General features: G+C 44.9%; 1 protein-coding gene across 1 annotated transcript; it reads left to right on the top strand.

Moving 5' to 3' along the window:
* Positions 1-17,071: 17,071 nt before the first annotated feature.
* LOC136636094 (cytidine monophosphate-N-acetylneuraminic acid hydroxylase-like) lies at positions 17,072-52,360 on the top strand (the record flags this gene model as incomplete). The annotated part of the gene is made up of 13 exons (XM_066611109.1): positions 17,072-17,283; positions 18,478-18,569; positions 27,947-28,056; positions 29,647-29,837; positions 35,016-35,163; positions 37,213-37,294; positions 38,875-39,012; positions 41,579-41,714; positions 43,392-43,535; positions 45,071-45,245; positions 48,015-48,131; positions 50,711-50,826; positions 52,147-52,360. Coding segments are annotated over 13 exons (1,800 nt in total), but the record flags the coding sequence as incomplete, so codon positions are not given.
* Between the last annotated feature and the right edge of the window lie 19,729 nt (positions 52,361-72,089).

The raw sequence follows: 72,089 nt of genomic DNA, 5'->3' as shown, positions 1-72,089 counted from the left end.
CACCTCCCTGTCATCATCACCCTGTTCTGTGGTGCAATCAAAATAAACAAAGTATTTTAAAAGATTTTATTTGCCTAAGAACACTCAAAATAGGAAATCATAAACCAAATATCTGTCTGGATTATACCACATAAATCCTTTTGTGAAAAATTCAGTGCCATTGAATTGACAAACTGATGCACATTATAGCAATACATCAGTATAAGTGAGTTGACATTTTACATATGCAAGTGCATTGCAGCATTGCTGACAGCATAACAGTTTTGATTTGATTTTGCTGCCTTGCATTGATGCATTAGCCCATGCATAATTTGAGAGAAGACCAAATTAGACAAAGAGTTGTATTTGCGACAATGCTCATAGACTATCCTGGAAAGTGCTCAAATTGACAACAGGCTCAAATTGTTGCTTTGCTAGCTTTAGTTTCACAATAGCTTTGCTCATGTGTGCCCCAATACAGCTTTATTCTCACATAATTACACATCACCAGTAATGGTGGGTATGCACATCAGAGTATACACACCATCAAGAGTACTATAATGCTGCAGACACCTGCACTTGGGTGCTCATCCCAAAGTATATTGTGATGCTTATTTACCCCATATTTTTTTCCTGCCTCTGCCTAGCTTGCGCAAGGGTTGTGCATCCAGCCACCAATCCCTTCCCCCCCCCCCCAATAAAAAGTAAAGAGGATAGAATCAGTCACAAGAAAGAGGTGAGGTAATTGTCCATTCAGTGGAACAGCTATCCCTTTGCAGGAAATGGAATCTAGTGAATTACCAAAGCACCCCTCTCCCTGCAATGTAAAAAATAAACTCAAGGCTCCACTGAGGTATGGGGGACTGCATAACAGAAATATTTGTAGCAGAAACAAGAATGCCAGTGTGATCAAATGAAGGGAAAAGGGAAAGTCCTCTTCACCTATAGACACTGGTTAAGTCTCTGACAAGCAGCTGTTTCGTTGATCCCTGCAGTCACAGTTCAGATGACACTGGAGTCAGACGCCCCCCCCCCCAGCCTCCTCTCTCTCACACACATTCCCTCCTCTCTCTCCTGTAACTTTACCAGGGAAACAGAATTGCTGATGCTTCTGCTGGCAGAAGAGTGAGTCAGACCAGCTAATGACTGAGCACAAGCTGCTAACTGCTGCTGCTCTCTCCCCTCCATCCAGCCCTCCCTCCCCATCTTTTGCTCTTTAAATCAGAAACACTAAGCCAGGACTGGCTGCATAGTAGACAAGCAGTTCAAGCTGCTACTCAGATCCTATCTCTGCTGTTATGAGGATCGGCTGTAGAAGAGGAACTCAGGGCATGCAAGCCAGGGCATTAAACTTCCCTACTATGAATGTGAGTCTGTGCATTTAGGTGGGTGCCTTTTTTTTCCTCCTCCCTCTTAATTTTCTGACTTGTGAGGACTGCCACTGTTGCATTTTCCTTCCAGATACTATACTGTTGATGTTGTCTTGGGCTGTGGTAGTTTTATTTGTGTCAGTCATGAAGTTATTATAGAATGTTTCCATTCAGCACTGATTGTTTGCAGCAATACTAAGTCAGTTGTTCTAAGGAAATTTGGTCAGAATGTGAAATTGCTGCTGCTGTTCACAGTTTGGCATGGCATTTTAATACAGTTGCAATGAACAGAGTGGATTATTACTGAATGAATTCAGTACAGTATCCCAAAAATTCTTGGTAAGACTAATTGCTTTTAAGGAGAGCAGACTTTAAAGTCTGCTTTGTGGACCAGGGAAGAACGCATTTCCAAGGGAGTAATATATGAACATTTTTTAAAAATATGGAACTAAATATATAATGTTAAATTATATATTTAGTCAGTGATATGAAATGATTCCATTGACTTTAGCAGAATTTCCTTTCATAATGTATTCTTGCTTACTGGTTGGTTCTGGAAGCATAAGTACCATGTTTAAAAGACAGACACTCCTAGATATTTGAAATCCATGTGGTAGATAGTAATCAAGATTGTATTTTTATTGCGTTTGTTTCAACAGTAATGTTGTTTATGGCTGCACATTGGTTGTTTCAGCCCATTATAATGATGCCAGATGCCCCTTATCTTAAGAGTTCTCTTGTGTGAAAACCCTTGATTCATATCTGGGAATGTGATGGTCCTATAAGTGTAAGTGATCCTTTTCTGTCTCCTCTGAAACAGGAAGAGTAAAGAATGTGCAAACATGTCACAGCGGCTGACCGTGTGTTCCTCCTGGTCTACTGGAGGGGCCTGATGGAGGAGGCCCCACACCACATGGAACAGCTCTGCCGGACGGTTGTCAGCAGACACAATGGTAGCAGAAAAGAACAATCTCTTTGGTGCTACCACCGCCATGGAATAGGCTCTGTAATGAGCTCTACTCCATGTCCGATTGGATTCATCCCAAGTTTTCTGCCACCATCGCTCTAGACGTCTGCCCTGGCACTTCATCATTCGCAGCTCCTCAGTGAACCAAGGAGTTGCTCCAAGTCTGCAACGTGGCAGAAGTCACTCCGGAGCAATCTCATCCACTGCCCTGGTCATTTCCCCATTCCAGAGGTCAACCAGGGCCTCAGATGAGACGCCAGTCTTGGCAGTGGGGAAATCCCCCAGAGCCCTCAGGAAACCTTCAGGATCCATTAGCCTCCGGGGGCGGAACATAGAAAACGGTCCTCCGCCTCTGCGGAGGTAGGAAGTCGCAACAAGCCTAGACCTTACCAGGAAGTGATCTATCCATGACAATGGAGTGATCATGATCTCCTCTACATCCAGACCACCACCCCCGTGCCCAGCTGTAAACACCAGGTCCAGCACGTGTCCTGCAGAATAGTATTAGAGAAATGGGTTGCATCTTCTAACTTTTAAGGAATCTTTATTACTCTTCAAGCCTGCAAATTGCTTGTTCATCTATGTTTGTGTGTGATATGCCAATAAAGGTTCTGGGGGGGGGGGGGGAAAGTACTGTTGCTATATCTGTGAGTGGGCTAGCCACGCAAGAGATGTACATTACAAACAGAAGGAATGGCCTCAACAAACAGCTTTGTTGCCTGGCACAAAAAATGTTGCATACAAACCTCTGGTGAAGGTTAGCAAAATTGTTCTGCCACCATTGCACATAAAACTGGGGCTCATAAAGGCATTTGTAGAGGCTGTGAACAAGAATGAACCTGCATTTTAATACTTGTGCCAAACGTTCCCACAACTAAGTACTGAGAAGATCAAAAAGGGAATATTCATTGGACCACAGCTATGCCAGCTCTTGGGAGACCAACAGTTTGAGTGTATTCTTAAACCTGATGAGCAACATGCTTGCAGTGGCATCGTTAGAGGGGTGCAGGCCACACCGGGTGACACGAAGGGGGGTGACGTGCACTGGAGGGGTGATGCGCTAAAATCACAGTGGTTGGAAAAAACCCCGGACTTTCCAGCGAAATGCAATGAAAAAAAACAGGAGTGAAATATCTCCTTTCTATCAAAAGTTATCGGCAAAAAACCAGAAAACAAAGAATGCATGGAGTCCTATGGAAAGTGAAACTGAGCCATATCATGCATTTACTTGTGAGTAGGCAAACTTGCCTTAGTCCATCAGAAAGGGTAGGCTGAGAGGAATCCAACAATACCAGAATGGTCCCAATCCATTGAATGCAGCCCCCCAAAAACACTTGAAAAGGAGGTACCTCCTTCCAAGCTGGCCAATGTATTGAGTCCTATGGAAAGCAAAACTAAGCCTCACGGTTGTGTTTACTCACGAGTAAGCAAATGTGTCTTGGCTCATGGTCAGGACAGGCAAAGGGGAATGTGAGGCCACCAGAATTGTCCCAATCTGATGGGTCTGGAGCTCAACAAATGCTCCAGAAGGCAGCTCCCCCCCCCCCCAAAAGAATAAGAGAGAGGTTTCAGCTGGTAAGGTGAATGTTTTATATTTTAGATTTTTAAAGCCAGGTGGGTCCTGATAGTGATATACTTGAAATATAAGAACTTAAATTGAACTGGGTACTGGGTAGGGCAAGTGAGAGGGGAGGCTCAGCCAGGAGAGGTAAGGGGGCTGCAGCCTCCACCGCCACCCATGGGCTCCACCCCAGGGCTCCTCTCCACACTCCCTGGTGCCTGCCTAAGGTTAAAAGGAAGCCAAACAGAGGGGCCTGCACCCCCAATGAAGAGGGAGCAGCAACTGAAAATCTCCAGGCATGCTCTCCTCTCCTCTGCTTCAAATGGGGCTGGACAGCAGCATGCTCACAAAGGAAGAGCGGCACACTGCCTGCCCTGCACATGTGCAAGCCACTCTTTCTGTTTATTTACTCTGTGTGCCTGGAAGCCTAAAATGGCACCACCAGGGTCTGTTTGCCCTTTTTCAAAATGGTGCCACCCGGGTCTGTTTACCCTTTTTCAAAATGGGGTCGCCCAGGTTTGTTTGCCCTTTTTCAAAATGGCACCACCAACTTCATTTTGCCCTGTTTTAAGATGGCGGCTGCCAGCTTCTCACAACCCACCAGAAATTGACTCGCGACCCACCAAGTGGGTCGCAACCCACAGTTTGAGAACCTCTGCTCCAGAGAGATGCACCGGACGTTCCTCACAAGCAGCAGGCAAAAAAACAACACGTATAAAGAAGGTGAATACGTTAAATTTTATTCCTAGTATATGGACATCCCATTGAAATATATGTGATATATATACAAAATATAAATGGTCAAATTAATCTGGAAACGTAGCTAATAGAGGAATTTTACTGTTATTTTCATGTTTGGCACCCAAATATCTATAAAGAAAGGCTACTTCCATTCTTGTAAAAATTTCATTGTTGAACAGAGTTATCAATATGTTTACTGGCAGCAGTTCTCTGCATCTCGGGGTCTGTCTGGAGATGCTGTGAACAGTTAACTGGAATGCACAGGAAAATATTGGTTTTTTTAAAAGACTCTTAGCTTCCCCTCCCCCCCATCAAAACCTCAGAAGAGACAGATAGCTTCTCTGCTCTCATAATAATGCCAGAACCCAAAGAAGGGAAATTAAAATTTTCCAAGCCCACAGCCCCTCCTTCTGACACACACACATAAAGCAATGTGTGGTTCAGCAGTGGTGTTTGAAACTTTGCCAAATATGTACATGGGTGTGACAAGGGAAAGTAGCAACTATCCTGTATCTGCATACTAACAGGGAAGGTAGCCAACCTGACTATCCTGTATCTGCATAGTAACGGGCGTGACCACGTTTATGTAACCCCGTCCAGAGTGTATATAAGCCAGCTAATGTCATTGTTCAGGGCCACACTCAGAGTTGCTTTGCAAGGTGTTGGTCCTCAGCGCTGCAGTAAATGGTTTTAACCTCCTCCGGTCATCCGTGTCATTATTAAGTGGTGTTGTCAGGTAACATTTTCTGATGCCGTGACTCGGATGGTACGTGGTGTGTTGCCTGCCCTGTGAGACCCCAGAGGCCGTGGACCCCCGCCGGCTGCGTAGCTAGTCTTGGCGCCATCCACCATTTTGTGGAGAGATTTAGCACCGCTGCCTGTGGTGATCCTGTGTCCTGCGTCTCCGACTGGGCTACGGACGAGGTGGCAAAATAGGGCCTCGAGGCGGTAGGATCTGCGAACTGGCTATTTGCAGAAGGGTCCCAAGGGGGTTGAGGCCACAACCCGTTACCTTGTGGATTCCTAGGGGGAGGTGTATGAAAGTGTGTAAAAGAGAGTGGAAGGTGAGTGTGGAACCCTTTTTGTGAACTAGTTGGACCCCTTACCAACTAGTCTGTTTCCCCTTCCTTGTGTTTTTGACTGCTGTCTGTCATGGGAGGGGGAGGATCTAAGGAGTGTACCCCTTTGGAGTGTATGGGTAGGAATTTTGAGGCAGGGTTTGGTAGGGACTATGGGGATGTACTTGCAGTAGGGAAACTCAGGTCCCTTTGCCAGGTTGATTGGCCTGCACAGAGTCCTACATGGCCAAGGGAAGGGTCCTTGGATTTAAGAGAAGTGAGAAAGGTACATCAATTGGTTACAAGTGTTCCGTACCCTGACCAATACCCATACATAGACCATTGGCAAACCAATTGTGAGGAAAGACCTAATTGGCTCCGACGGTGCAAGAAGCAGGAAAGTGTGAAGGTCATGGTGGCCTTAAAAGGAAACGTGAAAAAGGGAGAAAAAATAAAGGTAAAACCCTCTCTAAAAGCCAAGGAAGTGAAGGCATTGCAGAAGAAATTGGAAAAAAATTGTAAAGTGGAAAGTAAGGACAGTAGTAAAATTCAGCTACAACTGCTCCCTGAAGATGAGCCTAAGATGCCTCCTCCGTACATCCCCAGGTTATTCCCCACAGTACCTATGGTGCAATTACCACAAGCTCACAATAAGGAAGAAGAAAAAGGCGGGAAAAGTGGTGGCCGGGGGCCATTTTGTCCTTCACCAGCACCATTTTGTCCCTCACCAAGTAGTCATGATTGCTCGAGCGAGCAGGTCCAAGTGCCTAAGGTAGTTTGTCCCGCTGGCCAGGAACAAACAGTACAGTTTGTGCCCACCACTCCAGGTTCTGTGCGGTGCTCCCAGAGGCTCAAAGATCGCCAAGTGAAAGTGCTACCAATAACCAATCTGTTTAAGGGAGACTGCACAACTGGAAAATGCAAGGAGGGTCTCTGTCCGACAACCCGGGACCCCTCGTAAATCTCCTTAGAGGAATCATCCGCACCCATAAAGCCAATCCTCCAAGAACAAATTGAGGGTGACGTTGCACCCCCATATGCAAAGGAGGGTTCATAAAGTGCGACTGGGCAAGTAGTAATATAGTTTAAGAGTTAAATAAGCCTGTGTAACTAAAGTGTGTGTGACACATTGAAGGTACATCAAATCTCAGACATGTGAATTGAGTGGTTGAGTCTCTGAGATTAAAAGGGTTTTTAAATTCTCAAAGGTTGAGTGGCTAGCACTTGCTAGGAAACCCGGAAGAGTCAAAGAGGAAAAAGAAAGGAAGCAAGTCTTTAAAGTTGCTAGCGTTTGCTAGGAGCCTTGTTTCAAGAATGAGTAAAGACAACAAGACCAAGGACAGGCTAAACAGATAATTGAGTGCAGACAACGAAGCAGAGCTAGAGAAACTGTTAGCAAGAGTAGATTCTAGACAACAGGCTAACGCCAAGAACCACCAACCATAAGCAGAGGTATTTGTAGACCTATAGGTGTACCAAGAAAGTTAAAATAAGGTCCAAACTGAAAATAGATCCAAAAGATGCTTTAGACAAAACATTAGTACCAGTTCAAAATGTAAATGGTACCAGTAGAAGCACTAATTATGTGTCTAAAGTGTCCAATGTGTTTCAGAGCCTCAGTAACAAGTATGTATTCTATGATTAGTTAACTTGTTTTAAGTATATTATGAACAAAATGAAATATAACCTGTTTTACTGCGGTCAAGATGTGTTTAAGGTTTTTCGTATTAGAAATGCCCATCTCTTTAGAGATTGTAGGTAACAGAAGAAAAACAAGTTCTGACTTTGAAGTCCACATCAGCTAAAATTAGCTTGTGTTGTGAAAGTAAGTGCAAGCTTCAGAAAGCAAAGCCAAATCTTTAAAATATATATATAAAGAACAGTAAGTAAACTAAATCCAGTGGAAGACTTCAGTTAATGTCTGAGAAATGATTCATAAGTATTAATTATTATTTATTATTATTATTATTATTATTATTATTATTATTATTATTATTATTATTATTATTAAACAGTATTTGTATACCGCTTTTCAACAAAAAGTTCACAAAGCGGTTTACAGAGAAAAATCAAATAACTAATGGCTCCCTGTCCCAACAGGGCTCACAATCTAAAAAACTATTTAGATTGATAAACTATTTGGTGCTCCTAGTTAAAAGAAAATCTAAGTTTTCTCACTTTCTTGTAAAACCTAAGAGTCCAGTGGGGGTCTCAAGCGTCCTGGTATTAAGATGTGTTTTATGTTTGCTCAGGCTGTTTCAAGTGCATCCTGTGTTCATCCTCCTATTAATGAAGATTTAAATTTTGCATTCTACTGTAAGGTAGCTATGCTGCTAAAAGGACACACTACATACAAGAACTAAATATGTGTTAAATCCTTGCTTTTAAAGGTCAGAAAACGTGTGCAGAAAGTTCAAAATTAAAGTGTGTTAACAAATGGTCATTTTAAGTGTTCTATAAACAATAACAGTTTGCATAATGTTTTCTATAAGAAAAAATCAATTTAAGTATCTGTATATGAGTCCAGAACAGTAAGCTGCCTTCGTGAAGTTTGAATGTCAGGCCATTTCCAAAAAGTGAGTGCAAAGGACAAATGGTGTTTTGACTTGTGACTTGTGACTTGTAAGTAATAACTGAAGGGAAAAAAAGAAAGAAAACAATACTGTGGTTGCGTTGTAGTGTTAAAGAGGTGAGTCTAGATTTCCTCTTTTATATAAGTTTATATATAAAGGTCTATGTTTCTTAAAGTTAAAATGTACCTATCTGTAAAAACTATTGTGCTATCTAAAATTTAAGCTACTTAGAACCATAGAAGAAGAGCAAAAACACAATACAACAATGTTCTGCAATATGTCCCTGACCAAGAATGAAACACTAACTACAAAAGATAAAGCCCGAAAAGTCCATGTTGTGCTGTGATGATTGTAAGCCTATATTCCAAGTTCACTGCGGTATGTTTTTAAGGTTTGTAAAACAATAGTTTGTTTAAGTTCTCTTCTAAGCAGAATTTGTACTGTGCAAGTTGTTCGGTTTCCTGTGAAAAGTCCCTTGTACCTAACAGAAAAATTAAAACAGACACAGTATGCTTTAAATGCTATTCCTTCCAGCAAGCCATGTACAGAGTTCTAAGAAATGCCCATCCCTCGAGGTTGGGCAGTGCAAAAAAAAAAAAGAAAGAAACTGGAGTTAAGAACCACATAGTTTAACCAAAGAAAGATTGAACAGAGAAAAACTGACTGAGAGCACCAGATCATAAGAACATAAGAACAGCCCCACTGGATCAGGCCATAGGCCCATCTAGTCCAGCTTCCTGTATCTCACAGCGGCCCACCAAATGCCCCAGGGAGCACATCAGATAACAAGAGACCTCATCCTGGTGCCCTCCCTTGCATCTGGCATTCTGACATAACCCATTTCTAAAATCAGGAGGTTGCGCATACACATCATGGCTTGTACCCCATAATGGATTTTTCCTCCAGAAACTTGTCCAATCCCCTTTTAAAGGCGTCCAGGCTAGAGGCCATCACCACATCCTGTGGCAAGGAGTTCCACAGACCAACCACACGCTGAGTAAAGAAATATTTTCTTTTGTCTGTTCTAACTCTCCCAACACTCAATTTTAGTGGATGTCCCCTGGTTCTGGTATTATGTGAGAGTGTAAAGAGCATCTCCCTAGCCACTCTGTCCATCCCCTGCATAATTTTGTATGTCTCAATCATGTCCCCCCTCAGGCGTCTCTTTTCTAGGCTGAAGAGGCCCAAACGCCGTAGCCTTTCCTCATAAGGAAGGTGCCCCAGCCCCGTAATCATCTTAGTCGCTCTCCTTTGCACCTTTTCCATTTCCACTATGTCTTTTTTGAGATGCGGTGACCAGAACTGGCACAATACTCCAGGTGTGGCCTTACCATCGATTTGTACAACGGCATTATAATATTAGCCGTTTTGTTCTCAATACCCTTCCTAATGATCCCAAGCATAGAATTGGCCTTCTTTACTGCCGCCGCACAATGGGTCAACACTTTCATCTACCTGTCCACCACCACCCCAAGATCTCTCTCCCGATCTGTCACAGACAGCTCAGAACCCATCAGCCTATATCTAAAGTTTTGATTTTTTGCCCCAATGTGCATGACTTTACACTTACTGACATTGAAGCGCATCTGCCATTTTACTGCCCATTCTGCCAGTCTGGAGAGATCCTTCTGGAGCTCCTCACAATCACTTCTGGTCTTCACCACTCGGAAAAGTTTGGTGTCATCCGCAAACTTTGCAACCTCACTGCTCACCCCTGTCTCCAGGTCATTTATGAAGAGGTTGAAAAGCACTGGTCCCAGGACAGATCCTTGGGGCACACCGCTTTTCACTTCTCTCCATTGTGAAAATTGCCCATTGACACCCACTCTCTGCTTCCTGGCCTCCAACCAGTTCTCAATCCATGAGAGGACCTGCCCTCTAATTCCCTGACTGTGGAGTTTTTCAGTAGCCTTTGGTGAGGGACCGTGTCAAACGCCTTCTGAAAGTCCAGATATATAATGTCCACGGGTTCTCCCGCATCCACATGCCTGTTGACCTTTTCAAAGAATTCTATAAGGTTTGTGAGGCAAGACTTACCCTTACAGAAGCCATGCTGATTCTCCCTCAGCAAGGCCTGTTCGTCTATGTGTTTTGAGATCCTATCTTTGATGAGGCATTCCACCATCTTACCCGGTATAGATGTTAGGCTGACCGGCCTATAGTTTCCCTCTTTCCCTTTTTAAAGATAGGCGTGACATTTGTTATCCTCCAATCTTCTGGCACCATGGCCGTTTTGAGGGACAAGTTGCATATCTTAGTCAAGAGATCTGCAACTTCATTCTTCAATTCCTTAATAACTCTTGGGTGGATGCCATTCAGGGCCCGGTGACTTATTGATCTTTAATTTATCAATGAGGTCTGAAACATCTTCTCTTTTAACCTCTATCTGACTTAACTCCTCGGTTAGGAGGGGCCGTTCGGGCAGCGGTATCTGCCCGAGGTCTTCTGCCGTGAAGACAGATGCAAAGAACTCATTTAATTTCTCTGCCATCTCTCCTTTTATCTCCCCTTTCCCTCCCTCACCATCCAGAGGGCCAACCGCTTCTCTGGCGGGTTTCCTGCTTCTAACATATTTGAAGAAGCTTTTATTATTCCCCTTAATGTTGCCGGCCATGCATTCCTCATAGTCTCGCTTGGCCTCCCATATCACCTTCTTACATTTCTTTTGCCACAATTTATGTTCCTTTTTATTCTCCTCATTAGGGCAAGACTTCCATTTACGGAAGGAAGCTTCCTTGCCCTTCACAGCCTCTCTAACTTGGCTGGTTAGCCATGCAGGCACCCTACTGGATTTAGTGGAACCCTTCTTTCTTTGCGGTATACACCTCTGCTGGGCCTCTATTACTGTTGTTTTAAGCAGCCTCCATGCACTCTGGAGAGATTGGACTCTTTTTACCCTTCCTTTTAACCTCCTTCTAACCAGCCTCCTCATTTGAGGGAAGTCCGCCCGTCGGAAGTCAAGGGTTTTTGTTAGAGATTTGCCTGGTATTCTTCCCCCAACGTGCACTTCAAAACGGATCGCAGCATGATCACTGTTCCCCAATGGCTCAGTAACATTTACATCTCTAACCAGGTCCTGCGTACCACACAATATTAAATCCAGAGTCACCTGCCCTCTGGTGGGCTCCGTGACTAGCTGCTCTAAGGCACAGTCATTTAGCACGTCAAGAAATCCGGTTTCCTTATCGTGACCAGAACACAAATTGACCCAGTCTATATGAGGATAGTTGAAGTACCCCATGATTACAACCCTGTCCCTCCTTGTCACCTCCCTGATCTGTTTCCTCATTTCAAGGTCCCCATCCGATTTCTGGTCTGGAGGACGATAGCACGCCCCTAGTATTACATCGCTGCACAAGCCTGGTAATTTAACCCACAGAGATTCTAAGGTGGAGTCGGACCCACCTTCAATCTCTACTTTGCTGGATTCTATCCCTTCCTTAACATAAACAGCCACCCCACTTCCAACACGTCCCTGCCTGTCCCTCCTGTAGAGTTTATAGCCCGGGATTGCGGTATCCCACTGATTCTCCGCATTCCACCAGGTTTCCGTTATGCCCACTATGTCAATGTTTTCCCTTGTCACCAGGCTTTCCAGTTCTCCCACCTTTGCTCGGAGACTTAGGGCATTCGCATAAAAGCATTTGTACACGGAATGCCCCAGGATGGGCTGCTTATTTGCTCCTTTGTCCCCACATCCTCTCATTGTGCCAAACCGTCTATCACATCCCATCACGCTACCTTTCCCAATTTCTTCTCCTGCTCTGCCTTTGTCTTGTTGTTCTCTAACCTTCCCATCCTCATCCCATAGGGATGAGGAGTCCCGAACCGGATGCCCCTCGGCTCCTGTCGGCCTTCCCCCAGGGATCAGTTTAAAAGCTGCTCTGCCACCTTTTTAATGTTATGCGCCAGCAGTCTGGTTCCATTCTGGTTCAAGTGGAGCCCGTCCCTCTTGTACAGGCCCCACTTGTCCCAAAACATTCCCCAGTGCCTAACGAATCTAAACCCCTCATCCCTACACCACCGTCTCATCCACACATTGAGACCCCTGATCTCCGCCTGCCTAGCTGGCCCTGCGCGTGGAACAGGTAGCACTTCAGAGGACGCTACCTTTGAGGTCCTGGCTTTCAGCTTCCTGCCTAAAAGCCTAAATTTGGCCTCCAGGACCTCCCAGCTACACTTGCCCACGTTGTTGGTGCCGACATGCACCACAACCGCTACCTCTCCCCCAGCACTGTCTACCAGCCTGTCTAGACGAGAAGTGATGTCCGCAACCTTCGCACCAGGCAAGCAAGTCGCCATGCGGTCCTCACATCCGTCGCAAACCCCCCTCTCTATGTTTCTAATAATCGAATCCCCCACTACAAGAAGCCCCCGACCCCTCTCCCGCCGAGGAGTATCCCACCAGATCCTACCAGTGAATTCATCTAATGCCAATGGCATTCATCTAAAAGGCTCCTGCTGTTGGAAGGTATCAAGGACTGTTAGTTATGGTATAGAATTCTTACCTGAAATGTAAAAACAGCATTGTTTTTGATCTCTCTCTCTCTCTGAATGTCCAAACAAGTTCAACTTGAGTCTCACAAGCATTTGGCTGGGATTGGGCAGCCTGCCACAAGATGTTCTCTTAGAACAATGTTGATACATTTGAATGAAGTCTTTGTCTTCAGAGCACAGAAAAAAAAATCTAGCAGTTTGAATTCGGCTTGAAGTTTTAACATTGCTTTAATGTCCAGTTTGAAGACTTTTAGAGCACTAAGCTGTGCACACACATGCTAGAAAGCAAATCTTCACACCAGCTCTCATAGAAGAACACTAGTAAGCTTAGCTTTCTTATATTTCCTTGTTCTTCATTCAGAACCAGTTTGGTGCATTAACACATGTGACTAGCAAGTAGTAATATTTTAAGTTGTAGTAGTCTAACAGCATTAGAGGTTTAAGACAACATATCAAAAGCTACTTCCAGGTTCACAGCAAAGCACTTCCGGATTAACACATTGCAAAGGTCAGATTCCCAGAGAAAATCATTTCACAGCAGTTTCTAGATGAACATACACACCATGACGTCAGTAGCAAGTATGTAGCATTTCACAGGTTGCCTTACGAAGGCCACAGAACATCATCCGATGGTTATGGATGAGGTCAGGTTTGTGTGCAGTGCCATTGGCTAACTGCTGAGGGTATATTGTATATGATGGATGTATAAGATGGCCTATTATACAACAACGGATGTTTTGAACCCACCAATGAATTGTCTCCAAATGTGTTTCAAGGAGGGAACCCCAGATTGTAATAAAAGTCAGCTAAAGGAGGCGTTACATGCTTCTTTTCTTCCCACTTCTGGTGCAAGCAGTCTCCTTTGGGGTTTCTCTTCTCCCCATCTCTGATGCACACAGTCTCCTTTGGAGACGTGGATGGATTTACAATCTTTTGCTGATGGATTTACAATAAAAGCCTGGATTTGATCACTGGTGTCTACTGAGTTTGCTTTGGTACCTGGGATTACAGTGCAACATCTGAGATCTCTTGTAACATCTAGGATCCCTTGTAACATCTTGGTTTTTGCACCTTGCAACACTACGATGATGTGTAAGAAACAAAGTTTGGGTTGCTGTTAACATCAGAGAAGAGAACAAAGTTTGGCAAATGACACACATAAGAGACAATAAAACTTGTTTCAACCATGGCATCTTAGATAGAGTTAGGATTTTAGAGCAGTTAAGGATGATGGGAAAGCTTGGTTGAGCTTAGGGGAGGGAAGATCTGTTACCAAAAAGGCTGTTTTGTTTAGGGGAATTATTTATATTAGCCTTCTGGAAACTTTTGGGACCATAGGCTGGATACAAGACAGCGTAGAGCAAAGAAATCCCTTGTTTAGCTTAATGAGGAGACTGGGAGGAAGGTAACTTTCAATCAAAGGATTATATTTTTATTGCAAAAACACACAAAGGTAACATAATACACATGGAGAATCGATAAGTATATACTTGTCTGGTGTACCTAACTCGTGGATGCATGTGCTATGTATTTGAGTGCATCCGAAAAAAGAAACAGAAATGGTTAGGGTGTAGGAAGGTATTTTAGGGGTTCCTTAATCTGCTAAACCCAGTTGCTGACTAAAGATGGGGGGAGAAGGGAGGAATAGGTAGGGAAGAAGGGGGGGAAGTTTAGACGCACGATATATTTACCTGTGGGGGGGGTAGTTGGAGGAAGAGTCCCGCAGGACCACTCTCGCAAGAGAGCAATCAGAGAGAGACCGCATGTGCTCTGAGTTCTCTCTTAAGAATTGTCTTTGACCTGGAAGTCAATCCAAACTGACCAGAAGTATCCCAGAGCTGTGGGCATGCTCAGTAACACTTGGAGTATGTAAAGAAAAGGTGGAAGGGTCCAGAACTCAGTTATCAGCAAAGCTTGACTCTGGGGGAGGGAGGCAATTTGCATAAGGTGCTTAAGAGTGTTAAAGCTACAACAAAAGAACAATAGACTTCCTCCTCCATAGGTGCATGCTTGTTTTGCATAATCAGGAGACACAGTGATTAGGTTATACAAGGAATAACCTTGTATAGGTTATAACCTGCAAGGAATTGGGGGTTTGTGTAATTCATGTGTTTGTAGCTTGGCTATGGCCCTTAGAAACATGTGCTGGGGGAGGAGTGGCCTGCTTGCTTGGTCTGTATAGTCCAAAAAACATAACTAGATATAAAAACACAACTTGGAAGGGAAAAGGGGATTTTCACGTAACAGATCCATTATGGATCCCAGAATTCTGCAAGACATTTGTGACCCCGAGGAGGTTAGCCTGAGTCTAGGAATGGCCCTGTACTTTTAAAAGTGTGTATTATTGTTGTTGTAAATTAGTGTCTGTAAAAATGTAAAGTGAAATCAGCAAGTTGCATCCATTTCAATATTGTAACATGTTTAATTGCCTGCCCTGTGTCTGTCAAGTCAGATTTTGTTTTGAACAGGTCAGCTTCCATTGCCTGGATTGCTCACTAAAAGTTTCTTGTCAGTTGCCAAGTCTGATGAAACAAAATAAGATGAGAAGAAAAGGAAAATATACGTAAAAAGGACCTGAGCACCCAAGCAAAAGTTGACTAGTTCCAAGTGGCAAGTATTTAAAGTGTCTCTGATTTTTAAGGTTGCAACTGTGCTGTTTGTATTTGAAGGTGTAAAATTGCCAATCTAAAAGGTATAACAAGATAAGACATTGTTATTAATCTGTATTACAAGCATACAAATAACAATGTTATGTTTCTGCAGTTGTCCAGTTTTTGTGTCTCCACTACAGGATAAATGCTAAAAATGCATACAAGTTGCAAGAGATAAGCTTGTGGCAAAAGGAAAAATAAGATGAGTCCAAAGTAATGAGAGAAAAGAGTACTCAACAAGAGGAAAACAAATTGCTAAATAATACATGCAGGGGAAAAGCCCTGTCGCACAACCACCTTGTAAAGATGCTGAAATCAAAAGATGTGCCTAAGTGTATAAGTGTGGCTCAAAGAAGAAACCACAACACCTGTGCCAGTAAAATCAGGTGCTACCAGCAAGACTGTTCTACAGAAAGGCTGTATGATGAACATCGACTTTGGCAAACGTAATTGCGTGATTACGCTTCCCTTGCACGGCTTTGCTCCACGGGGTTGTTGATGTCCAAAGCCCTCATTCCAGACCTGCGCTCCCAAGAAGTACCAGGGTAGGAGAAACCTGATCGCATTCTGAGAAATAATTGTGCCAGCTGATATCTCTCAATTGCCTGTCTGAAGTAAATGTTGCGTGATAAGTGCAGTCTGTGCCATCAACTCTTTGTGACTGGACTTGTGCTTTAGAATGCTGAAGAAGAGACTTGTAAGCAATGCCAACTTAAGCACTAAAAAGTGTTTGCTGAAATGTGCTCAATATCTCTGTGGGCTAACATGTAGTCCTAAAGACTTTTGGACTCTTAGCGACTCTTGGTGGCTAAAGATTCTTGAACAATGTTCCTGTCTTCAATCTTTAGTACCTATGAATTGTGCACCCAATTTGAACTGAAGTGTTGTTTGAATGTACAAACTGAGAAAAGGAGAGCTGGGTAAACTGGCAGTTCCAAGCCCTGACAATTATGTTTGTACTACCATAAATGTATGCTGTTTTATGTATTCACCCCTTCCAAAGTTCTATTAATGTTGCAATGAAGAAAAAGAGACTGCTGCCCATACTGTAATGGATGAAGGTGATGAACCAAAATATAGGAATATGGAAAATTGTAATTTAAGGAGGGAATAATGCCAGAACCCAAAGAAGGGAAATTAAAATTTTCCAAGCCCACAGCCCCTCCTTCTGACACACACACATAAAGCAATGTGTGGTTCAGCAGTGGTTTGAAACGTTGCCAAATATCGACATGGGTGTGGCAAGGGAAAATAGCAACTATCCTGTATCTGCATAGTAACAGGGAAGGTAGCCAACCTGACTATCCTGTATCTGCAAAGTAATGAGCGTGACCACGTTTATGTAACCCCGCCCAGAGTGAATATAAGCCAGTTAATGTCATTGTTCAGGGCCACACCCAGAGTTGCTTTGCAAGGTGTTGGTCCTCAGCGCTGCAGTAAATGGTTTTAACCTCCTCCGATCATCCATAAGAACATAAGAACAGCCCCACTGGGAATAATCCGTGTCATTATTAAGTGGTGTCATCAGGTAACAATACTGCCTCCAGATGGCATTTGAATTATACATCTGAAATAGGGGTAAACTGAAGCAGGCCAACAAACATTGCTATCTAAAAGTTTATTGGGGTATTATATTATTGTTGTATGTCTTGATCTCTTATTCATCTCTTGGTTTTAAGCAGCATGGAGCAAACTAGCAAAATACTGCTGTCTCTCACTCCATCCGAGGTTGCTCTTCTTAAGGAAGGAATTAATTTCCTAAGGAACAAAGAAGATGGAAAGAATTACATCTTGTACAAATACCAAGACATATTGCGAGCTTGCAAGAATCTGTGTAAACACCAAGGAGGATTGTTTATCAAAGATATTGAAGATCTAACAGAGAGGTGAGGCTAGGCTTTGCTCCATTTCTGTTTTTCATCCTTCTCTGCTTTCCTCCCAGAATAAATGTACTTGTGACCCAAGGGGGAAGTTCTACTTTGGAGTGGGTTCTGAATAATGACCAAGTGCGCTCTCACTTTATCATTGGTTAGAAATAAGGCACTCCCATCCAGTAATGGTGCTGCTTAAAGACAGTTGGGGTTATTCATAAAAGCTGCTGGGGAAGTGATTTAAATGTTCTGTTCCCCCCCCTTTTTTCTTCTTTTTCTTGGCCTATTTTGCTTGTTTTTGGACACTTCTAACTCCCCAGAAGCTCCAGTGCAGGATTAGCAGTTTAAGAACCCAATCCTATCCAAACTTTCAGCACCAATGCAGCCACAATGCAACCCCAAAGTAAGGAAACAAACATTGCCTTACGTTGAGGAGGCCTCTGTGACTGCCTCCCACCACAAGATGCAGCGCACACCCCATTGGCATGGCTGTACTGGCACTAGAATGTTGGATAGGATTGGACCCTAGGACCTGCTGGAACAGCCTGAAGCAGCCTTTTCTTGAAACTCCATCATCCAACAGCCACCTTTATTTGCAGATTCAGAGTCCTCCTACCTATCTGGGAGTGCTGAGATTGGCACATGCTTAGCAATTGGGCAGCCAAACCTATCTGTCTAGGTAAAGGGGTGAAATGGAGAGGCCAGGTGGGTTCCACTCCACCAATCAGGTAATCTGATGACATCAACAAATCTAGCAGCCTGATTCTATTGGACATTTATGATGGCAGATCTCATGATTATGCTGCAGTGCCATAAATGTTGTGCCGCTAACAGGCACGTTGGAGCTGCCTGCACAAATGCCTGCACTGTGCACCCACCAGCGATGGACCCAGTCCATGCCAATGCAGGTAAGGTCAAACTGGAAAAAGATTGATGGTCTTTAAGATATTGAAGCCCTCAGTTGAGAGCCATTGGTGCAATAGATCTCTAAATTTCCTGAAAGGCTCCCATCCTTGAGTCTGTTCTCTGTAGCTTCTTGCCCCAGATTGTTGTAAGTCTCCTCATGCACCTCCTAAAATACCTTCTGAGTATTTGGGCAATGACACTCTCCTGAAACACTGGTAGCCAATCATGCATTATTTTTTTCCCTATCATAATGAGATCTGAGTTCCCTGCTGTATTAGCATCAGCTGTTGTTTTTCATCCTAGATGTGTACGTTGCACGAAGCATAACTGGAAGCTGGATGTGAGCACAATGAAATATGTTAACCCTCCAGACAGCTTCTATCAAGACGAACTAGGTAAGGTGATGTCTGTTGTCACAGTTTATTGAAGAGCATTATTTTGTAGACTTGTCACCATTCTTATAAAAGAAAGTCAAAGCGTTCTTGCTCTCAAATCAACAAGAATCATGGTTAAGAGGAAATATAAATCTTATTTTTGTGTGGGTGGTCTTAATTTAAAATTGTTAGAAAAGGGGGCCAATAGATATAAATTAAACACATAACAGAAGACCCTTTTCTGATTGTCCACCTCCAAACCCTGCTAGTTTCTTGCTAAAAATAAAATAAGAGTGCAGGCAGTAAAGGAATTTCAAAGAAAAAATGCTTTACTTACAATTTGCAAACATGGACATCTCTGTAGATACCATAGGTCCTAAACTTTGTAACAGGGAATCCTAGAGCAATTCCCTCTGCATGGGTGTGCAAGGTCTCCTGGCAAGTGAACTCCATGTGGCTGGTAGAGCTCTCTGATAGAGGACAAGAGTAAAGGTCTGAGTCAGGTAGCCTTGGAGACATCCTGGACAATACATTGCCCTCTAGTGTCCTGCAGGTGGCATTGTACATATTTTACAACAAAAGTGCAATCCCACCAACTGGATGGATCACTTAACCCTGTTGGCTTGGGTGGTAAAAAAACCGAGCGGAAGCCAAGTCAGATGTCAAAAAGGTCAATCCCAAAAGTATTGGATGGGAACCTGGAACACATTACTGGGAATACCTGACACCCCTACTGAGGTTAGCTTATAAAATTTTTAGTCACATCTTCACAAAGATGGCACAAAGTGAGGGGAGGGACCAGCCAGCAGCCAAACAGACGTGCCTTTCTTGAGCTCCTGAAAGGCACTCTGTTTTTTCCCAAAAACTGCAGATCCAGGGTGGCCCGGGGATATTTGTCAGGAGAGACAAATTCCTCCATGTGATGGCATGATTCCTGAGGAGATAAGCCCTGCCAGAGGGGCTTTCCCAGGAGATTTCGCCATCTGGCAGCAATGGTGAAGAATTCATGCTGAATCAAGCTGAAGGCCCCAGCAGGGAGAGACTTTGAAAGACTTAAGTAAGTGTTATTCCGTTTGTGTATGCCTGGTGTGGATTGATCTGGTTCTTTTTTGCTGTGAAAAGAAGAGGAGGGGGAGGCTTCCCCCCTTGGTGTGAGGAGAAATCATAGAAGAGATTTGTCAAGCTCGTTATGGATATATGAAAGTACAATTACAGCTTTATAACTGTGAACTTCGGTGGAGTAGAAATTAACTGTGCTTGGATAAAGTTTGTGCATTGGAGCGTTTATTGCCTTGGTTTGATACTATTGTTTGGGATTGCCGGAAAGAGCAATTGCCGGAAAGAAAAGACCAAGCTAAAATATCAGAGAGAGAAGAAAATCAGCATGACGCAGAGACAATGTTAATAGAAACTCAGATGGATAGTGCAGCTCGAGTGGTGAGGATACAAAATATTCCAGAAGAGAAAGGAGAAGATATGTCGCGACAGATTGTCAGATTAACATTAGAATGGATTGATACACTGATGGAGAACATACCTAAAGAATTGGATTCAGTGAGTACTTTTTATCTGAGAAAATATGAATTACCAAGAGAAATTCATGTGAAATCTATCAGAACCTTTTACAGAGATAAATTACTGAAGGCTTCACAGGAAAAGAAATGGACAGTAGATGATAATAAAGCTAGAATTTTGAGACATGTTCCATGGAGAGTGAGGAAGAAGAGAAAAAAAAGAATTGTCAAGGCAAGGTGTGGAGATGGGCTGGTGGATGTACCTATAATTAGATTCAAGATTTGGGGGAGACAAATAAGAAGATTTTTATATGGAACAGATGCCATTTGATAGGCTATTGCTAGAAACAAAAGAAAAATATACTTTAAAAATGTATATGTTTATATTGGATTTTAAGATGCAAGAAGAAATAGTAAAACAATGTATGATAAAATGGGCACAAAATATAGGCCATAATATCATAATAGATCAATGGGAACAGATCTGGAAGCATAATATAAAACTTATTAGAGCAACACATTTTTTTTAAAAAGTATATTTTTAGATGCTATAGATAAAGAAAAAGATGTGTATTTAGTTATTAAGATTTTAATTGTAGCAAGGATTTTATTTGTTAGATATTGGAAGGATTGTAAAATACCAGTGAAAGATGAATTAATAGATAAAATCATGAATGTGGCGGAAATGGACAGGTTTTCAGAAAATTTGGATCAACAAAGAAAACCGATACCAAATTGAGCAATGGAAATTATTTTATGCTTGGCTGAAAATGAAGTTTTAGAAATATATGATAGAGTATTTAGATGATTGTATTATGTATATAATACTATCATATGATATAATAGATGAATGATGAATGATAAATGATATTAAGAGGTAAATTTAGAAGAGGAAACTGATTAAGATATGTAATGATTTATTAGTTTTAGTGATATATGATAATGATATATGATTTCCTGCACCCCCTTTTTTGTGTAGTGAAGTTTATTTTTTTGTGTGTTATGTGTGTTTGTTTATACTTGTTTTTGGAAAATAAAAAAAATTATAAAAGAAACAAAGATGGCACAAAGTGATATACAATATTCAGTTTATCATCTGTGTTATCAGGAATTATACCAATATTCATTTTCAGGGATGGGCAAATCCAGCACAGCTTGACTCGAGTTGAGTCACAAGTCATTGCCCCCCTGTGACTAGACTTGAAAAAGAGTTATAATGGGGGCACTTTCCAAGTTGCCTTTTTGCGAGTCAAATTGCCCCCTTTAAAAAGCCTGCCGTAGAAAAAAAATGGGGCTGCTGCCAGTGTGTTTGTGTGTGTGTTGGAGTTCTTTTTAAACACTTCCTTGATGTTCCCCCTCATCTGTAAAGGGGGAGGGGGTGTGATGAACTGTGTGAGAGCATGGACAGAAGTGGCAAGAGGGAGGAGGATCATGCACAGTAGCTGAAAGGCTTACCAGGACGACCCAATCCTTTGCAGCTGTACTCAGAAGTAGTCCCACTTTAGTTGGTCATTCAGTGAAGCTTTCTCCTCCCAAGTAACAATGGAGCTTACAGCAGCCATGCCATATGGTTAGCAAGTGTGATTGCTACAAACCACCTCCCCCTTCCCGGGGTTTTCCAGCCAATCATAAGGCAAGAACCCCCTTGGGCTCCTCGTCATGCCCTCCCTCAGCTAAAGAAAATATCAGAACACTTATCCTTCCTCCAATGATCATTGGTTCCTTCCTTCCTATTAGAGACAGGCAAGAGAGCTCATCCTGCCTCCCTCTGTCCTGCTCAGATGCTAAAGCAAACATTAACCCTTCCCTGCCTCCTAGCTGGAACTTCCCTGCTGCTTACCTGGTCTGAATGATGGCCCCACAAAAACACATTGTGAAAACAGAAAGCAAACACACCCAGACACAGGCAGACTCAAATCTTCCATGCACATGACTCGAATGTAAATGAGTCAGTGAAAACACTGATTTTCGCAACTCTGAGTCACCTGACTTGTGTTCCCATTCCTGTTCATTTTTTAAAAACCACTCATCTTTCAAGATATCTGTCACCACTTCTTCCTTCATTCTAACTTTTTTTTTAAACAATAAGTCTATTTACTTAAAAGGTTTATACCTTTTATACCTGCTAATTGGGTAAGAGGCACTTTTTCAAGTGGATACTCCTTTTTTTAGCAGGGGGAGAGTAACTGGCCCATCTCACCCCAGCAGTGTCTGTTCTGGTGGCTGTCTGCTGGTATTCTTTTGCATCTTTTTAGATTGTGAGCCCTTTTGGGACAGGGAGCCATTTAGTTATTTGATTTTTCTCTGTAAACCGCTTTGTGAACTTTTAGTTGAAAAGCGGTATATAAATACTGTTGTTAATAATAATAATAATAATAATAATAATAATAATAATAATAATAATAATAATAATAATATAGTCTGCCCTTACTCCCAATAACAGTGCACCCAGTGCAGCTTACTACGGTTCATTAAAATACACTGAAATGCTATAAAAATCAAAAAGACAAAAGCTAGCAGAGATAATTAACAGCCTAATCCTATCCTTTCCCTGCCATAGCATGCAGCTGCACCAAAACAGGCTGTGCTGCATGCTGTGGGGGGCAATCAGGAAGCTTGGGAGAAATAAGGGAAAATATTTTTTCCCTTACCCATCTGTAAGCCCCTCAATCACCAATAGGTCTCCATGGACCAGTTCCAGCTCTTTAGCTGGGTCAAGTTTAAGGAGACAAAGGCTCTGGAGGGGATAGCGTCCAGAATCTCACACTAGGAGATGCATCTCACACCCTCCCACCTTCAACACGCCTCTGGCCTTCCCCCAATCCACCTGGACTCATCACTCCCCACCCTGTTCTACCCACCCCACCAACTTACCAACATCAGCAGGGCTCTTATTCGGCACAGCTGGGTGCAGAGTTCTCTCCACTGTCTCCACTGTGCAAACAATCATCCACAATTTGTTAACTAGTGTAACAATCTCCCCATAATCCTATATTATCCTATACTTAATCCTGACTGATGCCCAGAATCCAGTGCAAGAGGATGCAAATATCACTGGATTAATTGGAAACAGTTGTCATTGTGTATGCATTTATATACGCTCAGGCAGAAAACTTCTCAGAAAGTCCAGCGTGGCTATATTTGATTTCAAAATAGGAAACTTCTAACAATGGAAGTGATTATGAAAAGGAAGTTGAAAGAGAGTGTCAATAGGATCAAATCTTTCCAAGATACTTGGAGGTTATTTACAAGCACAATAAGTAGGAAGGTTTGGAAAGGCAAGTTTTAACAGGACACCAGCACGGTTAGCAAACAGAGTGAATAAGAAAAAGTTGTAAAAGGCAAGAACTGAAAGGAGCACAAACTTTGGCAAACAAAAGGCAGGTTGATAATAAAGCACGCAAAGGAACAATTTGAGGGTATACATAAAAACGAATGTCCTGACTGACTCATCAACGCTCATCCCAAACACCTGAACCTAGAAACGTGAAGTTTGGCGAGTACATTCCTTCCATGACATAAGGACCCACTAAGAAGGAATTTTTAGAAATTAAACCCCCTTAGGGAATGAAAAGGGGTAAAATGTGTTTTCAGATTCCTCAATATCTCTTAGGCCTGATGAGATATCAGCTTTTGCTTACAAAAGTTACCCATACAAACTCTTAAAAACATAATTCAGGATTTTGCCCTAATCAACTCCTAAAGGGGTGTGAATTACAGAATGCTTCCTATTACTTAGGGCTGTCGGGCTGGCTGTTTCCCCTGTGCTACTGCCTGAGAGAGGCCTGTGGCCAACATGGCAACTCAGGCCAGGCCAGCTCTTTTAACTTAACTCTTTTAAAGTTGGTATGGCAAGGGTAAAATAATGGAAAAATAACAGTCATTTTAGTGTTTACTCTGAACAGTAAAATGAAGTGTATTTCTGGCTCAATGGAAGTTCTGCTACCCCAAGATTTTGACAAGCCTTTCTTCTGAGAACTTGTGCGATGATGATGATGATGATGATGATGAAGAACAGTATTTATATACTGCTTTTCAACAGAAAGTTCACAAAGCAGTTTACAGAGAAAATCAAACAAACAACAAATGGCTCCCTGTCCCAAAAGGGCTCACAATCTAAAAGGATGCAAAAGAACACCAGCAGACAGCCACTAGAAAAGGCAGTGCTGGGGTGAGGAGAGTGTGCTATCACCAGCCCCTGCTCTGCTTATCCCTGTGTTCCAGTGAGAGGAGAGTTAGAGAGGGGCACCGGCTTGAGAGTTGTGTAGCGCAGTCTTGCTTCCCTCACAGGAGGCATTGCTCTTTTATCCCTGTGTTCCAGTGAAAGGAAAGTTAAGAAAGGGCACTAGCTCAAGAGTTCTGTGGTACCGTCTAGCTTCCTTCACGGGAGGCATTGCTCTGCTTATCTCATGTTCCAGTGAGAGGAGAGTTAGGGAGGGGTACTGGCTCAAGTGTTGTGTGGTTCAGTTTAGTTTCCTTCACAGGTGGCATTGCTCAGCCAGTAGTGAGTACCCAGGCCTGATAATGTTTTTCAGGACAGGCATCTGAAGTACAAACAGCCCAATCCTACCTAAATTGCCCCATACCAATGCAGTGACACCAGCAATGGGCTATGCTGTATCCTGCAAGGAACTTTACCCTTACTACTAGGGGTAAGGGGACATTTGTCCCCTTGCCCCAGGTAAAGCAGCAGCCACCGCTATGAGTCAACTCAGAACTGTGCCAGCAATATTGAGGTTGATCCCTGTTGGCACTTCAGGCCAGGAAGGAGCATAGGACACAGCAGCACCAATGCTATTGTTCCTGCTGTCTTCGGGACCCAGTCCATCCACCCCTGCTGCCACTCTCCCCCTTACCCTATGCCAGACTCACCAGCTCTGGCAGGTGTTGCTCTGGTTGCTGTTGCTGGTGGGAAGGCTCTGGCCTTCTCACTGGTGTATGTATTCGGCATGCCATTGCAAAGCACATTATAGCGCTTTTCCAGCAGTGCAAAGGCCTGGAATGCTGCTGAATCTGCCCCCTTCCCAGATGCAGTCCATCCTCTTCCCTGTCACTTCCCTGTTTCAACCTCTCCCACCTCATCCCACACCCTCACTTCCCTGCAATATTTCTTTACTCAGCGTGTGGTTGGTCTGTGGTGGGCAACTGTGAGATACAGGAAGCTGGACTAGATGGGCCCATGGCCTGATCCAGTGGGGCTGTTCTTATGTTCTTATGTTCACAGCCTTACCTGAGGGAGCGGGCTTCACCGGTCCACTGCCGGACGGACAAAGCAGGTTGCCACTTGCAGCAGCAGCAGCCACACCATGCTTTCTTGTGTCGTTACATTTGCAGATGTTCCAGTTGCGAAATTCCAGATGTTCAGTGACAGTGTCATTGTGTCATCACTGAACGTCCAGGTTGCCAAGCTCCACGCTGTGTAGAGCCCAGCTTGGAGGTGTGCAGTCACTTGGCTGCACACCTCAAAGGGAACAGTGCCCCAAGGCCCCAGTTCTGCTCACCATCCATCCTTGTTTCATTCTCTCCTCTAATCTAACTGGAACCTGAAATCCTTTTTCCCCCCACTCAAACTCCTCTTGCACTCCATTTTAAGGCTCTAGCAAACTGCAAAGCCTTTGGGACTTCAACCTCTTTCTCAGCTTTTACATTCTCCTTGCCTGTTGTTGTTTTGCTAAACATGCTATCTGATGAAGAGTACTGGAGAACTCAAAAGATTGCTCACTACTTGGTGACATTTGAGAATGGCTTGGTAAATAAAGGAATTATCCAACAGAGCTTTGTTCCAACAGTTTTGGGATTTGCTCCAAGGCAGAGTCATTTATTGTACCTGTTGTCACAACCAGGGCATCTGAGAGGAATTTTATCAGGGGGTACAAAGTTAAAAAAGTTTATTTGGGGCCCCTTCCCAAAGAAGGAGGGGGTGAAACAGAGTGGGGGTGGTGGCCAGAATGGGGTTAAAATAGGCAGGGGGAAAGCAGCAACAGCTGGAATGGTCTTTGGAGCCCAGGTCTACTAGTCTTCCCAATGCAGAGCTCAGGTCTACCTGCCTGCCTGGCATTGGCAGCTAGATACAGTAATATGGAAAACCAAAACACTCCTAAGTCTCTCTAAAATCTTTCAAATATAGAAAATCATTGCAGGAGATTAGTATCATCATCTAGGCTCACACTAGAATGGAAAGTGTCCTGTGCGGACCAAAACTTGCTTCTGCAGCAGCTGCAGTCCCACAGCTGTGTCACTGAGCTCCTCTACACTCCTTCATGGTGAGCGAATCCATAAGCCAAAGAGCTACGGTAGCAGATCAGTTTCCTCGTAGAAGTGACACTGTTAAGGAATGTATGCATTCCTGGACCTGGTGTGTATGTCTTATGGCTATAGTCGCTGCCATGTGCCCATGGTAATGCCCCCAGCATCCCACGTGTACAGTGAGTCTGGGTGAGATTGGAAAATGTAAGATCCCAGGAAATTTCTGGGCACTCTCCTTTGGCTCCTGGGCCTGCTATCTGACCCTGGGCCCGGGTACAATTTACCCCCTTTACCCCCCTCTCCTAGGCCCTGATCACAACCCACACACGCAAACAGTGGATGCAAACCATTTATTGCAATATTTTTTCTTTTGTCTGCTTCCTGGATTTCTTTCTCAGGATTATTCTCAGAGTTGTGGTTCAGGGGGGAGTAGCATTCCTCAGGATAAAATTACTACATGAGAACATAAGAACAGCCCCACTGGATCAGGCCATAGGCCCATCTAGTACAGCTTCCTGTATCTCACAGTGGCCCACCAAATGCCCCAGGGAGCACACCAGATAACAAGAGACCTACATCCTGGTGCCCTCCCTTGCATCTGACATAGCCCATTTCTAAAATCAGGAGGTTACAAATACACATCATGTCTTGTAACCTGTAATGGATTTTTCCTCCAGAAATTTGTCCAATCCCCTTTAAAGGCATCTAGGCCAGACGCCATCACCACATCCTGTGGCAAGGAGTTCCACAGACCAACCACACGCTGAGTGAAGAAATATTTTCTTTTGTCTGTCCTAACTCTCCTAACACTCAATTTTAGTGGATGTCCCCTGGTTCTGGTGTTATGTGAGAGTGTAAAGAGCATCTCTCTATCCACTCTATCCTTAATTTTGTATTTCTCAATCATGTCCCCACCAGGCGCCTCTTTTCTAGGCTAAAGCGGCCCAAACACCATAGCCTTTCCTGATAAAGAAGGTGCCCCAGCCCAGCAATCATCTTAGATGCCTCTTTTGCACCTTTTCCATTTCCACTATATCCTTTTTGAGATGTGGTGACCAGAACTGGACACAAGGCCACACCTGGAGTATTGTGTCCAGTTTTGTGTACCATTGTGTACCATAGATTTGTACAATTTGTTCAGATTACTCATCTGTATTGATATTTCTACTCACAATGATACTGTGAAGATGATCCTCTTAAATATTCTAATTTCCAGAACACTATGCTCTCTTTTATATACAGAGCAACACCATACCCAGTATGCTGCTTCCTGAACTTTCTTTGGTTGGTTCATTCTAGTTCATGGTTTAGCCTTGTTAGGTAGAAGTTCAGTGACATATGCAGGGAAGATCTTCGATAGGTCTTTATGAATATATGGCCGGAACTGCACTAGTTACAATAAAACCTATGGCAATTACACATAAGTTATACATCCATCATATATGAAGTTCCAAAGAACAATGATGCACCACTTGGCCCACATACACCTGAAAGAGGACTTTCCTGGTCACTGCAGTGGAAGAGGAGGGGGATTTGTACAGTAACTCTGTGAACAGCTATATCAGGACTCAATTAAATTGCTAAAACTTTCCCTCTTCAGGCAACATGAAAGTAGTACTCTACTTTTTTCCATTCCAGTTGTTGAAGGTGATACAGATAATGGACTGACACTAATTGAATTACATCCTCCAAATCCCTGGGATATGGACCCAAGAAAGCCTGAAGCTCTGGCTCTCGGAGAGGTGCAGGTAAAGTGTTCAGTGTCTTCTGTAGTGACTTTGATGGTGAAAGGGTTTCGAATCATTTTCCAGATCATTCCCACTTCAACTCTGTAGCATTCTGGGAAGTATCAAATGAATTCATCTTTACCCACCCACCCAATTCAATCCAGTCTCTTTTCCCCCAAGCCAGACCACATCACACACGGCCCTTGCCTCTTTTAAGTGTGGAAAAACATCTCAAAAAGGGAGAGGGTAAGCACAAAGGGATTATAGACAAGTCATGCAAGATAGTTAAATGAGCCAACAAAAAGAACACACACCCCTCCACAGGTTCTTTTGTTGCACAGTCCTGGCCCTGCTCCCCACTCTTCACACCACCCAAACTTGTGAGTCCAGAGTCCTTAGGAAAGTGTTCAGCATGATTTAGGTCAGCTGGTCCTGAAGGAGAAGAGACGTGTGAAGGACCAGTACCAGCTGGTCCTCTGAAGCACCAGCTCAGAAAGACATCTCAGAATGGCTGCTGCATGTTCCAGGAAGAAAAGTCCTTTTGGTGTGCACTGCAAGGTCTTTAGAGGAAAAAAGAACCTTTCTTCACTTCCTGTTCTAACTGCTGTCATTCTCTAGCTGTGAACTACTTTGGTTAGGACTAAAAGAGCATGAGCAAGCCTATAGGTAGGCTGCAGCCACAAAACAACAACTGCCCACTCTGCGGAACCCCTTACTCCAGGATGTGGTGAGGCTATGTAGACTAGATGCCTTTAAAAGGGGATTGGAGAAATTTCTGGAGAAGTCCATCACAGCCACAGTGTGACTAACAGCCCCATTCTAGGCGCACCTACTCAAAAGTAAGTCCCATTATAGTCAATGGGGCTTACTCCAAGGTAAGCATGCATCGTATTGCAATCTGAAGAGACAGGGGAACTGGCCAAGTGTGTGGTGGGGGAGGGCTCCCCATGGACAAAGCTGCTGCAGCTCTGAGGAGGAAGAGTCAGGGGTTACACCTGCTGTACTTGGCTAAGGTGGTGCCTGTTCTGTAACTTCTGGAATTGCTTCTCCCCAGGTGAGCAGCTTGCAGTAAAACAGCAGAGGTGCTGCCTGTTTCCCTCTCCCAAAGGGCTGCCAAAACCTGGTTGCCTGGATCCCTTGCTCCACCCCTGGGCATTCTGAGCACATCCAGGGGGCCCAATCCTGCCAACTGGGGAGGGGGTACCAGGGCTGGGGGTTGAGCATACTGTTTCTCCCCTCTCCTGCTGCCACACTGCCTCAACTCCCTTCCTCTGTGTTCCCTGGCCAGCTGGAGTTCAGACTCCCAGGGAAATCACATCCAGAGAAACCCACTCCCAGGGAAACCCCCCTAGCCAGCCAGCCAGCGATGCCTTTGGGAGCCTGCTCCTCCTCCTCCTCATTACTCCCATTCCTCCCCCTCCCCTGGCCCCCTCCTCAGGCCCCCCCCTCCTCAAACTAGAATAGTTTATAAGTGCATAGGACATAACAGGCCCCCCTCAGGCCCCCCTTCCCCTCCCCAGACCCCCTCCTCCTTCTCCTCAAACTAGAATAGTTTACAAGTGCACAGGACATGACACTGCTATTCTTGAGTCTCTTCATCTCTCCTCTTAGGTGACATATATAACTCACGCCTGTATGGACCTCAAGCTAGGAGATAAAAGAATGATATTTGACCCATGGCTAACTGGTCCAGCCTTTGCACGGGGCTGGTGGTTACTTCATGAACCACCCAGTGACTGCTTCGAAAGACTTTGTTGTGCCAATCTAATCTACATCAGTCACATGCATTCGGATCATCTCAGGTCTGTGAATATGATAAAACAAGCAATAATTTAGGCTTCTTCCTAAGGGGCTGAGTCACACTGACTACCAGTGATGTTCAAGGTGCTTTCTTGTGGCTTGGCGTCCCTATGCTGCTTGAGTGGCATGGACACGAATGAGTTATGTAGATGAGGCCACCAACCTGGTTCATTCCCAGCTGAGCTTTGTCAACAGGATGATATTCACGAGGAAAAGCATATTGTTGGCCTTGCCAAAGGTATTGTGTGAGAACATAGCTCCCATATGTGGTTCGTAAGCCCTTATAGAACCAGTGAAAATTGTTTACCAGTTTGACGATTGCAGGGGACATTCAGAATTATTTAGGAGAAGGTGGTCCTTAAGATATCATGCCATATAGTCCCATGTTGTATAGGGCTTTAAAAGTCATCACCAACACCTTAAATTGGGTTGAGAACTGAATGGGTAGTCACTGCAGCCATCAGAGCAATGGCATGGCAGATTTAACATAACAGGCCCCTGTGACCAGCTAGGCCGCTGCATTTGGTACTAAGAGCAGCTTCCGGAGCATCTTCATGGGCAGCTCCATGCAGAGTACAATAGTCTAAATTAGATATCACCAGAGTATGAACCACCATGGCCAGAGCTGACAGCTGGTGCACCAGCCAAAGCTGGGCAAATGCCCCTCTGGCCATAGCTGCCACCTGATAATCCAGGGATAGCTGTGGGTCCTGGAGGATTCTCAGGCTGCATACCCACTGTTTCAGAGGGAATGCTATCCCATCTAGAGCAAGTTGCGAATAAAGCACCTGCACTGCAGCCTTCTGCAACCTCAATTATTTCAGATAACATGAATATAATTAGCCACCATTTGCAAAATTAGGGCTGCAGTGCAGTCCTATACACACTCACCTAGGAGTAGGCCCTGTTGAACATAGTGGGATTTACTTCTGAGTAAACATGTAGAGGATTGTGCTATTATACTACTATAATGGTACAATTCTGGACTGCAAATTATGGACTTCAGTTGATATCTGAAGGATTTGTTCCAGAGTATACCTGCAAGAATAGACTCATCCCTTCAACAAGAAGAAACCACAGTACTGTTAAATATTTGCTATGAAAGTCAATGCCCTATAAATTTTATGGTACTTTCCATAAATGTTTATAGCACTTTAGGAAAAACGATGATGCATATTTATATTGAGGATTCGTTGTTGGCATCCTTCAGTCTCAGAAGACCATGGTGTCACGCTCTGAATGGTGATTCTGGAACAGAGTGTCCTCTCCAGTGCACGAAGCCTGGGTAAAGTAGGTATGGAGGATAGGCTGTTACCCATGCAGCAAATCCCCCCCCTCCACGTCGCTGAAATGGTCCAATGGAAAGGCAGAGGCCAATACGGTTGGTTCCAGCGGCGTCGCAGGAGTTGCCAGAACGTGACTGAGTTCAGCCATGAACTGCCTCAGGGACTCCGGCTCTGGATTTTGCCTCAAGGTTGACTCCTGAAGCCTTTTCCATAACTGGATGTAGCCACAAGGCAGTGGAGGTTTGGGATCAGAGTTTTCCTTCTCTCAGATGAGCTGCCTTCCCAGGCTGACGAGTCCCATCTACCCGGTGGCTGTTTAGTCGCCTCTTACGACAAGTACAGCCAAACTGAGGGCCTATTCTTATCCCCAGCCCCCAGGGGAAGTACAAAAGTTCAAAAATACATTGAAGCAAGGTATTTAATTTACAACTGCAATTTTCTTTTTTATAATGGTTACATTTACAACAGGGGTGCTCACACTTTTTTGGCTGGAGAGCTACTTGGAAACTCAGCAAGGCCCGGAGATCTACCAGAGTTTTTTTTACAATAATAGCATTTGCCATAACAGAATTAGACATGTTGGGGTCAACCTTATGCATGTCTACTCAGAAGTAAGTCCCATTAGAGTCAGTGGGGCTTACTCCTGTGTAAATGTGGATAGAATTGCAACCTGAGAGCCCAACCCTATGGTGTCTCCTCAGAAGTAAGTCCCATGCTAGTCAATGGGGCTTACTCCCGGGTAAGTGAGGAGAGGACCGCAGCCTCAGAGGCAGATCTACTCAGAAGCAAGCCCCATCCGAGTCAACGGGGCTACTCCCAGGTAAGGAGCGCGGCCAGGACTGCAGCCGCAGCCACCCTGGCACACCAGGACCGCCCTCCCTGCCCAGCACCGCGCCGTGCTTCCTCCCGGGCTCCCCTTACCTGTTCCCAGAGAGGGGGCCTCGGCGGCGCTCGCCCTCCCGCTGGCCGCAGCCTCGCAGCGCCCAGCGCCCAAGGCGGGGATGGCGGCGCCCACGCGGGGCAGCAGGAGCAACCAGAGCGTCCCCACCGGCCACGGGCTCCCACGCCGCCTGCCCACACCGCCGCCCCGGGGGATGCACCACAGCCGGGACAGCTCGGCACCGGCCTCCCTTGGCGCTCCACCGGTGCCGCTCCTGATGCTCGCGCCCTGCCCCCACGCCTGCCCCACACGGGCCTGATCCCGATTGGCCTGGTGCCGCCGAGTGTCCCAGATGCGATGGCAGGCCAATCGGGAAGCTCCGGGGCTCTTTCCCGCCCCTTTCATTGATTGAAAGCGGCGGGAAAGAGCCCCGGAGCTTCCTGATTGGCCCGCCATGTTGAAAGGGGCGGGAAAGAGCCCCCCCGGAGCTTCCTGATTGGCCCGGCGCCACTGAGTGTCCCAGATGCGATGGCGGGCCAATCGAGAAACTCCGGGGCTCTTTCCCGCCCCTTTCAACATGGCGGGCCAATCGGGAAGCTCCGGCACTCTTTCTCGCCCCTTTCAACATGGCGGACGGGAGGCTCGGCGCGCGATCGACTGGATTTTGCTTTACGATCGACTGGTCGATCGCGATCGACGTCTTGAGCACGCCTGATTTACAACGGCAATTTTCTTTTTTTATGATGGATCCCAGATGTTCAAAATACCAACCATTTTTCTGCCTTGCAAGATTAAGGTTGCAATCCTAACCACATTTTCCTGAGAGGAAGCCCCATTGAACAAAATAGGACTTAGAAGTAAGGACCTTCTCAGGACCTGGTCTACTCAGGACCTGATTAGGATTGTGCCCTAAGCCATGTATAAATAAAAATGTAGTCTTTTAGAGGGTAGAAAATCAAGTCAAATGACTTTTGTCCAGGGACTGACATCCCCGCTCCCATGGAAGGTGTCAGTTCAAGGTGTGGTGCACCCACCCTGGTGGTGCCAGCAAGTGGGGCATTGAGAGTCACACTGGCCCCTTCATGTCACTTTCAGAGAGTCCTGAAGTTGTGGAAGTGGGTGGGGCAGCACATTCCATTTCTGGGGGTGAAGAGGGGTGGAAGAGGTGGGGAGAGCAGGTTCAAGGAATGACGGAGCTTAAAATTCTGCCACCAGCCCATGTTTAAGAAGACTGGGGAGCCAAGGGCCTGAAATGAGGCCTCAATCAGAGTCAGCCTGGAGTCAGTACCCAAGGATGCAGACTGGCCTGGCTGGGGAGGAGGACTAGGGTGGCTAAGGTGGCTGCCCTCCCTTGGATTCTAAGGGTTTATGGCCTCACCTGGAATCTCTCCCCGCCAGCTTCGCAATCCAGGGAATGTCGCCTCAGTAGATTCCAGGCTGCAGCAGATTCCAGGCCCCAGGAATCTTGGGGCAGCAGATTCCAGGATCTTGGTGTCTCCTTCCTTTGCCTCAACCTTCCCCCTTCTCAGACATCACAGCTAATAAGCCTGAACAGACAAAGAGAGGTGCGTAAACCTTTCGGTTGCAAAACCAGGCTGTATATTTGGATTCATATACAGGTGTACGTTGTTTACTTAACAACAGGGATATGTTCTCTGATCCCATTGTTATGTGATTAGGTCATTAAGTGAACATTCAGTTCAATCTAGTGCCTTTGTTGTGTAAACAGACACTCCCTGCCAGACACTAGCTGGCTGCAGAGGCTACTGGAGATAGACTGCCTCTTCTTTGCATTAAGAGCCTCTTGTTGTGTAAACAGACACTCTGCTGCAGGCTATGCGAGACCTGACTGCCTTATTAAGAGCCTCTTTTTTGTGCTTTGACCATATGCATTCCATCATTAAGTGGAAGGTTGTTAAGCAGCACACACCTGTATACTGTATAACCTCTGTAATATACTGTATTACCCCTGCTAATTGGGTAAGAGGCACTTTTTTAAGTGGGTGTCCTCTTTTTAGCAGGGGGAGAGTAACTGGTCCTCCTCATCCCAGCAGTGTCTTTTCTAGTGGCTGTCTGCTGGTGTTTTGCATCTTTTAGATCAGGGGTGTCCAAGGTTTTTGGCAGGAGGGCCACATCAGCTCTCTGACACTGTATCGGGGGCCAGGGGAAAAAAGAACTAATTTACATTTAAAATTTGAATAAATTTACATAAGTTTACATAAATGAATATATTAAAGATGAACTTATTTGAATGAATGAAGGTCTTGCGATAGCTCAAGGCCTATAAAAGGCCTTGCACAAAGCAAGACTGGCCTTTTGTTTGCTGCCACTACTGCATCACAGATGTGAAACAGCAAGCAGTGGAGGGAGCCCTCATCCCACAGTTCATGCGAGAGAGCTCACTCTCTCATGTGAGAGTTGCCCTCACGCTGAGGTCAGTTGTGCTCTCCATGCCTTTGGAAAAGCAGAGCAGGCATGGGAAGGGAGAAGGAAACTGGGGGGGGGGGGGAGAGCAGTAGAGACTGGAGTGATAGTCTAGAGCAGGTGTGCCCAAACCCTGGCCCGAGGGCCACTTGCGGCCCTTGGGGACTCTCAATCCAGCCCACAGGGAACCCCCATTCTCCAATGAGTCCAGAGACTTGCTGGAGCCCATGCTGGCACAACACAACTGCTCTCAGGAGTTAAGAGAGTTAATTGTTTGACTTTTGTTTGACTGCCTTCCATTAGCAATACTTTACACACCACTGAAGTGATGAGAATTAGGCTACAATCCTATCCCTGCTTTCCTGGGTGTAAATCCCATTACTATAATGGAACTTACTTCTGAGTAGACATGCATAGGATTAGGCTCATAAGGCTATTGTACAATCCTATATTTATACTGTATATTTGCCTGGGACTGAGTTTCATTCAACTCAGTGGGACTTACTTCTGTGTAGGCATGCATAGGATTGTGTTGTACATTGGTTCTGCCTAATAAAGTGTTTCACACCTTTTTTTCTCCTACTCTTCAGTTACCCTACTCTGAGGAAACTTGCTGAACAAAGACCAGATATACCCATTTACGTTGGAAAGACAGAAAGACCCGTATTCTGGTACCTGGACCAGAGTGGTGTGAAGCTGACCAATATTAATATTGTCCCTTTTGGAGTTTGGCAAGAGGTCTGATACCTTCACTTTTCTCAAATAGAATTTTGTTCTGATCTTATGATATTATGGCCTGTGATATTACGCTGTTTTTCTTGGTGCCATTTGACTTTGAGCTTTGCCTCACACCGGAGCGACTAGCCTTAAATCCGCTCCTGAGTTGGACTTTGCTGTCTCTTTTTGTCTCTGGCCAAGTAGTGTGCATCAAATCAATGTCTTGGTTAAATGTGAAGATTGCATTACATCAGAATGGCAAGTTTAAAATCTACTGTTGACTGGGACCTTGGGTTTTGTTGGTTTTATGGAGTCTTGCTTTTTGTTTTAAATTTATTTCCTGGCTGAACTTTGAGGTTCGTATTACTGCTGAAAGCTTCAAATCTGCCTTTTGGACCTTTCTGAAATTTCTCAAGTCTTATATTAAAGAAGTATGTGTAATGCCTTTTTTAAATTAACTGATATATATCAAAATTACTTTAACTATAAAGATTAATTTGTAAATCTTCAATTTACTTTTAGCCAGATCTTATAATTTCAATTATCAAAGCAGTCTTTCTGTTTGGAATAAAATACTGGTTAAATGTAAAAACTATAACATTACCCATAATGTGCAAAGCCACAGGGGCCTGACTAAAGTAGTAGGTCAACAACCTCACCAGGCAGCAGCTGAGCTCACACTTCAGGCAGACTATAGACTTCCCTTGGAGTCTGCATAGCATCTTTATCTGTGGGACAGCTGCCTGTGGCGAGCAAGGAAAAACACAGAGATTAACAAGGAGTTGACCACCGCATCAGTCACAGCTGTTCCCTGGACTGAGATGCACACTCAGGCTGCAATTCTAACCACACTTTCCTAAGCCCCATTGAACAAAATAGAATTTACTTCTGAGTAGACCTGGTTAGGATTGTGCCCTTAGTATTTGTAAGAAGAGTGGTGCCACCAGTGTGTATATGCAGTGGTGCCCTGTTGAGGGCGATAGCATGATGTTTTGGAACAGTACCTTTCCCCCTCCTGGGGGAGGGGCTGCAGTGGAACGCTGCAGAGGAACACTATTCAGTCCCCAGTGGCAATGTGCTGAAAAACAAAAGAGATTCTGATGAGTGTTTGGTCTGCAGTTGCAACAGTTGGAACCCCTGACATTCACCAAAAGGGAGCTCTTAGCTGTGGCTAAAGGAAAGGCTAGTTAGACAACACAATCAACACAGAGATACATGTGATAATCCTGAAGGATCAGGAGGTGGGGGTAGATGCATAAGGCATAGATGCAGAAACTCATCCTCATCCTTCCTATGCCACACCTCAATTTCCTTCCCATTTTGGCTTTTCTTCCTGTGGAGTTACTACTACTTACTACTCAGAAGTAAGTCCCATTAGAGTCCATGTGGCTTACTCCCAGGAAAGTGTGAACAGGATTGGGCTGCCACTTATCCGCAGATTTGGTCTGGCCCTCCCCAGTGCGCACATCCCCCTTGTGTACCCTCTGGAGGCGAGGGGAGTTCTACTCCCCTCACCTCCAAAGGGGCCTCTGAGCTCAGGAGGCAAAAAAAAAAAAAAAAAAATGCCAGTTCCAGTTTCACAAAGAAAGCAGAAGTGATGTTTTTAATGCCTTATCTCCTACTTTCTCCATGAAACTGGAACTAGTGTTTTTTTGCCTCCTGAACTTGGCAGAGGTTGGGGACACGCATCCCTAGCCTCTGCTAAGCTCAGTGGCACCTCCAGAGGTGTGGGGAGCAGACCCCTCACCTCTGGGGGAGGGGGGAGAGGATAACCCCAGGACTGTGGGGATTGGTGTTTGACCATAGCCGCAGTTTTATGTATGGGGGGAGGGGTTCCAGAATGGAACCCCAGTGGATAAGGAGGCATGCCTGTATCAGATCTTGCCTGTTTACTTTTAATTTTTTGCTTTCTTATGTTTGGTTTACTTGATTCTATTAGATAATCATTTTCATTTTCACTTAATTTTTATTGTTGATAGTATTAGAATCTTAATATTATTAATAAAAAGAGAGGCTGTTCATGTGAAAATAAGAGCAATTCATATGTGCTTTGACCTTTCTTTATTCAAGGTGGATCAAAATCTTAGATTTATGATACTAATGGATGGTGTTCATCCTGAAATGGATACTTGCATCATTGTTGAATATAAAGGTATTTTATTCTTACCATTGTTACTTTGTTGCTTTTTACAGCTGATGAGTCTAATCTCTCCCATATAGGGACCTGTCTTTCTTACTGCTTCAGACCATTGGTCCATCTATGTAGGTATATGGACTGGAAGCAGCACTCCAGGATTTCAGACAGGGATCCTTCCCAGTCCTGCCAGGCAAGAGCAGAGATTGAACCTGGGCCCTCCTGGAGCTCATCTACTGAGCCACAGTCCCCCATTTCTTACCTTCGAGTATTAAAATAGCTTAGAAAGGTCCTCTTCTGCATCCTGCCAATACCTGTACTATGTTTGGTTGGGATGTGTGAGAGGGGTTTGCACTTGAAGTTTGGTATGCCTGTCCCAGGGAGGCCCTTTCTATATTGGCCTTCTATATTGGCCTATATAGAAAGAGGCCAATATCTCTTTCTATATTGGCCTTCTGCAGCTGTGTAAAAGCCTTTCTTTTCAAAGAAGACTCCGAGCTGCTAAAAATTGTTCTCTTGATTAATTGTTCTCATCTAGCTGCTTTTAGCCATCCTTCTTCTTCCTTCCCCTTACCTCCTTAGCTTCATTACAGAGCTGTGATGTTTCTTTGAACTATGCAGCTTTTGTGAAACTGGGAACTTCAGGTTTAACTCCAGCTCTCACACTGGGATGTTAAGCCAACTTCAGACTCTGGTTCCACATAATTGGAAACCAAAGTTAAACCACAGTTTGTGGCTTTGCATCAGCTGTGTGTAGAGTTAACTGAGAATCAGAACACCATGTTGAGGTAAAAATGAGACTGAACATTTATTTCCCCTTCAGCTATTACTCTATTTGCATAGTGCCAGCTAGAGACCCTGGTGCTTATGCAGCTAACACTGCACTGAAGAGAAACATGATTCCTAGTTTGAGATTACAGGAGAAAAGGGAAGGGGTAATCTACAGCTCTCATGTGCATATTATCAAGGAAAGGGTAATCTGCAGCTCTCATGTGCATATTATCAAGGAAAGGGTAATCTGCAGCTCTCATGTGCATATTATCATTGTAGGAAACTATGGTTTCTCATAACATCTGAACCAGTCCATTATTTGTCTTCACTATGTTCATAATTTCCCTTACATGTGGATAGAACACTATTTGGTATTCTGTACTCAGTGGATTTATGTGGTGACAGAAGAGGATCAGGTCTGTCTTAATACCAATCATCCATGAAAACATTTAACTTGTTAAACCAGAGTATGTGGACTGAGGCTGATTTAGTCCTTTTGAAGTCAATGAGAGTTAAATCTAAGTATCCCGACATTGTCTCCTATACAAGAAAGCAATGAATGAATGACTTTTATGAAGACAACAAAAATGGAAATGTATTACCCATAGGTACTGTAGAAGGACATAATGAGAGCACTTGGAAATATCAAGGAAAATGCTCAAAACAGACCAAATGTGCAAATGGCAAATGTTATTCAAGTACAGAGCAGTTACCACTTTTTCATAGGATTCCACCCTACCCTGCTTACCCTCTCCCAAAACAGAATGCTGGTAGGAAGCACAATGACAATGATTTTAAAATTTCATTGTGAGCATATTTTTATGTAGGGCATAAGATCCTCAACACGGTGGACTGCACCAGGCCCAATGGCGGAAAGCTTCCTGGAAACGTTGATCTTATGATGAGCGACTTTGCAGGTGGAGCATCAGGCTTCCCCATGACCTTCAGTGGAGGAAAATACACTGGTAATGAAAACACTGAGAAAAGATTTGAACTCTGGAATACTTTGAAGCCTCCATGGTTAAGCCAACTCTCTCAGTTCCCAATTACTCTTTGTGAGAGACAAAGGGGTCATTCATACCTGGATGTCTATTATCCAGTGAACTAAAAGCTTGATGACTAGAAGTTGAATGTGTGGCAGTGCCAGATTATGGAGAGGACCCTGGGGCAAAGCTCTGCATGGGACTCCAAGGCACTTTGGGTCCCCATCTCTCCAGTGTACTGGCACATGACAGGGGCGGCTCCTCTCACCTTTCTCACTCGTGAATTGGGGAGAACTTTGGTGGTGATCGTTCTTACCCTGCCTTGGAGGGTAGGAGAAAGTGCTGCTGTCCCAAGCCTGGCACGTGGGTCATTTGCCCCCATTGCCCTGCCTGGTTACACCACTGACTTGCACTCATATGAATTAATAAAGCTGTGTTTAAAATTATTATTACATGGTACCAGGATAGTAACACTTTGCCTTTAAAAAATGAATTAATTAATCTCAAATATAAAATAATTCATATGAGTTTTTTTCCCATTTTCCACTGGCAAATTGGAGCAAAAAAGTCTTGGGAAAAAAACAGAAAAAAATAAAATGGGTTTCACATTCCCAAGGTTTTCCAGGCCTTCACGCTTTTACTTCTGAACAATAAAGTCCTAAATCCAGTCCAGTGTAACACTGGAAACAAACATATGAACTTCCGAGAAAAACCCAACCACACTTGCAAGATCTGACACAGAGACCCTGCTCTTGTTACCATCTCTTGTGGATGTAAGATCAATAATCATGAGGGGCCGAATCTTTTCAGTACTTGCCCCAATTGATGTGAGATGCCCTCTTCCAGAAGGTGCATTTGGTCTCAGCATTGGATGCTTTCTAGAAGCAGGAAGAATTTGCTGGTTCGATCAAGACTTTGAGCCACTATCTGGTAAACATAGGTCCCAATCCTATCTATTCTCCCCTGCCTACTGAAGCAGCAATGCCAAAAAGGCTACTGCTACTTCCGGGGGGGGGGGGGGGAGAATTGCAGAGGTCACCTCTGAGGGAACATTCTTTCCCTTACCTGAGATAAGTCTCTTCAGCATGGGGCGGGTCTACTTGAACCTGCACTAGCAAATTCACTGGTGCAGGTCCACTTTGAACCGCACTGCAGGATCAGGTCTGGGAAGGGGGCTAGGATTTGGTGACCACTGCTGCTGCTAAACCCACACCATCTCATCTGCAATTTGCCTTTCCCCTGCCCCCATTGCTGTCCCATTCTGCCCCACTCCTGTCACCATCTTGTTTGGCACTCCTGTACCTGCTGAAAGACCATCAGAAGGAGTGAGTTCCGTAACCTAGGCACCACCACTGAAACAGCCCTGCCCCAGACCACAGCCAACTGCACTTCAAAAAAAGGTGGGACAAAGATCTTAATGTTCTTGCAGATTTGTACAGGAGGAGCTGCCCCTTTAGGAATCCTGACCCTAAACCATTCAGAAGCTGGGCCACTCCTCTTAATGAACTGCTGTGGACTCATGGCTACTACCGGAGTTGGTGCACACCACCTTTCTCCCAGCCACCCCTTGAAACAGCAGAGAGGGCAAAGCAATGAAGAGAGAAGCTAAGACTGACCATGGAGAGTGGCACCTATCCCCATTTCCTTCCTCTCTGCCCCTAAGCAGGACAATAGCATAGGCAGAGAGCCAGGTGGTGGCAGAATGCACCCTTGTCCTTCTTATCCCCCCTCCCCTACTGCTGCCCTTAAAAAGACAGGGAAGTAGGCAGGAAATTGATAGAAGAGTCAGCAGAAGGGAGAAAATATAAGAGGAAGAAGGTAATTGGGGAGGTAAAATGTGTGTGGCATATTCTGTGCACTGCAGGGAGCACAACACTCAGGCTCAATCCCAGACAGCAAAAGGCTTGAGCTGGACCTCCTCAGTCCCTATAACAAGTTTGCAACAAACTTGTTGCAAGCTGGCCATCACTCAGAAGTAGCTGTAGTTTTCTGACACTTTTCAAGGACATCTCTACATATAGCATGTTACAGTAATCAAGCCTCAATATGGCCAAGGGATGGATGATATTGGCCAGGTCTGCTCTCTCTAAGTGCATCTGCAGAAACTGGGCATATATTCACAACACATAAGCATTCAGGAGCATTTCCGGGTCAGAAGCAAAGCCAGGTCCAGGATTGCCCCCAGACTGCAGATCTGATCCTTTGGGCAAACTCTATGCTGTCCAGAACAGGCATTTCACCTGCTTTCAGACTGGCTTCTATTTTACCAGAAAGTACCTCTGTCTTGTCCAGATTCAATGTACAGGAACACATGGGGACATAACATCAGAACAGAACTTGTTGCTCTGCTAGAAGTGTGAAGGGGGTGATTGAAAAAGAAAAACATAACAGTCAGAATTCTTGCAACACAGTTAAGGATGCAATCCTCTTACATACACCTGGGAGCAAGTCCCATTGAGCTCAGTGGAACTTGTGAATCTACATCCATAGGTTGAACTTAAGGTGTTTTCTTGCACATGTAACTCTCACAAGCACTTTGGCATTTCAGAGGCATGGAAAGCACAATTTATTAAAACTGAAAGGAAGAAGCTGCTGAATTATAAGGCCCAGCTGGTTACTGACCTGAAGCCAAAAATTTTTTGTCCTTTTGCTGGATACTTTGTTGAAGCTCATCCTTCTGACAGGTACTATCATTCATTCCACCTTTATTGGCATAAAGACAGGTACTATCTTCTGATTGACTCACAGTACACAGGATTTATCATAGCTTAAGTGGAAAAGTGAGCAAATAGGAAGTGATGTGTCCATGCTTGCTGCTGACAAAGTGATGAATGGGGGCCCAGCTAGTCATGGGACAAAACTTATGTGACTAGAATCCCCCACTTTTTTTCCATCTCAAAAAGCTGCCACAGGGGCTCCAATTTGTATTGGTGCCACAGAGTTGGGGGGGGGGGTCTACAGTGGTTATTTCAAGCAGAAAGGAGATTGGATGTTCTAGTCAAGGAATTCCCAAATCATGCCTAATTTGGCTCTCAAGATAGCTTCCAAATTTAACAAGTAAAATTTCCCTCGCAGACAATGCCAGTGCCATGGGGAGGGATCCAGGCCGGTAGTGGGGCCTAGTGCATCCAGCTGCCTGATCCCTTGCGGTGGCAGTGGTGGTGCCAGTTGACCAACAGATTCGTGCTGCCACTACCTTTCTGCCAGACTCACAAACTTACAAAGAAGGTGGATGAAGAGGAACGATTGCATGAGCCAAGCCTTATGTGGCAACTAATGCTTCTCCCACCTTACCTATCTTCTTCCAAAGACCCTGGCAATGATCAGGGGTCGCTGGCAAAAAATAAAAAATTGGATGGTAGGAGGTAGAGGAGTTACCAGCAAAAGATTTGGTAGAGAAAGCAGAGTCTCCTTTTTTCCCACCCTCCAAAGATGCGCAGGAATCTGGCATTAGTTCCACTTATAGATGACTAGGAGAATTACTGCAAATAATCAGAAATGTGGCATACGTTACTCATCAATATGAGGAAGAATTACATCAAACACAAAGCAACACCCCTGACTTTCTCAAGCACTGGAAATATCAAAACATACATTTAGACCTAGCCTCCATGAGGAAAACGCAACTGGAGGCTATTCTGAGCACAAAAATGGCCAACAGATAAAGGAAGAAATATACCCTCCCCTTCCCTTGCTGAAAATGGCAGCCTTTTCATTTTAAGAAACTGTGCGTTCATTACATGTAGTTTTCCCATTACCTCCTAGTAATCTGCTTAGCATTGAAACTTAAGAGGGGGAACACCAAATAATCCTAGAATAAATGCTGGAATAACACCAAATAATCCTAGAATAAATAAGTGTCCTCTTGAGGCTTTGTCATTTCCCTGACTAAGTTCTAGAAAAGTCATAGAACAAAATGTTGGATTTTTAACAGCATGGATTTTAATCCTTTGATACAATCACGGTCTTCTTATCCAGATATGATGAACTGTTGGATTAAATGCAGGACACTTCTCCATCTTGTTCTCATAGTTTACACCATGGCACAAATCGTTGTGGGCTGGTAGATGCCCTTCTAAATGTGGATGGCATATTCTGCTCATGGAACATCTGTTTTATGCATTCATCCCTGCTAAAGTATTGCCAAGACAAGTAAAACAAACCCTTTAATGGGTAAAAATGCCCTTTATAAGAACTAGTGCAAAACAAGAAGCACAGGAATAGCACAAAACCTACCTATTTTAGCACTGCTGATGCACAAATATTTATCCAACAGTTAGTGGTGATTTTCCTTCTGCTCATGGTTCTTTGGATCCAACACTATGATAAAAAATCTGATTGTGTCTCCTTCCTTGATCTAGTTATATCAGAGAAACAAACCTTAAAAATGATCCAAGTGACCTGAATAGACTAATTCAGAAAAATTCCAGTGAAGTTTCAACATGGACTCCAAAACCAGGAGCCACATTGGATTTAGCAAGGATGCTGACAGATCCAACAGACGGGTAATCTGAATTTTTACCAATTAATTTATACAAGTGTGTTCCAAAAGTTTTCACACAAGCAAGGCAGTTAACCAACCTTTCCTGAAACTCAGGCAGCCCAATCCTAACCTGTGTTGGAACAGCGCAGTAGCCTGCACTATATGCAGCACAGGTTAGGAGGTGGCTGGAATGCAAGTCAGAGTAAGGGGATATTTATCCCCTTACCCAGAGTTGTGAGCCAGCCACCCCTATGGGGTGACTCAGATTTGTGCTAGCAAAATCACTGGCGCAAATCTAAGCAGCTGGGTGTAATGTTGGGCTGGCTGGGAGGGGGGCTAGTATCCAGCCTAAGGTGCCAAGGCCAGTCCCACCCTCCCCCTAGGCCTGGTCCATCCACCTGCCCACCTTCCCCCCACCCAAAAACGCCCCCATTCCACCACTCTCTCCAATCCCCTGCGCCAGCCTCCCTCGGGCTGGTGCAAACTGACCAGGTCTTCTGCAGGATCTGACACTAGAATGCCTGTGTGCATCCTCCAGCTGGCCTACCCAGTTCACTAGCCATCGTGAATGTGCTTTACAGCATGTTCAAGACACTCTTGAGCCAGTGTAAGGGACTTGTGCTGGTTAAGCACACAGTTTGGATTGCACTCTTAGTCGACATGGGCACGAGAAAATGACCTGAAAGTATGGGAAGGTAACTGCTGGTAACACTTGGGGACTTCCACTGGGAAAAGAAACCCCCAAATACTTCATTCTTCTATCAACAGCAGAAATGAAAAGTTTCTCATGAGACTAGAGGTGTTGTGAAATCAGTATCTGGTCGCTCAACCCTGTCCTGTTCTCTGACTGCAGCTCAGTGTTAGAGAACCTATTTTGCATGAAGAGGCACAGCCTGAAGAGGCACATTTTAGGAGATGGCATAAACTACACCTTAGTTTTGATTTTCTCATATCCATTTATAGTACCATGATGAAAAAAGAATCAGTGTGGACAGATGGAAAATACTGTATAATCTGTTGCACAGGAGCACCCAAACGCTCACAGCAATCAGCAAAAGTCTCATTTCCTTCAATGAACCTTAGATCAGGGGTGCTCACACTTTTTTGGCTTGAGAGCTACTCTGAAACCCAGCAAGGCCCAGAGATCTAACAGAGCTTTTTTTTACAATGTTCGCACCATCATAACATATAACATTTATGTGTACAGTGTATGTTGGTGTACCTTGAGCCCCACTGAGTATAACAGGACTTACTCCTGAGTAGACATGCCTAGGATTAGGCTGTGAGGCTGCAATCCTAGCCACACTTACCTGGGAGTAAGCCCCATTGAGTACAATGGGCCTTACTCCCGGCGTTTCCTCCCAGAGGCACCTGAAGGGGGGGTCGGCACTCCGCGATCTACTCATTTTGCCTCGCGATCTACCGGTAGATCGCGATCCACCTATTGAGCACCCCTGCCTTAGATAGTAAAAGTCTCATTTCCTTCAATGAACCTTATGCTGATTCATGCTCAGGCAATCTGATTATTACCTACAAATCCTGTTTTCTCTCTTTCAGTTTGGGAATTATGGATCCTCCAGCAGGGACAAAGCTTTTCAAAGAGTCATGGGACTTTAAACCTTATATACAATCACTCAGAGCTGCAATTGATGATGAGATATTCCTCTATTCCTCCTGGGTGAAAGAATACTATATCTGGGCAGGGTTTAAAGGCTACAACCTTGTGATCAGGGTAGGTTGATATACAGACATACTGTACCATATATATTTTTTTCAGAGAAAAAAGTCTTCCTTCCTTCAAGAACACACTCCAGAAGACTTTCCTTATTCATCCATTGTAACTGTCAGGGCCCCTCCCAGGTGCCCTGACCCCCGACTTACCCGGGAGCAGGCACCCCATGCCCAGGGTGGGGAGGCTTCCCTGCCCTTGAGGGGGGCAAAGAAGGTTGGCTCACCCCAACCAGACAGAGGGGGCTGGCAGGACAAACAAGGAACACAGAAGGAAACAAGCTAGGAACAGGAAAGGCCTTTTCTGCCCCACCTGGAGGAAGGGGAGGGGCCAAAAAGGGGGCAGGCTTGCTCCATAAAACAGGGAAGCCAGGGATGAGAGGGAGGCAGTGTGAAGCAGGGAGCTGTGAGATGAACAGCTCCTGCTCCCAAGCCAGGTGTGGCAGCTCTGCTAAGGAGGAGGAGGACAAGGGTGCTGGAACCCCTCCAGCCAATCTGAGGCCTCCCTGGGGGTGGAACAAGCCTGCTGCAGGCTCCTCCAGGGGTGGGCCCCTACAGTAGCAAGAACACTGGAATTCCCTGGTATCTTAAAGCTTGCTTCATCAGATGCATGGACAGTGATAATGTTCTATATATAGCAGCTGGTGATTGTAGGTGCTGACAGCTCCAGATCAATATGTGACATCCATCAACAAATATAAGTTCCCTTATTTTTCAGATACTATTAAATGCAATAAACATATTTGATAACTGGCAATAGTTACCAGTATATATGAACTTCTGGACATTCTCAGAATTTGTCTGGAATTCTCAATGTTCAGCTATAACACTGACATTGACTAAATTTCAGGCATTAAGTGCAACATACATATCCAGAAAGGTATAATAACACAGGAGGCTGAGGGCCCAATCCTATCCAATCTTCTAGTGCTGGTGCAGTTGCGCCAATAGGGTGTGTGCTGCATCCTGTGGCAGAGCAGCAGTCACCAGGGCCTTGTTAAGGTATGGGAACATGTGTTTTCTTTCCTGCAATAGGGCTGCACTGTGGCTACATTGGAGTTGGATAGGATTGGGCCCTGATACAACAACAACCCCACTGCCCTGCCCACCACAGGCAGTGCAGTTGGGGAAGGTCAAGACTTTGGCAGGCTAGTCCTCTTGCCCTTCTGAGCCAGGGGGAAGAGTCCAAGTCAGACCACTATCCTGGAATTGGGAGGATCTGGCAGAATTAGACTCTGCCCTTATGGTTCAGGGGTGGATTGGTTGGGTTCTTCATTATTCCCACCATTCCTTACCAACAGGAGGAAGACATGCATCTGATTAGTGTTTGGGCTAATCAGATGCATGTCTTCCTCCTCACCACAGATGGTGACTTCTTGGAGGAATGTCAACATTCTGTACTCTATATGAATGCATCAAAGACTCAGCTGATAACAGCTTAAACCAATTTAATTTAGCTCAGCACATAAGGTTACACAAAAACAAAAGGTAAATTCAACATTACAAAGGACATTTACATGACACATGCTGTTGAAAAATAACCAGAACTTGATGTCCCACATTAACTTAGAATAACTCTCATCCCACCTCAGCTTCAAACCTGAAGAGCAACTTCCTCAACTCATCATACTCCTGACTGAAGCAAATACTCTAGTTGAAGGATGGAAGAATTCTCCTTTCAACCACACACACACTCCCTCTTTTATACTTCCAAACTCTAACCAAACAATTCTTTCCCCACTGCCCTTAATTACTAATCTCTCATAGCTGCTTTAGGGCCCAATCCTATCCAATTTTCCAGTACTGGTGCAGCTGTGCAAATGGGGCATGCACTGCATCCTGTGGTGGAGAGTCAGGGCCCAATCCTATCCAACTTTCCAGCTCTGGTGTAGCCAAAATGCAATCTTGTGGTAAGGGAACACATGTTCCCATACCTTGAGAAAGCCCCAGTGATTGCCCCTCTACCACAGGGTGCAGCACACACTACACTAGCACAACTGCACCAGCACTGGAAAATTGGATAGGATTGGGCTCTCAGTTACAGAGGCCCCCTCAAGATACAGGAACATGTGTTGCCTTACCTTGGGCTGCATTGCAGTTGCACTAGTGCTGGAAGTTGGCTAGGATTCAGCCCTCAATGAGAAAACTGCTCAAAGTAAAATCAGACCTGAGCTAAAGCAACAGCAAGACAAGCTTATTTAAAGGGCAATCAGGTCAAGGCCAGATACATTTACCTATTCTTCACAGGTGGGTCAGGGGACAATAGGTGTTTTCCTATCTCGATTTACTTTGGTCTGTATCAGGTGATGATAACTCTACTTTTGATTTACCTAAAATCACATCACAGAAGAGGGAGCGAATAAACTGTCAAGCTCTGTATCTTTTCAGGACCATGTCTACCAGCAATCTGTTCAAGACAGAGCAAGCCCTTGCTAGGGAGGAAGAGAGACACATGATCTCAAAGGACATTGAAAAAACAAAGGGTAGCATATACTGACTAGTGCTTTGCTCCAAGGACAGTAGAACCATTCCATTGGTGCACGGACTCTTGGAGAAAGCAGAAAAGGTCTTTGTGTGAGTGGAATGCTCCTTTCATTTACCAGTTGGGAGGCTATCCAGAGCAGCCCATATCCAAAAAAGGAGAAAGCAAGCAGAAACAGCTAAGAATCTCCAAAGTTATTGGGACCGCATAATAAATCTCCTTGTTTGCCAACAAATATGCAGTGCAATAAAAGCTATTCTCTTTTGTCATGATTTTAATTGCCATATCCAGATGATAGAAACAGATGACGATTTCAATCCGTTGCCTCGAGGCTACAACTATTTGGTGGATTTTTTGGACTTATCATTCCCAGTGGAAAGACCAAGCAGAGACCATCCCTATGAAGAAGTAAGTAGCACATTTATAATACAAACTTGTTTCTTCTCTCATTTGCCAAACCATCATTGGCATCCTTCAATCTCGGGAAACTAAGGTATCACGCTCTGAAAAGTGGTTCTGGAACAGCGTCTAGTGTGGCTGAAGAGGCCAATTCAGGAGTGAAAATCCCTTCCACACTGGGAGCAAATGTAGTCTGTCCCTGGTGTGTCTCCCTGGCTACAGGCCTTCCTTCTTTGCCTCTTTGCCTAAGTCTGTTGGGCAAGTGTCTCTTCAAACTGGGAAAGGCCATGCTGCACAGCCTGCCTCCAAGCGGGATGCTCAGAGGCCAAGGTTTCCCATCTGTTGAGGTTCATTCCTAAGGCCTTCAGATCCCTCTTGCAGATGTCCTTGTATCGTAGCTGTGGTCTACCTGTAGGACGCTTTCCCTGCACGAGTCCTCCATAGAGAAGATCCTTTGGGATCCGGCCATCACCCATTCTCACGACATGACCAAGGCAACGCAGGTGTTTCTGTTTCAGCAGTGCATACATGCTAGGAATTCCAGCTTGTTCCAGGACTATGTTGTTTGGAACTTTGTCCTGCCAGGTGATGCTGAGGAAACATCGGTGGCAGCGCATGTGGAAAGCATTCAGTTTCCTCTCCTGTTGTGAGCGAAGAGTCCATGACTCACTGCAGTACAGAAGTATACTCAGGACGCAAGCTCTGTAGACCTGGATCTTAGCTTGGTATCTTAGCTTAGCTTAGATCTTAGCTCGGTATCAAGAGAAAGAGTGTCAGAGATCGTTGAGCCAAGGTACACAAAGTCATGGACAACCTCCAGTTCAGGCGCAGAGATTGTAATGCAGGGAGGTGAGTCCACATCCTGAACCATGACCTGTGTTTTCTTAAGGCTGATTGTCAGACCAAAGTCTTGGCAGGGCTTGCTAAAATGATTCATGAGCTGCTGAAGATCTTTGACAGAGTGGGCAGTGACAGCTGCATCGTTGGCAAAGAGGAAGTCACGCAGACATTTCAGCTGGACTTTGGACTTTGCTCTCAGTCTGGAGAGGTTGAAGAGCTTTCTATCTGATCTGGTCCGGAGATAGATGCCTTCTGTTGCAGTTCCAAATGCATGCTTCAGTAGGACAGTGAAGAAAATCTCAAACAAGGTCGGCGCGAGAACACAGCCCTGCTTCACTCTGCTTTGGATGTCAAAGGGGTCTGATGTGGAGCCATCAAAGACTACAGTGCACTTCATGTCCTTGTGGAAAGACCTGATGATGCTGAGGAGCCTGGGTGGACATCCAATCTTGGGGAGAATCTTGAAGAGGCCATCCCTGCTGACCAGGTCGAAAGCCTTCGTGAGATCTATAAAGGCTATAAAGAGCGGCTGTTGTTCCCTGCATTTCTCCTGCAGCTGTCTAAGGGAGAATACCATATCAGTGGTGGACCTGTTGGCTCGGAATCTGCACTGCGATTCTGGATAGATGCTCTCTGCAAGTACCTGGAGCCTCTTTAGTGCAACTTGGGCAAACAGCTTGCCTACAATGTTAAGGAGAGAGATGCTGCCAAACCATTGGCAAATGGTTTGCCAAACCATTACCTGTTAATTGTACCAATCCATAGAAGACGGTGCACAAAGCACTGGTCAGTCCTGTCCACTTTGACAGATGTTTTCTGTGGCTCCTTCAGCCAGGGTTCAAATTGTATGAATGCCACAAACAGATCCTTTAGTGTCATAGATACCCTAAGTAATTAATTAGAGTTAATTATCAATAGACACTCTGTCATCCCATTGTCTGTAGTTTTCTCTCCCCGCCCCACTCAAAGGGCAGTCCCTAAAGAAGACCTTTTCCTGCATCTCTTTCTGCATCCCTTCAAGGGATTCTTAAGAGCTTTCTAGTGCATGTTCAAAAGTAATTGCCTACTTCAGTACTCCTCCTTTTGTAACTGCTTGGAGTGATACCAGTGCTGCCATCTGATCATTCAGCCTGCCGCCACCCCCCAATTCCTTTCTAAGAAGAGTGAGCAAGAAGAGGATTGTAAGAAGAGCAAGTAAGAAAAGAATCGGGGGACCGGTGGCCTAATTTCCTCATGCCTAGTTCTTCTATAGAAGATCAAAGTGGGATTGAAGAAGAAAGTAGTGGGCCACTGTGATTCTGTTCTGTTCCTGATCATTCCAGGTGAATGATCAGGGAAAGGATCATTGTGGTGCCCCTGGCACCTTGTCACTGTCACTACTTCTACCTCCTCTTCCTCCTCCTTCTCCTGCTGCTCTGAAACAGGCTGTATGAGAGGATTCTGGAGAAGAAGATTTCTTCCACTGTTAGGCTCGTCCTGACCAGCCTGTTCTGAAGATATGGACAGTGCAGGAGGAGGAGTGGGTGGAGTCAGTGATGATGAGGGGGCTGTAGTGCATGCCTATGCCTACACTAGCACATACACACAAATTAATAAAAGAGGGGCCAAAAATGTAGGCACCACTTCAGGTGCTGGTCTTGCTTGGGCCAGGCCTGTCTGCACTTGTCAAGGGCAAAAAGATTCCCAATAGCTTTTCGTTGAATCTGTACAGATGGGGTTTTTTAAAATTGTTTTTTGTTTTGCTACAGATAAGAACCCGGGTTAGCGTCATGAGACACGTCGTCAAGCATGGATTACTTTGGGATGATCTGTATATAGGATTCCAAACTCGGCTACAACGTGACCCTGACATCTACCATCACCAGTAAGCCTGCTACTGTACTGTATTCCTAATATTGTTGCCATGCTTGTTGTCAGTGTTTAACACAACTAGCCCACCAATGAGACACAGTGAGCCAGTGTGGACTGGCAGAAGCAGAACCTCCTCTGCCCCATTGTGCCAGTGACCAGACAACTATCCATACAACTGCCCACCCTTCCTTACCCAGTGGCAGCACCACTGCCATTGCTACTTCTCCTCCTCTAACTTTTTCCTCCTCTTCCTTGTCACAGGCCAAAAGGAGGGAGGAAGTGTGAGAGGACTAGAGCAGTGTTTCTCAACCAGTGGTACAGGTACCACCAGTGGTACTTGAGATGGTGTCTGGTGGTACTTGCGGGACCCCTGGATACCTGGCACCCAGCAGCAAGACTGGTAACATGACACAACAGCAGTAGGAGGCTTGGCTCGGCAGACAGAGCTCCAAAGCATTCTTTTCCACACTTGAAAAAGCCCTCATGTCCACCCTGAGCCTCTTATTGGTCTTGGTTGCATCACATCTGGCCTCCCAACCCAGAGGTAACTGGCAATGATTTCATCACTAGTTACTTCCAATGGTGAACCATGTGAAGTGGTTCAGTGGAGGACAAACGTAGAGCAACACTAGAGTGTTAATTTGGAGCGAAGATGCTCTAGCCCAGTGTTTCCCAAACTTTAAGCTGCTGAGACCTACCTTGTCCTCCACACTGGTTCGCAACCCATTGGTTGCTGTCACACTACAAAGCATTGCTGGAAGCCACTGGAGGCTGCTTCTGGATTGCGCTGGGCCCATGGCTCATTCCATTGGCCTCCACGGGCCCCAGAATGCTTTGTGGAAGCAAACAAGAAGTCATGGGCACAAGCCAGAGTCACTTCCAGTAGCTTCCACAAGGTATTCTGGTGCCAGCAGAGGCCAATGGAGGGGGTTGCAGGTCCAGCCTCCCAGTAAGGCTTTGCAGTGCTACAGCAAACATTGGGTCATGACCCACCACACATCATATTGCAACCCACTGGTGGGTCGCCACCCTCATATTGAGAAATGCTGCTCTAGCCTGTCACCACTCTATTCCTTCCACCTTTCCTTCCCCATCCTCTGTCTCTTCAGATGTAGGGAGCAAGAAAAGCAGGAAGAGGAGCACTATTGGCAGTGGCAGTGGCGGCCAAGTAGTTAAAACAGGCCTCCCTGTGCTCACACAAATGGCTGCTGGGAAGCCACATGGTCTTATCTGCTCATACATTACTCCCTCTCCATGAGACTACTCTGTGTGGGGGTGAGCCACAGGACACTCTAACTCTGAGATACTAATCTATTTTCATATATTTTTGAAGGTTTTGGAATCATTTCCAAATAAAACTTCCTCTGACACCACCTGACTGGACATTGTTCCTGGCCCAGTGCAAACAACACGAAGTAAAGCCAATAAGGGGAATTAGTGATGAGTACTTCATCCTCCATGGAAAAGGGTAACAGGGACATATTCTGTCATGGTCACTGCAAAAATGGTCTTTGTTTCCTTGTACTACTTTGATTATCTTCCAAACATAATTCAGGATCTCTACCCACCCAGCCTTTGATCACTGGATTTTCTGCTAATGCTACCTGAAGTATGGAGCTGAAATTGTTCAATATTTTAAGATAGCTTATAAAATATAGTTAATACAGTTTAAAAATATAGTTAATAACAATACAGTTTCAACTGTTTTGTACCTTTATTCCTTGAGACATAAAATACAACAGATAAATTTCATGAAGATTGCCTGTTTCCATTTCTTTCTAAGGTAGTTATAGCTATAGTGACTCAAAGTGATCATTTTCATACAATTTAGTGTATTGTATGGTAGTGTATTGTACATTTTCATACAATGGTGATCATTTTCATACAATTAAAATTCAAAGCAGCTAGAAGACATGCTGATTCTTGCTTTTGGTATACACTGAGACTACTATAAGAGTTGCAAATTCCAAAGGCTTAAATTTAAAGTGGCACCTAACATAAACTTTTCATCAGAATCAGTCCTAGTAGAAGCAATGATATCATTATACCCTATGATGCTATAAAGTTTGAACCCCTGCTGGCAAAATCCAATAAAGGTCCAAATCCTAACCCACTTTCCAGCACTGGCATAGCTTTACTAATGGGACTTGTGCTGCATCCTTCCAGGAGTACGTGTGCCAGACTCTCATATCACACACTGCTTTTCAAACTTTCCTTGAAGTTTGAAAAGAAATTTGTGATATGGTATAGGGATCTGTTACTCAGGGCCCAGTCCCAACCAACTTTATAACACCGATGCAGCCACAGTGAAGCTGCTTGGTAAAGGAACACATTTCCCTTACTTTGAGAAAGCCTCAATGACTACACCCTCCAAGCTCAGGATGCAGCAAGCACCCCATTGGTACAACTGCATCAGTGCTGGAAAGTTGGATAAGATTTGGCCCTCAAATTGAAAAAGTCAGCAATTGCACTGGATATGCCCATGCATGTCTTTGGATTCAAACTAAGGTCTGGATCCAACCCAAGCCTGTTAGTTTAAATTGGGTTTTGCATATGTTGCACAGACACTGTTGAGAATATTACCACACCCGTAAAAAGGCCATTGACCCATTCCTCCTGTCTTGGTATAACAGTGATACACATGAATGTTCTGAATTTAAATTTCTTTCAAGTCCTACCAAATCATTTACCAGATAAGGACTTCCTCCAGGGCCAGTTCTGGGGGGAACATGGTCCTTGGCAAGCCACCCCTTAAAGTCCCAGTGATGTCATCACTATTATAGAAGGGGTTTGGGCACAGATGATCACCAGTGGCTTTCTTGAGGACTTCTTGCAACTGACTGACAATGTTGACCCCAACTTTGTCAAATGGCAACAGTTAACATAACAAGAGAATTAGCCTAAGGTAATGGCCAAGCAACTGAGCTGTGAATCAGGATTTCCCTGGTTTAAACCCTGCCTCTGTTATGAACTCACTAGGTGGCTTTTGACAAGCCATTTCTCCCTCTCAACCCCAGCTGCAATATGGGAATAGGAATACGCCCCTTCAGTGAGCACCTGCAGGTTGCTCTTGCTGCTCCAATGTCTCCAAAAGCGACTGGGAGGTGGCGTTTACACAGGGGGTGGCACCTGCGGTACTTACTGCACCCCTGGCTATGCTACCGGCCTAGGTACAAAAGCCCCCCACAAAAAGCAAAGAACTGGAGACTTTGGAGACAAAGAACTGGTATTAATTAGACAAGGTGATATGGTATGGTGTAAGCAATAGGCCTTCAGCCAGTGCTCAAACCACACCCTCAAAATCTGGGATGAATGGAGATAGATGAATAGTTTTTCCCCAGACAACTGTGATTCTCTGAAAAAAGAACCGTATGTGGAAAAACAACTGCTGCTGTTAAAAAAGCTCCCCCAAATAAGGAGATTATACCAGTAGGCACTAAGGCACATTTTTATGACTCTCTCACACTAAGCAGCTAATCAAATCCAACCATGCCATTCAATATTGCTCAGTTGCTGCGATAATTGAAATGAAGTTGAGTGACTGTGAGTGACTACCCATTCATTAATTTCCAAATATGAGGGCATATAGAAGTGCAGTGTGGTAGGGTACATGTCATTACATTCTTTGCAAAGTCAAGCTAAGCATGATTCATGTCATGGGCACCCCACTGACTCTGTAAGAATACTTGAGTCATGAATAATGGTCTCACTTGACATGCTTAATGTGGCAATGACGCAGAGTCTTTGGCCGTTCAGTCCTTTCCCAAAATTCTGAGACACTTTCTTTAACGTATCACAGTTGCCTTGCTTGATCTCCAGCCCCACAGAGCCCCCTCTCAAAAACTAATTATCAGTCTTATTTTAGGCTAAAACGTCACTTATCCTGTTGACTTTTGCGGAAGCTTTTAGTAGTGGCCTCTGATGGTAGAATGCAGGAGGTGGGTTTAATTGTTCGTTACTGCAATCTGATTAAAGTGGTTTGGAGGACTTGATAAGGAAAGCATTCTATAGTTAGCTTACATTTAATATTATAACGTTGCTGGCATTAACTGTTTAAAAGGTAAACTCAGCTGGTAGCAGTTTAGCAACCATGAATTGCAGTCTTGGATCTTAAGTGTAGTTTAATATAAAAAATAATACTGCCTTTTTGAAAAACAAGTGTCACATTGCCAGCTGGTTAGTCCGTCATTTAAAAATACATGAGAATTTTACTCAACCTCTTTGGAGACAATGCTTCTGTATTATGAAAAATGTATTTCCCACTCTGCCCCAAGATTGCTTCTTAGATGAAAAGATGGCCCAGAAAGTCCTACAAAAGAAATGATTACAAGGAGCAAGAATCACTTTTTTTTATCCCAACAATTACCACGTATGCAGTGGTGGTCCTGGGGTTCCACACCTGTGGGCCCTGTGGGGCTGGTACTGCTGCACCTGCCACGCTGCTCCCACTGCCACCACCCACCATGCCACTGCTGCAACCTCTGCCCACCCCTGGAGTCATTCCATGGCCAGGAAAAGCCCCATGCTACATCCCTGGGCACTCCGAGAGCCTTCTTTGGCCTTTGGAGCATCCTTAAACAGGACTTCTGGTTTCCAATGGAAAACCATTGGAAAGTCCTGTTTAATGGCACTCTGGAGGCCTCAGAAGGCTTTTGGAACACCCAGGAACATTGCGCAAAGCTCCGTATGGCTGGGTAAGTATCCCGGGGGGGGGGGGGGCCTTGGTGTGATGCAAGAGGCGGCATGTTGCAGTCCTGTGACACAGGGCAGCACAGGGGCCATGTCTGCAACTACACGTATGACAAGCATAGGAAAAAACTGGCCCGTTCGGATTTCAGCCTGCTTCAAGTTAACAGTGAACCAGCAGTGAGCAGCTGTTGCCATAGTCTAGATTTAGTTTATGGCACGTGATGAAGCATCTTAAATGTGGGTTAGTTGTGTGGCATGCCAGAAGATTTTTAGCATGTGGCAGGCCACCTGCTTACCATGGGCTGAAATGGGCTACAGACTTGCACAGCCTTGATGTTTTACACAGTTATCACACACTGCCGTGGTTGTGAGACTGGGCCCTTGGACAAGGCTATACACTTAAGACCTAGTTGGCAACCTTCAGTCTCGAAAGACTATGGTATCGCGCTCTGAAAGGTGGTTCTGGAACAGCGTCTAGTGTGGCTGAAAAGGCCGATTCGGGAGTGACAATCCCTTCCACACTGGGAGCAAGTGCAGTCTGTCCCTGGCCTGTCTCCCTGGCTATGGGCCTTCCTTCTTTGCCTCTTTGCCTCAGACTGTTGGCCAAGTGTCTCTTCAAACTGGGAAAGGCCATGTTGCACAGCCTGCCTCCAAGTGGGCCGCTCAGAGACCAGGGTTTCCCACTTGTTGAGGTCCACTCCTAAGGCCTTCAGATCCCTCTTGCAGATGTCCTTGTATCGCAGCTGTGGTCTACCTGTAGGGCGCTTTCCTTGCACGAGTTCTCCATAGAGGAGATCCTTTGGGATCCGGCCATCATCCATTCTCACGACATGACCGAGCCAACGCAGGCATCTCTGTTTCAGTAGTGCATACATGCTAGGGATTCCAGCACGTTCCAGGACTGTGTTGTTTGGAACTTTGTCCTGCCAGGTGATTCCGAGAATACGTCGGAGGCAGCGCATGTGGAAAGCATTCAGTTTCCTCTCCTGTTGTGAGTGAAGAGTCCATGACTCGCTGCAGTACAGAAGTGTACTCAGGACGCAAGCTCTGTAGACCTGGATCTTGGTATGTTCCGTCAGCTTCTTGTTGGACCAGACTCTCTTTGTGAGTCTGGAAAACGTGGTAGCTGCTTTACCGATGCGTTTGTTTAGCTCGGTATCGAGAGAAAGAGTGTCGGAGATCGTTGAGCCAAGGTACACAAAGTCATGGACAACCTCCAGTTCATGCGCAGAGATTGTAATGCAGGGAGGTGAGTCCACATCCTGAACCATGACCTGTGTTTTCTTCAGGCTGATTGTCAGTCCAAAATCTTGGCAGGCCTTGCTAAAACGATCCATGAGCTGCTGGAGATCTTTGGCAGAGTGGGTAGTGATAGCTGCATCGTCGGCAAAGAGGAAGACAACATCAACTTAAGACAACATCACATTATATAAAATCAATAGGCAGGTTGCACAAGGAGAGCTTTGAGCAAAGTATTTTTTCATCTGTGTTAAAAGGCTCATGGGTTATTAAAAAAACAGCCAAAAGATGGCTTCGTGGTCTCTTCATACAGGAATGCTTACATATTTTTAATAACATTACACAGAGAAGTTTAATATAGAAATTTTGCGTGGTACCAAAATAACACAATTGGCCAGCAGGTGGCGCAAGAATAGCACTGCATGGACTCGGATAAACTGAATGCCATGTGGGACTTCCAAAACTAGGTTTGTATGCCATGACAGCACAGATTTTTAATAATTCATGTTTCAAGACTGCTACACAGCACACAAATCACGAACCCAGAACAGAGTGCAGGGTATATTTGGGTATGTCAGAGCTCCAGGATGATAGATAGTAGTTTTAACCAATCTGAGCACATATGATATTCTCATGCTAGTTAAAGATTGATGTTAGCATAGAAAACCCCATGCCTTCTTGTACTATTGGGCAGGGGAAACTGCCTTGTTTCCATTTTATTGCTCAAGAACTAACCTGGAAGCACACATATGTTCTGTGCAGATTTGTTCTGGGAGCACTTTTCAAAAATGGGTGAAACTAGGCCATTAACAAAAATCACTCCCTGTGTTTCCAGAAACAGGCTAAGAGGTAGAGATGTACCTAAGAAGTGAAGGAGTGTAACTGAGATTGTGGAAATCCACTTGCTTAAGTGACTACATTTGAACTAAAATTTCTCAAAGCAGAAACAGAGAAGCAAGTCAGATACAATGTGCCCTGCCCTAACTGCACATTTGAAACACAGATCCTAGAGAGAGAAATGAGAAACCATTGCAAGAACAAAATATCATCAGGAACTTTCAGAAGACAATTTAGTAATCAATTACACCAATCAAAACTAATCAGAAAAAAGGGTATGAAAACTATTCTGATGTCTTTTAAGGTTTCCAAAAAGCCTTGCACGGAAACATGAATGTGTTGCTTGGCAAGCCAATCTTTTTTCAGTTAGCTATTAGCTTTAATGGAAATGGTAACAGGATCAGCCTATTAGTGGGAGTACTGGGGAAGGCAGAACAAAAGTGTAGGTAACAAGCAATTCTGCTTTGTTTCTCAGAACTTCTCATTAGCATTAAATAAATTTCTTTTGACTGACTGCTGTCTCCCCAGAGGAAGTGTCATTTAAACATATTTGGTGAACATATTTTAGATATTTCTACCAGACACCAATTGATAATTTGCTATAGATGGTGATAGCTAAGGTTATTACACATATTTCTATGTTTTATGTGTAGTACCCATCAGATGTTTGCTTTTTAGGACTGCATTTTCTGTGATTATGGCATCTCAAGAAAATGTACACCCAGTATATAGAGTCACATATCAGGGATGTGTGGTTACTAGAGGCAAAAGAGGATGTGCCTCACATGACCTAACATGACTCACCTAACTCTGGCAGCCAAATGCATGGTCTCTCTGGCCCTCAGTACAACTCTGGAAGACCTTAGAAAGGTAATTATGGTTTTACAAAAAAACTGGACGTACCTTTCTAAGGTCTACTGGAGGCATTAGAAAGCCTTCTGATGGGCAAAGAAGCAGGAACAGCCTCTCCATCCCTCAGAATACCTCTAGATGCAACTGGAGCGGCCGTGTCCAGAGGTGACCCAGAAGCGACGTCACTTCTGGAAGTGACGTCACTTATAGGTCACTGGGCTAGGTGTCACTATGCCTCACCAGCCCCGACAGTCACTGCATATCCATCACATACATTTAGCTATAATTCACACATATGCCGCATATGTACACAGAAGCAGTTGCTTGACCCAATTGTTTCTTTATGCCTTATGCTCAAAATGTCCCCCCATTGGTTGCATACACTGCTGACATAGCTGACACGGACAGGCAGCCCAATCCTTACCAGTGCTGGTGCAGTGGGGCCACTTGGCCCATGCTGCGAAGGAGCATGCTGGAACCCCTTCTTGGGGTTGGAGAAATAGTTCAAAGAATTGCTGAGTAAAAATAAATCTCATATTTCACCAAGTCAGGTGCTTCTTTCTGTTTAGGGAGAGCAGGACAGACTCAATCCCCTCTTATACCCAGTTCAGAAGCTAAATTTGGCTAGAATTTGTTTCTCCGCAGTGCAAAAAATACTGCCCCTAGGGGCAGGGGGAGAGAGAATACTAGATGATTACGAAGAAGGATGTTTGAAACATGTTTTTAAATGAAATTGTGTTTTAGCTAAAATCCATTATTTTCAGGCAAAAGGATATTAATTCCAGTAAGCGCTGTTCTCCCCATACACGACTGTAACTTGGCCAAAGTATGTATCATTGGAAAAAAGCAGATCTTCTGTTTACCCCATTTCCCTTCCTTTCCATTGTTGTCTCCCTTACATCGATATCTAGATTGTGGGCCCCTTGGGGCAGGGATCTCATTCTTTGTAAAGCATTATGTATATGGATGGTGCTATAATTATTATTTATTTTTTCTATGAAGAGATTTTCTGCCTGATGGTCACTGAAGAATCAATGTACTTTAATACCAGTTACAGGCCAATACTATCCTCCCCCCCTGCTTTTGCAGCTAAGCCAATAAAGCACCCACTGTGCCCAGTGGGGTCTGTGTGGAACTGAAGGTTTCAGAAGGGAAAGAGGATTTAAACCCCCTTTCTCCCCTGTAAACCTTCCACCTTGCAGTGGGTCTCCTTGGACCTGCACCAGCAATTTTGCAGGCACAAGTCTGAGGAAAGACAGCAGGAGACTACTGATGCAGGGGGTAGGATCCAGCATACGCTCTCATAGCTGAATCCACTCCCTCCCACAGCCTGCCTGATCCCTCATTCCTCTGGCCCACCACCTTACCTTCCTTAGAGGACAGCTGGCACTCTGTACATGTGCGTGGGAAGGATCCAGCCTTCCCACCAGCAGTCTGGCAGGGTACTATTCAGCCCTTTGCCAGAGTATGCTTTATGGCTGCTTTTCAGCAGCCAGCACTGGCAGAATGCACATTCCACCAAGAAAAGCCCATAGAATTGGGCTGTTAATATCTATTTTTTCCAAGTATTATTTCTCTTGCTGTGTCACTTATTCTGATGGACAGTTCAATCAAGTATACATTTTTAAAAGTGGCTGGGAAAACTGCACCACTTGCTGAAGGTGAGAAAGCTTTGCTGTCTAATGATCCAAGGGTTTATTATAGCTGATTGGAGTTTCAAAGTAACATCGCTAGGTGTGACTTGGCTCAGCAGCGTGCATTTTTACTGTGTAATTGAAAGTCTCATTTGCCACAGTAATATTTCAAAGTAAAAGCATGGTGAGATAACATGCTGGTGTTCTTTCTTTTGATTCTGACACTTCACATTCTTCTTTGGAAAAATGAGTTGGTGGAAGTATGGGAGGGAAAAATAGGCTTGGGCAATTAAGCTATTCTGAAATTCTTTTGGCACTCTGGAACTAGATGATTTGATGCAAATCACCCATCAAAATCCTTTATGTTATTTTAAGAAGTGACTTGGATCCCATTGCATGTAGACTCAATAATTCCCACCTACACAAAAATTAAACAGGTTGAAAAAGCTTTATTCCACAGATTGATAGCCTGTATTAATGGCTAAGTGAGCTTCTACACTTCAAAATTTACACTACACCACTTCATGAGACTGACAAACATGTAGAGCAGGGGTGCTCAAACCACCACTTGCGGCCCTTAGGGACTCCCAACCCAGCCCACAAGGAACCCCCAGTCTCCAATGAGCCTCTGCCCCTCCAGAGACTTGCTGGCACAACACAACTGCTCTCAGCGTGAGGGTGACTGTACAACCTCTTGCACGAGCTGTGAGATGAGGGCTCCTTCCACTGCTTGCTGTTTCACATCTGTGATGTAGCAGCAGTGACAGATAGGCTAGACTTGCTTTGTGCAAGGCCTTTTATAGGGCTTGAACTATTCCAAGACCTTCATTCATTCATATAAGTTCCATCTCTAATATATTCATTTATGTAAATTTAAGTACATTTATTCAAATTTGACATGTAAATTAACCCCCCCCCCCCCGGGTGTCAGAGAAATGATGTGGCCCTTCTGCCAAAAAGTTTGGACACCCCTGATGTAGAGTATTAAAAAATGGAATATTTTTTTTGAGGGAAAGGGGATATGTGAATTTGGATGAATGATAGGAGTAAAAGAAAGAAAAAGAAATATGAATTAATTATTATTGAGCGATATCCCCAAGCTGCGGGGGTACACAAGTATTAATATCTGTGTGTGTTGTAGTTGTTCGTAAAATAAAATAAATTTTAAAAAAGAAAACACTCTACTAAAGAATTTAAAGTTATCTCATTATTGCTGTTGTTGTATAGTCTTAGTACAGCATGGCTTCTACACTTCAAAATTTACACTACACCACTGCATGAGACTGACAAACATGTAGAGTCATTCAGAGTAGACTCTTGTCCTTGAAGTAGAGCTGTTGAAACCTTGAGATATAGTTTAACATTAAAAACCCCAAATTATACCATCTTCCTCTGCCTCGTACTAATGCTTTGATAAGTATTATGTTACCAATCTTATAAAAAAAATTACAGGCAAGTTTTATGAAAATGTGAACAGAAGAAGGCAATTGTATCTGCCAACCATCTTAATTACAGATCCACTTTTATCCCCAGTCCGTCCGTCCCCCGCCACATGCACACCTGCTGTATTTCTCATTTATTAATGTTAATTTTGAACTCTGAAGCAATTGTGAGGGAATAACAAAAGGAACAGCGGCTGCTGACAGTTCTAATTAAAAAAGACTTCATTCATGTAGAATTCCTTTTATCTTTCAGCCTCAGACTTGCTTTATGAATGGATATTAATGAATATTAAGAATATTTATATACTACTTTTCAGTAGAAAAGTACACAAAGTAGGCAACATAGCAAAGAATCGTCATCATCATCAGTAATTATATACCACTTGTCAACAAAAAAGTTCACAAAGCATTTTACAGACAAAACCAAAAAATTAAATGGCTCCCTGTCCCAAAAGAGCTCACAATCTAAAAAACAAAAATGGTGATGGTTCCCTGTCCCAAAAAGTCTCAGAAATCATAAAAAATGCACAAGGGGGACACCAGCAAACTGGAAATTATGCTGGGGTGAATAACAGTTGCTCTCCTGCCCCTAAATATAAAAAGCCAGAACTTTAAAAAAATTGCCTTTTTGCATAGTATCAGGGGTACAGAAATGCAAAAAATGAAAAGTTGTTGTCAAACGCATTTGCATACTAGTTAAATGATCTCCTTATTTATAGAGGTACCAAAGTGCACAGTGTGATTGACAGAATAACATAAGCAAAAGGTCCTGTGTGAAGTAAGGTGCTTACACTCCGACTTCTGATGACAGAGGGGAGGAGGTATCAAAGAATTAACATGAACAAATGAAGCAACATAAGCTTAGTTGCAGGTGAAAGTGAAAACATAAAGACAAAACTTCACAGTTATATATTTTGATGAAGAGAGAAAAGGAGCACTGCATGGATTTTCTGGGAGGGAATTCAAATATAAGTAGAAGCAAGGGAGAATGACAGCCCAAACCTGAGCTACCCGGTGTGCAGGACTGCAGCGGTGCCGAAAATGGCTGCCGCTGCATCCTGCATGCTCCAGGCAGCCACCTGCAGCTCCTCGGGAGAAGGCAACTTTCGCTGCCCCCCCGCTCCAGTCCCGCCTCCCTCCCTCCCTGCTCCCTCCTCCCCACCCCAGAATGCCTCCTTCCTGCCTCCCCTTAAGCCCCCTACCTCTCCACTGCTCGGTGCTCCGTGTGACTGCCAAGCAGTGGAGCTGCAGCACTCACTCAGCACTAGCCCAGTACTGGCCAGCTAGGCCCGCAAACGTGCCTTATGGCACATTTGCGACAATGCGCGCCAGCGCACCAAGCTCAGGATTGGGCTCTGAGTTATTAAAGAAAGCATGACACTGGAGTCTGAAGATGTGTTACAGGAACGAACACATGAGCTGCTATGGCAAATTAAGGCAGGGAGACAGGATGTGTCAAAGCCACGTACTGCTCTGAAGGGAAGGAGAAGGACATTCCACTGGATGTGAAAAGTGATGGGGGAGAGCATTACAGTTCTGAGTGACGACAGAAGTGAATGATTTTGACAGCAGATTTTTGGATGAAGGTAAAAAGACAGAGGTGTACGTGGGAAGAAGGCCTAAAACGAAATGACTTAAATTTATTCAACCTCCCAAGACTATTGCCTGCCCAGTCACTGCCTCAACCTCATCTCCTCTTCTAGCTATGCCACTGTCATAACTGTTTTCACAAGCTCTCTGTGCACTTGGGAAAACAGTTCATTCCTCTTACCACTTCCTGTAAAGTGGCTGTGTGAGGAAGATGCTGGGAATTAAGAGGTTTGCTTCCAGTCCCAGAATCCATTGCATAGCTGGGAGGGGGATTCACAGGGATGCTGTGACCCCAGGTGGCACCCGGGGGGGGCGGCAATGCCATCCTGACCATGGCCATGAAGGTCCTGCCCCCAAGCTTGCAGCTGAGCATGACTGTGGAGGCAGGCAGTCCCCTGGGCCAGGATCCTCCCACTTTACGAGGAGCTGTGAAGCAGAAAGTTATAGTGGAGGAGGATGGCAAAGCATGTGCTATCAGTTTGTGCTAGTTGGCACAGCGGGGTGCTGGTGTTTTCACATGCCTGATCAGCTTGGGATACCCTTGGCTGCGCAAAGAGTATATTACCATAATTGAATCTTGATATAATTAAAGCATGAATGACTAACAGGAAAGCTGTAGCTGGTGAAATCCACTTTGGCTACTGGTCATCCAGGAACAGCTCTAGCTCCAAGAGTACACCACATTCAAACAGCAAACCTGAGTTTGCAGAGCGAGTGTGATCCCTTCCAAAACCAGGTGCCTGCTTTCCCCAGAATCAGCAGTATTTCCACCATCAGCAGTTTGATCTTGTCTGGAATAAGTTTCAGCCTGTTGTCCCTTACTGATCCAACACAGCTATTCAGGACTTGCATTGCCTTCTACCCTGTAAGACTGAGTGGAAAAGAAAGGAAATATTCTTTATTTTAATATAGAAACAGCAATTGGACAAAGAACCTTTTAATGAACTTGGTATGAGTTTCTTGTAATGAAAACTGAAGCTGGGCAGGAGTCAGTGATGAACTCAAATTTCACTGGGAACATTCTGCTCAGCTCAACAATTTGTCGTGCCATTTTAACTGACTGAGAAACATTGGAGTAGATTAGGAAGAGTTTCACAAGAAATTACCTTGAGGTCTCATTTTGACATACATAAATGCTCAATTTCCCTGGAATCCCTAGCATGTATGCACTGCTGAAACAGAGACGCCTGCGTTGGCTTGGTCATGTCGTGAGAATGGATGATGGCCGGATCCCAAAGGATCTTCTCTATGGAGAACTTGTGCAAGGAAAGCGCCCTACAGGTAGACCACAGCTGTGATACAAGGACATCTGCAAGAGGGATCTGAAGGCCTTAGGGATGGACCTCAACAAGTGGGAAACCCTGGCCTCTGAGCGGCCCACTTGGAGGCAGGCTGTGCAGCATGGCCTTTCCCAGTTTGAAGAGACACTTTGCCAACAGTCTGAGGCTAAGAGGCAAAGAAGGAAGGCCCATAGCCAGGGAGACAGACCAGGGACAGACTGCACTTGCTCCCGGTGTGGAAGGGATTGTCACTCCCGGATTGGCCTTTTCAGCCACACTAGACGCTGTGCCAGAACCACCTTTCAGAGCGCGATACCATAGTCTTTCGAGACTGAAGGTTGCCAATGATGATGATGAAATGCTCAAATCTGGGATTCATATGATAGGCAACTTTTTCCCAAACCAAAAAATATCACCATTTTCTATTACTAGTTAATATGATGGTATTAGCAATTATATTTTAGAATGTGAGCCCTTTTGGGACAGGGAGCCATTAGTTATTTGATTTTTCTCTGTAAACCACTTTGTGAACTTTCTCTTGAAAAGCGGTATATAAATACTGTTGTTAATAATAATGATAATAACGATAACAATAATATTTTCAGATATATTAGTAAGATGTCCACATACTGTATTTTCAGAGACAGACTTGAACATAGACTAGGTAGGATTCTTTGTTCACAGGCTGTGTGCTACTAGAGGGATATTTGGGACAGCATGATGCATGTTATACCAATTTTCCCATGCCATTAAGTTGTAATAAATATAGACTGAACTGCAAATTGAACCAATCGCATGATTGCTCCTTCATAATGTGATAAACACTGAACAAATCCATTCATCTCACATTCTTAATGTGCCATTTTGGACTTGGATAATTGTCTCAAGAAGGTATCATAAAGAATAAGTGATACAGGGAAAAATGAAGGCATAAACCTGGGTGGGCCACCCAAGGACATTTGGAAAAAAATAAACAAACAGGTTGTGTCTAGAGAACAGAGCATTAAATTTGTGCCTGCGATACTGCAGTTCACATCAATTGTTTCTCATGGATTTGCTGCATTACTTTGTGTAAATCACAATTATGGCAGTTTTCACCTCTGTAGAATCAGTCTTGTACCTGTTGCACCTGAAGAAGCAGGTGCAACTTCAAGATGAGCCTTCAGCAATATAGATGGGGCTATAGCGGTGATTGTGGAAATTGGGAGTTCATCCTAAGAATGAGAACAGGCTTGCCCCTATTTAAATCTGTGAAGTGTTGGAAGATATAACATCTTTCACAGAAGAAGAAGCAGTACTGGTGTCGATAACAAAATGTTTGCAGCACAGTTACCCATTTTGTGAATTAGTAGATGGCAGCTGCGGACCTCCCATTATACTTGATGGGGCAAATGCCCAGGCATGAGCCTTCAGGACCCCGCAGAATCCTCTCTGAGGCTCCCGAGGGGGTCGGAAACTGCTTCCGTTTGTCCAGAAGTACAGTTTAAAGCCTCGGGGAAGAATCAGGAAGCTTTCCAGATGCAGTTTATGAGCGAGGCTCCATGAGCCTCAGGTGAGGGGAGATGGATTTGCGTGTGGAGGGTGGTGACATCCTGCGGGGAGGGTACCGTTGCGGACGTTTGCCCCATGGTGAGGAGCTGGGGAAGTTCGCCACTGCTAGATGGGAGCAACAGAAAGCTGATGGTAATTGTAGCATTCTATACATTTTTCATGATGTCATTGCCACCATGAGGTACTTTAATAATGAAACTTCTGTATTTAAGACTGCAATCCTATGCCTGCTTACCTGGGAGTAAGGTCCCAGTCTCATCCAACTTTCCAGTACTGATGGAGCCACAGTGCAGCCCTGAGATAAAGGAACAGACATTCCCTTATCTTGAGGAGGCCTATGTGACTGTCCCTCCACCACAAGATACAGCACACACCCTACTTAGCACGGCTGCATCAGTGCTGGAAGGTTGGATAGGCCCATTAAAATGAGTGAGACTTCCTTCTGACTTGCATAGGCTTGCATTATGTCTGCCTCCTCTGGTTTGTGCAACCAGGCTGACACTGGGACAAACCCTTGGTTTCTGGGGGCAACAGTCAGTGTCCCCTGGCACCTCTACCTTAGTGGCAGGGCATGCTAGAAGGGAGAGCTTGGGGGTGCAAATGTGAAGTGGGGTAGGATGTTAGTGGGGAGGTCTCAGATAGCCCAGTGGAGAAGTTTGCAAAACCTGGTCTCCTCCTCTTGGGTGTATAGATATAACCTAATTATCCATGGATTTTTTACCTTTTTTACTTGAGTTTTATCTCAATTCTAAAAGAAAGGCCCTTTAAATTAAAGGAAAAAAGTCATTTAACAATAGCCTTGTTAATATGAGAGAGGGCAGTTGGCTGACAACCCATCAATCATTCTTTCTCCAGGCACTTAGAACAGCTTTACTCCAAGACAAGTGACCCCTCCCTTCCCCCTGAGCATGTGAAAGAAAATCACTTTGCACTGATGAAGGGAGGGGTCCCTGACTCAGAGTGAAGCCTTTCTAAGCACCTGGAGGGAGACTGATTGATGGATTGTCTGCCTAATGAATGTCTTACATCACAAAGGTCAGCAAGGCTGTTTTTAAATCATATAGCAAAGGGACACTGTTTTTTAAATGGATTTGCTTTAATGCGATTTTTGCTATCCACATGAGTTCTGGGCACACCTCGAGAACCACAAGACTCAGCCTGTACTTCCACTTCATGCGGCCTTCCATGGCTCCTAGTTTTGACTTGCCAGCTTGTCTGCCCTCTTGGTGGAGAGTCATAATCAGCTCCCTGACTTACTGTATCCTCGGGACAGTTCGTACCCCTGGGCACACCTCTTCTGGCCATTCCCTTGCCCATTCCCCATCCCAACCCTGTCATGTCTGGGTGGGGTGGCTGCTGGCTACTTTACCTTCATTAGAGCAGGGGCATCAAACCTAAGGCCCATGATCTAGAAGCTCTTTATATGGCCCATGTGATAATTGGGCTCTCCCAGCACTACCTTTTCAGCAGCACTGCTTCTGCTGAGGCTCTGGGGAAGACAGAAGGAGGCTTCAAAAGAATGCTACAGCATAAAGACAAACCGAGAGGGGTGAGAGAGAAAGATGCTGTCAAAGTGCTGTAAAAGCTCAATGATTGTGTAGGCTTCAGCAGTGCTGTTTTTGCCAGTGCATCATTTTGCAGACCACTTCTCAGCTGTTGAACTGCAAAGTGATGCTGTGACAGGAGTGGCACTGCTGAAATAATGGCCCATATAATAATTGGGCTCTCCCATATTATGAACGAGATTTGCACATTTTCTTTTCTGATTTGCAGCTAATGAATTACTGTGTGAGAACGAAATGTTTATTTCTAGTCATCATCTGCTTAACGGCACCACTTCCTGCTTCGTGATGTCACTCAATTCCGGCCGCCAGCAGGTACCATGAATGCTATTCAGCCCACTTTATGAAATGAGCTTGACACCCTTGATTTAGAACAGGGGTGCTCAAACTTTCAACTTTAGGGATGTTGGACCTTTAACAAGTGTATAGAAGAGAGAATTTCAGCAGGTGCAGCTTGTCATCCCACAGATGACAATTCCCACCTGCTGAAATTCCCTCTTCTATACACTTGTTAAAGGTCTAACATCCCTAAAGTTGAAAGTTTGAGCACCCCTGATTTAGAATATACATGTTATTCCTGAGGCTAACATGAAGAGGAGCAAAAACAGTGAGTAAATATGTTCATGATCATTTTGCTTTTCTTTTAAGTGTTTTTAATCAGGAATGTATTAATTGTAAATAATGTATTAATATGGGGAAAAATAAGAGATTTTTAATTCAGTGATACCTTATTTGAAGATATATTTCAACTTAGGGTAATTTTTCACACAAAGAATCTTGTGTCACTTGGGAAAAATGGTTGAAGAGTTTTTGTGGCACCGTAAAGACTAATTAGTTTATTGTGACATGAGCTTTTGTAGGTGGATAGTACAGCTTCACCCATGACATTTCTGTTACATAGTCATCTCTATGTAGGCACATATAGAGGTCTGCTCTAGAGGACAGAGCCTCCGTTAGCCCAAAGATAACATCAGAAGGTCGCCAGTTCAAGGATACCGGCAGCTCCCTGAAAGGGTGAGAATGGCAAGACCCTGAAGCAGCTGACAAGCTGAGCTGAGTGATTCCACCTGCTCTTGGTGTGAGCAAGAAGCGTCTTGGCTGCTCTCCATGTGAGAGATGGAGCTGCTTGTCAGCCTGCTTGGGAGAACTGGAGGCCAGAAGTGAGACCAAACCAGGAAGATCTCTTCTGAAATGTTGGTTCTTGAAAAAGAGAACCTCTATGATTGTAAAAATCCCCTTGAGGGATTTAAAAACGCCTGCCTATATAAACCGTCTTGAATAAAGTCAGAGGAGTAATCCGATGACCGGAAAGGCAGTATATAAACACCTAGTTGTTGTTGTTATGTACAAAACACATAAATTATAAAGTTCAAATAATGTACAAGACTTTTTGTCACAATTATGTGTCTTTGGAAGTCACTGGGTGTGCTTTCAATTCTATAAGGCTGTGCTATATCAAAAATGTATCCCTATTTATCATCATCATCATCCCATCTAAACACCTACCATTTTACAACCTAAGGGGAAAAAAATTACCTATTCCAGATAATTTACAAATCAAAATAAAATGGGATTGGAAAAGAGTGCCATTAGGGCTACAATCTTATTCACACTTTCATGGGAGTAAGTCAGTGGTTCCCAAACAATGGGAAGGGACTCACTGGTGGGTCACGACCTGATTTCTGGTGGGTCATGGGGCAGAGTCTATAATGAAAACATTATGGTGATGGAAAACTGCTGCAAGCTTTGAATCAGTACAAAAATCAGATAGCTGCAAATTGCCCTGCAAAGAACTCAGCTCCTGCAGTTTTCAAGCATGTGTAAATATTGGGAGATAAATGCTGGAGCTTCTTTTTTCTGGTTATTATTACTTACAAATAAATATATATTTCTTTCCAGATGCATTTTAAAAAAAGTCTCCTAAACCTCAGGTGGGTCCTGATAGACTACAGCAGTGATTTTCAACCTTTTTTGTCTCATGGCACACTGAAAAGGTACTAAAATGGTCAAGGCACCATCAGTCTTTTGACAATTGACAAGGCACACCATGCTGTTGATGGGGGGTCACTTTCCCCAACGGCCCTACTAATAAATGATCCTCCCTCAAACTCAGACCATCTGCGGCACACCTGTGTGCCATGGCACAGTGGTTGAAAATGGCTGGACTGAGTGTAATTTTGAAAAGTGGGTCCTGGTGCTAAAAAGTTTGGGAACAGGAATGCTGTTAATTTTCTCAGGGAGAAGAGAAGAACATAAGAACAGCCCTGCTGGATCAGGCCATGGGCCCATCTAGTCAGCTTCCTGTGTCTCACAGGGGCCCACCAAATGCCCCAGGGAACACACAGCAAGAGACCTGCATCCTGGTGCCCTCGATTGCATCTGGCATTCTGAACCCATTTCTAAAATCAGGAGGTTGCCCAGGGCCTAGGAGAGGGGGGTAAAGGGGGTAATTTGTGCCCAGGCCCAAACAGGGGGCCCAGGAGCCAAAGGACGGGGCCCAGCAATTTCCTGGATCTTACATTTTCCTATCTACTCAGGCTTGTTGCCTGCACGGGATGCTGGGGACATTACAACAACTGGTGATGCTGGGGACACTACTGATGCCACATGGGTTGGTAGACTTTGGCTTCAAAGACTTTACCAGTGGTTTCTAACCTCCCCCCACCCTGTTTTGCCCCACCCTGCCCCTATTTCTGCTAGCCCATCACCACCCTTCCCTGCTCTGTTTCATCCCTCCCCCTTTGCAAAGGGGCCCAAAAGAAACTTTGTACCCCCTGATAAAATTTCTCTCAGAGGCCCTGAGGTTGCTCATACAGATCATGGCTTGTAACCTGTAATGGATTTTTCCTCCAGAAATTGGTTCAATCCCCTTTTTAAAGGCATTTAGACCAGATGCCATCACCACTTCCTGTGGCAAGGAGTTCCACAGACCAACCGAAAGCTGAGTAAAGAAACATTTTTTTGGGGGGGGGTCTGTCCTGGCCAGAGCCATTTTCATAGGTGAGGCTTGAACTTGCAGGCTCCACGGGGGCGTTCAAAGCGCCACGAGACAGCAGCCTACCTGCCTGCCCCGCCTGAACAGCAGCCTTCAGGGCGCCATCAGCCAGTCAGGTGCGCTTTTTGGTCTCTGGTGTGCAACGGTCTCGGCCGAGACGGGAGGAAAGGGAGCCCCGCTGCCCTCCGCCCCGAGGGCTCCCTGGGTGCCCCCCCCCGAAGCTGCCCTTCCACACACGCGCCGGCCGAGCCCGGGGCTGGATGAAATTACGCGCCTCTCGCCTTCATGCATAAAACATGGAGAGGGCGGAGGGGGCCGCTGCGCACAGCCCGCGTTCTCCTCGCCCCGGCCGCGCTGCCTGAGAGGGGATGCGGCAGGGAAGCTCCCCGCCCGGCGCCAGCCTCTGCACGTGGCTTTCCTCCGCGGTGCGCGGGCCTCCCTTCCACAGCCGCCGCCGCCGCCGCCGCTTCCAGCTCCCGACGCTTCTGGCCATGGAGCTGCCTGCGCGCCGCCCGAGGAGCGGGCCCTGGAGGCGCAGGACTCGGCGCTGGCGCTTCAGCAGTAAGTGGCTCCCAGGCCTCCTGCTCGCCTCGCGGGGATCTCTGCTCTCTGCCCCTTGGCTGGCCGCTCTTCCTCTCTCCCACCCGCTTTGGCATCCGAGGGCTGGTCCCGGCCACCCACATGTGCTTGGTGGACCTCCCTCCTTCTGGACCCCCAGTCACACCCACGCACTTCCAAGAGAGAGGTGATGGGCAGGTGAGCAGAGGCAGCGGACCTTATGCCTGGGGAGGGTTGGGTACTATGGCACTGCCCAGTGGGAGAGTGCATGTGAAGAAAAGCCCTTGCTTTGCCTGGCACACTCAGCCCCACTGCCTGGGCAAGGGGAGCAGGGAGAATCGAACTCATCAGACCCAACCCCTACCTTCCCAATTTCCAAAGAGCATGTGGGCAGGCAGCTTGTGCAAGGAGCAGCCACCCCCCATCCCACCCTCTTGCTTGCTCATCTACATTTCTCTTGCAGTGGTGCAGCACTGGGGATTGGTCCCAGGCAGTCCAGGCCTCTCTGTTGTACTGCCAAGGGGGGGGGGGTGAGGATGAAGGTGAGTCAGCTCCTTACAAGAGCAGCCACACATAAGTGGCTCCTCCAATTTCTTGCCTGCACTCCCTCTGGGTGGCGCAGCCATGAGGATTGTGCTGTACCTCCGGGTAAAAGAGTGCAACTGTGCAAGGGGATGAAATGGCTTCAGGAGGAGTCTCTGCCTCCACACGCTTACTTGTTCCTACTCCTGAGCAGTATGGCAGGGAGAACTGGGCAAGGGATGGTTGCCACTTCCAGTCTCTTGCCTGCCCTCTTTAAGGCTCCATCTGCAAAGTGAACAAATGACTGAGTGAGAAAAAGCCATGGCAGCCACAACCTCTGCTTGCTCACCATCCCTCTCTCTCACACGTTGTGTGTATGTTTTGTGGCATCAACAGCTGTGTTGGACATTTTCAAAAGACTGATTCCACTGTGTGATGGCTGCAAAACCCTTCTCTCAGTGAGTGGAGGAGCAGAAACAGTTGTCTGAATACATTCTTAAGAGCAGTCATCTTGTAAACACCCAG

Source organism: Tiliqua scincoides, unplaced genomic scaffold (assembly GCF_035046505.1).
Source record: "Tiliqua scincoides isolate rTilSci1 unplaced genomic scaffold, rTilSci1.hap2 HAP2_SCAFFOLD_87, whole genome shotgun sequence".
Lineage (NCBI taxonomy): Eukaryota > Metazoa > Chordata > Lepidosauria > Squamata > Scincidae > Tiliqua > Tiliqua scincoides.
Note: the sequence above shows the minus strand (reverse complement) of the source record. Positions and strands in the feature narration are given on the sequence as shown.